This window comes from Cervus elaphus, chromosome 31, assembly GCF_910594005.1.
Source record: "Cervus elaphus chromosome 31, mCerEla1.1, whole genome shotgun sequence".
Lineage (NCBI taxonomy): Eukaryota > Metazoa > Chordata > Mammalia > Artiodactyla > Cervidae > Cervus > Cervus elaphus.
Window position 1 is genome coordinate 22,710,434 of NC_057845.1, and position 72,089 is coordinate 22,782,522.

A 72,089-nucleotide genomic window follows, 5' to 3' on the forward strand; every position below is an offset into this window, starting at 1 on the left:
AGGAGATTGGAGAAGCAGGAGGCTGCTAGCTCCAGAGCTGTCATGGCCCCTCTTCCATGACCTCTGCCAGCAAGACGAGTGTTCTCCACATTTCCTTTCAACACTGTCAAGCTGAAGATTGGACACTGGAAACTACTACAGCTGCCCCAGAAGAAACAAACACCCAAGGTCATGCTTACCAGTGGCGACAGCTGAAGTAACAGGAGTGTGGTATTTGCCTCAGGATGTCCACCTCCACCTTCTAAACCTCAGAAGTGGGTATATGATGGGGAGCCACAGTGAGGGCTGGGACATGTAGATCTTGAGTAGTCTTGCATTGTATTAATAGTAGACTGATCTATAACAGCAGGTCACATGGAAACTGGGTGAAACTGAGGCTAAGTGAGCTAGCCCCTGGTCTCTGCCACAGACTGTATCATCTCCCTCGCTACTTACAATCCAGGACTTCCCAACCCACTCCCACCCACAAATCCACCCCAAAGCAACTCCTGTTCTTGTCTGTTTTGCCTGATATCTTCCCTATCCACCCAACTGACCGAACAAGACAAAAGCTTTGGAGTCAGTATCAGCTACTCCTTCCTTCACTGGACTATCAGTCAAATTGTCAAGATATCAAGTTACTCCTGTCTCAGATGCCACAGCCTTAGTGCTGGTCTTCTTCACCTTTTAAACGGATTCTTACTAAGATTTCTTACTGGAAATCTGTGGAGGCTTCCATGGTGGCTCCTAGGGTGAAGAATCTGCTTGCAATGCAGGAGGCCTGGGTTCAATCACTGGGTCAGGAAGATCCCCTGGAGAAGGGAATGGCAACCCACTCCAGTATTCTTACCTGAAGAACCCCATGGACAGAAGAGCCTGGTGGGCTACAGTCTATGGGGTCACAAAGAGTCCAACACGACTGAGCAACTAACACACACACACACACATACACACACACACACACATACACACACACACTAGCAGACTAGAAATCTACCAGACTCTTCCCTCTCAGAGACATTTTCCATGTCTCCTGACTTTCAGAATTATCTTTCTGAAAATCAAATTTCATCATGTTAACCCCATGTAGAAAACCCTTCAAAGGCTCCCAATTATCTGCACAGTAATGTCTAAGCTTCTTGGCAGAGCAATCAAAATCATTCCGGATTAGACACAAGCCTAACTCTTCATATCTCTCTATCCAATGAGATGTCCCTTTTATCTCTGGCTAGTAATTTTCTACTTCTCACTGCTCCTCAAATACACTAGATGCAGCTTCAATTTTTACCCCTACATATGCTGTTTTTTTCCCATTCTGGACTGTACTTTCCAACAGCTAATAAACTCCTATTCATTCTTCAAAACCCAGTGTAAATGTTACTTTCACAAAACTTTCCCAAGCAGAGTGCATCTTTTACTCCTCTTCACTGCTACCCCATGTTTCTCACCCTGCTATTCAAATGTGTTTCATAATAGATAGATTTTTCTCACACTGACTGTCCTCCACTAAACTGAGAGTGCCTTTAAGGCAAGAGCAAAGTCTCATTTAGACTCACATTCTTCCCCATCCCAAATCTACCACACGAGCTGGCACATCAAAAGATTCAACAAATATTTGTTGAGAGACAAGATAAAAAAATATTGTTGTTGTTCAGTCACTAAGTCGTGTCTGACCCCATGGGATCGTGGTGTGTGACCGCATGGACTGTAGCACACCAAGATTCCTTGTCCTCTATTATCTCCTGGGGTTTGCAGAAGTTAATGTCCATTGAGTCAGTCATGATGCCCATTTTCTTCTTAAAGAAAATATAAAAGCATTTATTTTGAAAAGACTTTTTAAAATAATAGAGCATCCAAAGGCTTAAAAATATATCAAACTATTGTGATAAAATAATATTCCTCCTCTCTTACCTGACTCCAAGAGATGAAAAGATGTTAAGGGAATAGGTGAAATGTTCTTTTTAAGATCTGCATAGTGTCTAAAAGATATAAACTTGGCAGCCTGACACAAAAGAGTCAGGATGAATGCACAGTAGTTTCTAGCAGACAGCATTCACTTCCAAACAAGAGTGAGCCCACAATTCACAAAAGCTTATGTACAGTTTTCCTTGGACTCTGTATATGTTTAGACTATAGTTGCTGGATGTCTTTAGGGAAAATTATTGATTTTCATGCAAACCCAAAAGAAAGAAAGTCTGCTCAAATCCAGAGGGAACTTGTTACAGGCTCCTCTTATAATAATTCAAATAATTATAAGAAAATTATAACCTATAAATGAGACAAGGAGGGCCATGGACCTACATTTGTTTCTCATGGGAAATATAATGATGTGGTTTGAGTGAATGTTATTCTTAAAGATATTAATATTAAAGCATAGTTTCCCAAAGTATATGTTAGGGAACACTAAGAAGGGTTTGTAGTTAAGAGACTGGAAAATGAATTTATTGTATTGTCTTTTTAGAACATCGCAAAGATGATAGGGATAGGAGGTTTCTGGGAAGTCCCCTTGAAGTTGTTTTACATGTACTGTTTCTCAAATATATTCAGTTGCTCTCGTTTTCGTTTAAACATCCAGCAGAACTGGTGCTCAATGCTGATGTAGGGAAGGCAGAAATCAGGAAAGTTACAGTTCGTATCTCATGATACGCATTCAATGATTAGGCTACAGTAGCTCTCTGATTCTAAAAAAAGAAGGAACCCTACAAATTCTAGTGCCTTTAGATAATTCCCTTCCCTGTAGTAACTCCTAAGCAGATATGTCCACATCCCAATCCCTGGGATCTGCGAAAATTACCTAATATGGGAGAAGAATGGATATGGCTTTGTATGGCAAAAGATGCAATGAAGAATCATGGACAAGATGCTTATCCTGCATTGTAAGTATAACCACATATATCTTTATAAGATTGATACAGAAGTGAGATGTTGAAGAGATAGAAGCAGAGATGGGAGTACCAGGGTAGGCACTGGGAGCTGGATTTTTCCCCAGAGCCCTTGCAGGGACTGTGCCCTGAAAACACTTTGATTTCACACTTCTGGCCTCCAGGGTATGAAAGAATAAATTTCTGATGCTTTAAGCCACCAAGTTTGCAGTAATTTGTTACAGCGGCCACCGGACACTAATACACCCAGTTGAGTTCCTCTCTGACTGAGGCACGAAGCCGTGTCCTGCCAACCTCCACAATGTTCCTGAAGGTAAGGAATCAGCTTGCCACTTCCACCTCTGGCATCCCAATTTTGTTTAATATCCTACTAGCATCCTTGTTGAACCTATTTATATATAATCGTCCATATAGTAGGTTGAGGCGATGAGATTCATAAATTTACTCCCCACTGTGAATAGCATCTTGGTGTATGGAGTTTTTTTTATGGCACAGTGTATTTTCATGATGAATCTATTTGTCCCCTTTTTCAACTTCTACTTAACGCTTCTCTCATTAGCTTAAATATATGTGGGAGAGAATTGAACTCCACTAAAGAGGATAAGGGTCAAAGTACTGAGACCATATTCAGGAGACATATAAAAGGCATCTCCTTCTGAAGTTGATGGCACCCGTGGAAAGTGCCCTGTTTAGAGTGCTGAGGTGCCTGCTGGAGGCCACAGTAGAATAGGATCTTGAGGCAAATATTCATCATTGGAGCATTTCAAGAGGAGGACCCAGAGACAAATCATGCAGAAACACAGAAATTAAACTCAGCATAGGGATGTCCCTCTTGCAGATAATAGGATAACTTTTGAGGGGAAAATGACCTTTAATAGGAATGACCTTTCCTTTAATAGGAAAATGACCATGTCATTAGATCAACATTGCATAGTTCTGATGAGACTGGTGGAAAGGTCCTAAGAATGACATCACTGCTTATGGCTTCTTTAACATTGGCATTCCATCTGCCACCAGAAGAGTCAAATTTACAAAAAGAAAATACTAATTTACTCTAAAGAAGTGGAGTTTGCAATGCATGTTTAAATACTAAACATGTTTTTTATTAACAAGAAGAGATAATACTTCTATCACAGATGTAAAATAATATTTTATATATTATAGTATCAGTTCAGTTCAGTTCAGTCGCTCACTCGTGTCCAACTCTTTGCCACCCCATGAACTGCAGCACGCCAGTCCTCCCTGTCCATCATCAACTCCTGGAGCCTACCCAAACTCATGTCCATTGAGTCGGTGATGCCCTCCAACCATCCCATCCTCGTCGTCCCCTTCTCCCCCTGCCCTAAATCTTTCCCAGCATCGGGGTCTTTTCAAACGAGTCAGCTCTTCGCATCAGGTGGCCAAAGTATTGGAGTTTCAGCTTCAGCATCAGTCCTTCCAATGAACACCCAGGACTGATCTCCTTTAGTATGAACTGGTTGGATCTCCTTGCAGACCGAGGGACTCTCAAGAGTCTTCTCCAACACCACAGTTCAAAAGCATCAATTCTTCTGTGCTCAGCTTTCCTTATAGTCCAACTCTCACATCCATACATGACCACTGGAAAAACCATAGCCTTGACTAGACAGACCTTGTTGACAAAGTAATGTCTCTGCTTTTTAATATGCTGTCTATGTTGGTCATAGTTTTTCTTCCAAGGAGTAAACGTCTTTTAATTTCATGGCAGCAAGCACCATCTGCAGTGATTTTGGAGCCCCCAAAAATAAAGTCTGTCACTGTTTCTCCATCTATTTGCCATGGAGTGATAGGACCAGATGCCATGATCTTAGTTTTCTGAATGTTGAGCTTTAAACCAACTTTTTCACTCTCCTCTTTCACTTTCATCAAGAGGCTCTTTAGTTCTTCTTCACTTTCTGCCATAAGGGTGGTGTCATCTGCATATCTGGGGTTATTGATGTTTCTCCAGGCAATCTTGATTCCAGCTTGTGCTTCATCCAGCCCAGCGTTTCTCATGATGTACTCTGCATATAAATTAAATAAGCAGGGTGACAATATACAGCCCTGATGTACTCCTTTTCCGATTTGGAACCAGTCTGTTGTTCCATGTCCAGTTCTAACTGCTGCTTCCTGACCTGCATATAGGTTTCTCAAGAGGCAGGTCAGGTGGTCTGGTATTCCCAACTCTTTCAGAATTTTCCACAGTTTATTGTAATCCACACAGTCAAAGGCTTTGGCATAGTCAATAAAGCAGAAATGGATGTTTTTCTGGAATATTATATTATAGATATATACATATTATAAACAGAACTTATGAAAGTTTGGCTACTCAGCATTAGTTAAACCTTACTTAAGATTCTAGGACATTCATCCTGAAGCTTTAGGTAGTAAGTCAGAAGTGAAGGGTTCCCTACCCCCAATTTTTCCTCAGTCTGTAGGTGAAAGGAAAGTATTGGTGATGAGAAGAGTGCCATGTGCTGAGAAATGTTTTGGAATGTATGTATGTGTGTTGAATTCCAACAGTGTGGTAGTCAGCCTCCTCCTCCCCCTTTCCCCTTTTATATATGCTACAATTTGCATTGGGAGTAAAACAGGAGGCAGTATATATATATATATATATATATATATATATATATATATATATATATACACATAGGATCTTTCCAACCCGGGGATCCAACCCATGTTGGATCATATACATACATATACATATATATGTGTATATATATACACATAGGATCTTTCCAACCCGGGGATCCAACCCATGTCTCTTGTGTCTCCAGCATTGGCAGGCAGATTCTTTACCACTAGCACCACCTGGGAAGCCCATATACATGTGTATATACACACACATGCACACACACACTATAGATTCAAACACCTGGTACCAATGTAATTGTCTTGAAAACATTTGTATTGCACTCAAATGACATCTCATGAATCTTTATACTCTTGAAAGAGATTTAATAGACTTTAAAGGAATAAAAATAATTGTTAACATTTGATGAGAGTCCCTTGGACTGCAAGGAGATCCAACCAGTTCATCCTAAAGGAGATCAGTCCTGGGTGTTAACTGGAAGGACTGATGCTGAAGCTAAAACTCCAATACTTTGGCCACCTCATGCAAAGAGTTGACATATTGGAAAAGACCCTGATGCTGGGAGGGATTGGGGGCAGGAGGAGAAGGGGACGACAGAGGATGAGATGGCTGGATGGCATCACCGACTCGATGGACATGAGTTTGAGTAAACTCCGGGAGTTGGTGATGGACAGGGAGGCCTGGTGTGCTGCAGTCCATGGGGTCAGAAAGAGTCAGACACGACTGAGTGACTGAACTGACTAAAGTGAATGAGAATTTTCCAGGTGCCAGCGCTGTGTCACATGCTTCACGCCTATAATGTGTGACTCTCACACGGACTCCACGAGATAGACACTTTGTTTCCTGCTCTTTTCTAGACAAAGAAATGAAGGTCAGAACAGTGACCACATTCCCACAGTCACACGAGTTCAAGCAGTATCCATATTCAAACAGACTATACTATATTTTTTTTTCTTTCTTTTTTTCCATTTATTTTTATTAGTTGGAGGCTAATTACTTTACAGTATTGTAGTGGTTTTTGTCATACATTGACATGAATCAGCCATGGAGTTACATGTATTCCCCATCCCAATCCCCCCTCCCACCTCCCTCTCCACCCGATTCCTCTGGGTCTTCCCAGTGCACCAGGCCCGAGCACTTGTCTCATGCATACAACCTGGGCTGGTGATCTGTTTCACCATAGATAATATACATGTTTCGATGCTGTTCTCTCAAAACATCCCACCCTCGCCTTCTCCCACAGAGTCCAAAAGTCTGTTCTGTACATCTGTGTCTCTTTTTCTGTTTTGCATATAGGGTTATCATTACCATCTTTCTAAATTCCATATATATGTGTTAGTATGCTGTAATGTTCTTTATCTTTCTGGCTTACTTCACTCTGTATAATGGGCTCCAGTTTCATCCATCTCATTAGAACTGATTCAAATGAATTCTTTTTAATGGCTGAGTAATATTCCATGGTGTATATGTACCACAGCTTCCTTATCCATTCGTCTGCTGATGGCCACAATGAGGTACCATTACACACCAGTCAGGATGGCTGCTATCCAAAAGTCTACAAGCAATAAATGCTGGAGAGGGTGTGGAGAAAAGGGAACCCTCTTACACTGTTGGTGGGAATGCAAACTAGTACAGCCACTATGGAAAACAGTGTGGAGATTTCTTATACTGCATTTTTTAAACATTTGCTTTCCATATTTTCATTTATTGAATTTTAAGCCTTTGTATATGATCTTGTCTTTGATGAAACTCTACACAGTTATTTTATTTTTCTGTATTATTTGAAGCCAGTACTAACTAGACGTATGAACTTGGATTTAGATGTCAAGTCTCTCTTTTTCAATCTACTGAGTTTGGATTACTAAATAGAACTGTTTTGAAACTCTGAAGTAAAAGAGGATAATTGTTACATTTTCCATATTGAGGCTTCCAGGAAGTTGAAAAACAAAAAAAACCCCTTCATCCCAAGCAAGATACATTCTAGGGTACTACAATTCCATCTTTTCTAGGTCTTTTTAGTAATCTCCTGCTAATGTATGAATGTGGAGCACCCTGATCACTCTCTTCTCACAATTACAACAGCATGGGCCCAAACTGCATGGCCATAAGTAGCTTTAAGACAACCCATCTTTTTCATTGGCAATAAAGGATAATACTTCTATTTATAGGTGTAAAAATGTACCCACATGAAGCTTCCCTTCACAAAATTCCTAATCTGACCCCTGAATTTTTTCCTGATTTTTCTCTTTTAAACTGAAATCACCTTTTACTTGAAATCTTTTTTTTTTTTTTTTTTTAATAGTGGCTTGGAGGAGTGATCTTATTTTAATGGTAATAAAGACAGGGCTCCTTATCAAGGTAAAACTGATAAGTGTTAATTATATCCCCTCCCTCCCCTTTACTCTACTTCTCTTTCTTACTCTATGTTTCTGTTTCATCTTCTCTAGGCTAATTCCCTATCTTAAAACCACTGTTGGGCTTCTCTCTCTTTACTCCTTGTCACAGCTTTAGAACAGGTTCAATAAGCATCACACCTTTTGATGGTTGCCACTTAACTTCTTTTGAATAGGGACTCTGCATCTTCAGGACCCTCACTTCCCAGTATAAGGGTGCCAGGTCCACACAAAGAAAAAACAGCAAGGAATCCAAGGCTTCCAAAGGACAGATGGATCCCTTTCTGCCTGGAGGGGCATCTGTGTGAGAATACAAACAATGGAGATGATAATGACCCTGTCTTTAAAACCCCTGGGATTCAGTCAGGAGGGAAATCATGCAGCGAGCACCAGTGACAAAGCCTACCAAATGTTAGAGGGTAAAGTCCAACCCTCTCTGCCTCTGTATATAAGTCCTGTGGGACCTGAGCCGCCGAACCTCTGAAACGTCCTCTCCAGCTAATCCTGACGTGGGTGACTGTATTCTCAAGTGTGTCTAGATCCTTCTTGCTTCTCCACCTTGGTATCTGTATCTCCTTTCAGCTGGAGGGCCAGCCCCACCTCGTCAGCCTGGCGAGTTCCTTCTCCCCCAGTTCAGATTTAACTCTATCACTTCTTCAGGTGAGTTTTCCTTAGGTACTCAATGTAGTTCTGCACATTTTATCATTTATCTCTTTGCTCCAAACACGTACATAGAGGAAGGCAGGAAATATGGTCTGACTGTCGCCAGCACTTACCTGTGGAGTCTGATTCCTACCAGGTACTTAGTAAGGAGTGGGTGCTTGAGTGACCAGAAGCATAAAAAAGTAATTAAGCACCTAGGTTCTGCTATTAGACAGATCTGAGTTCACATCCAGCCCTGGTACTTACTACACAAGTGATCTTATTAAATTTCTGTAAGCTTTAGGTTTTTTTTTTTCTCCATAATATTTATCTTAGAGGCATACTGCTATGATAAAAAGTGGTATATGAGAGATGCAGTAAGACTACAAAAACAGTAATATTGTCATTATTACTAAGAATAGCTTAAATATAATAGAGTTGAATTTCATATGTCCAAGCTGAATAATGAATAGAAGAGCAATAGGTCAGATGTCGGTAAACTCCAGCAAAGTTCTGGAGGAAGGAACTTTTAAAATTTAAAGGTATAATGAAAATAGAAGCCATAGACTGGAGAACAAAAATACAGCAAGTCCCCTCCATAGAACCTTCAAGTTAGTTGTGAACTTTCAAAGGTGTGAAGTGTGTTCGCGTGTCCAATAACGTGTTAGTGCATCTGTCTTGTGTACCTTGTCATGTGCGTGTATCCTTTCCAAGTGCGCTTTTGTGTACTTTATACAGTACTGTAGAGCGTACAGCCATGCTGCATCTTTATTTCAAGCCCAGAATGTCTGGAAGCAAGAGCATCAATAGAATTGGATCCAGACAGGAAGCAGAACCTGTGCCATCAATCTGGCTCAAGTGAAACTGCATGTTTCCCCTCCATGTCCTATTGCTGACGGTGGTCCTTCAGCTCTACCATCTCCCACCGCCCCTCCCTCCTCCAGTTTTACTAACACTTTTTGCTTGTTCACTTGGTGCAGCCCCTGTATGCCAGCTGCTGCACTGTACTACTGTACTTTTCAAGGTACTTACTGTAAGATTAAACATGTTTATTTTTTGTCTTTCTTTTTTATGTATTATTTGTGTGAAAAGAATTATAAACCTATTACAGTATAGTACTATATAGTTGCTTGTGTTAGTTGAGTACCTAGGCTAACTTTGTTGGACTTACACATAAATTGGACTTAGGAACGCACTCTCTGAATGAAACTTATTCGTATGTAGGGAACTTACTGTACTGTAGGAAGAAACAATGATACCTGGAGCAGATAAATAGCATTGAAGTATGTTGCGGGAGGTGACAAAATAATGATGCTGAGACTAATGGCAGGAGATGGGACTTGGATCCCAGCGAAAACTCTAGAGTCATGAAATAAAGTGAGTATTGGAAATTTTTCTTACAGATTTGCTTAAGATTTTTTTGAAGCAGGAAGAGATTTGAAGGCAGAGAGAACAAATAAGAAAGACCCCAGTAATCCAGCAATTCTATGTGGATACCACAAGGCTGTCCCTTACAAATGCTAATGAGCTGATGCCAAATGAGTTCACTTTGACAATTTTTTTGGAGTGTTATTAACACTCCAAAACTTTGCTGACGAAAAGCCACTTATTGACTGAAGTTGAAGCAACCAGAAAAGCAGCTTTACTTGAGAAGCCTAGAAGTGAGTTAATGGCCAATCCCAAAGGGGAGGAGAGTCAGCAATTTTCAAGCATTTGCTGATCAAGACTTTTGCATATCTGAGCTCCGGCACATCAAAGAGGACTTCCCACTGGGTTTGCTTACCCCTTTAACTAAGTCCTTGAATTTAAGGACAGAAGAAGTTCCTGTAAGTGGAGAATTACAAATAGTCAGAAGTTGCATTCAGACCAGTATAGCTGTTCTTCCTATTAGAAAATGACACAGCTGGAGTGTTATTAATGAAGCAAACATACTACCCACCTGGAGCCAGTGATCTTCACCCAGTGGTTGCAAAATCAGAAGGCATCAGAATTCATTTGTGAAGTGCCTCATGTCTATCAGGGAAGAGTGGGATCCAAATGTGAAAAGTCCCTTCACTAAGAGGTCTGATCACTAAGGTCAGGATGACCAGACTGGATCACAAGGGTCACAATGCCCTGCCAACAAGACTTCAACCAGAGGGTGGAATTAGGAGAAATCCATCAGAAAGGGTAAAGCAAGAGAAAGATCAATAGGCTTATCTGCCAGGGTTAAAAAATATGGGCCATGAAATCTGGAAAACCTAACTATGTTTGGAAACACACTTGTAAATTTAAATTGGGTTAGTAGACATTCAGTTCAGTTCAGTTCAGTCACTCAGTCGTGTCCGACTCTTTCTGACCCCATGCACTGCAGCACGCCAGGCCTCCCTTTCCATCACCAACTCCCAGAGTTACTCAAATTCATGTCCATTGAGTTGGTGATGCCATCCAACCATCTAATCCTCTGTCGTCCCCTTCTCCTCCTGCCTTCAATCCTTCCCAGCATCAGGGTCTTTTCCAAGGAGTCAGTTCTTCGCATCAGGTGGCCAAAGTATTGGAGTTTCAGCTTCAACATTAGTCCGTCCAATGAATATTCAGGACTGATTTCCTTTAGGATGGGCTGGTTGGATCTCTTTCTGTCCAAGGGAATCTCAAGAGTCTTCTCCAACACCACAGTTCAAAAGCATCAGTTCTTCGGTGCTCAGCTTTCTTTATAGTCCAACTCTCACCTCCATACATGACTACTAGATAAACCATACCTTTGACTAGACGGACCTTTGTTGGCAAAGTAATGCCTCTGCTTTTTAATATGCTGTCTATGTTGGTCATAACTTTTCTTACAAGGAGCAAGTGTCTTTTAATTTCATGGCTGCAAGCACCATCTGCAGTGATTTTGGAGCCCCCAAAATTAAAGTCTGTCAATGTTTCCACTGTTTCGCCATCTATTTACCATGAAGTGATGGGACCAGATGCCGTGATCTTAGTTTTCTGAATGTTGATCTTTAAGCCAACTTTTTCACTCTCCTCTTTCACTTTCATCAAGAGGCTCTTTAGTTCTTCTTCACTTTCTGCCATAGGATGGTGTCACCTGCATAGCTGAGGTTATTGATATTTCTCCCGGCAATCTTGATTCCAGCTTGTGCTTCATCTAGCCCAGAGTTTCTCATGATGTACTCTGCATTTAAGTTAAATAAGCAGGGTGACAATATACAGCCTTGACCTACTCCTTTCCCTATTTGGGACCTGTCTGCTATTCCATGTCCAGTTCTAACTGTTGCTTCTTGACCAGCATACAGATTTCTCAGGAGGCAGGTCAGGTGGTCTGATATTCCCATCTCTTGAAGAATTTTCCAGTTCGTTGTGATCCACATAGTCAAAGACTTTGACATAGTCAATAAAGCAGAAATAGATGTTTTTCTGGAACTCTCTTGCTTTTCCGATGGTCCAGCAGATGTTGGCATTTAGCAGACCTACTAACTAACTAAAGATTAGACATGTTTCTGAGCAATAGAAGTGTGTTTGTCTCCATCTAAGGGGTGACGAGTCAATTTCATTGTTTGTTGCCTATATTTGAGACCTAATGCACTAGTGCTTGGAAGTGATTATATTCTTTAGAAGCTGGATCTGAAAATAATGACATTAAGACTCAAGTGCCAACAGTTTCCTAGCATTGTGTTCAGTATATTTGCAGAAACCAAAATGAGGTGTTAAATACTTCAAGGCACTATCTTTAGATATGTATAAATGCATTTTAAATAGTTTTTATCTGAAATTTTAACTACTTCTATTTTCCTTTCACAATTATTTAGAGAAAAAAATGAAGTGTTTTAATATTAGGTCTATTTTATTTCATTTCTTATTTTTATTCTGAAAGTTCTAGTACCAACAGATTTGACAGAACCAATAATCTGGAATCATTCATTAACAAAATATCCAAATGGAGGTATACAGTTAAAGATGTTAGATATGTACCATATTTTTCTTATAAAATGCACTTGTCAAAGATAGCTACTATTATAAAACCTTACATTTTATGATACTTCTTAATTCATAGAACATTTTAACATGTTATTCCATTTGAAAACTATTATATCCACTATTCTATGTGTAAGCAATCAAGTTGATTGTGAAACATTTTTGGTATTAAATGGCACTTGAATGTATTAAAGACAATGGGCCATATTTCTATTTTTTGGCATGTGTTTTTGATTAGTTCTAATAGATTTTGTATTTCATCCCATGTGCATTGTATCAAAAGTAAATTCATGTGACCTAATGTTATTAAAATGCTATCCTCTTTGGTTTTCCTCTTCTCTGGAATATACAGGCACCATGCAGAATATTGCAAGTTTACACAATACGGAACAGCAATATAAATTTTGAGATAGTAATTCTGTTGTCTTTTCACAATATACTGCAGTAGGACTAATGACTATACATCTCAGCTTTAGCAAGATCCAATTTTCCTATCTAAACCAAAGAGTAATTCCCAAGATTCAGACTCATTTTGCAAAGTTATTCCCTTAAAAATACACAAGGAATACCAAGACTGTAAAATAACAAAAATGTGTGGCTGTATACAAAATCATTGTCTTATAATGAAGTGATGCTTCTTTAATCACTTCCAAATTGTACATTCTGATTTCTATGTAACTTCCAGTATAATATATTGAGTACTGAAAGTTGCACTAGGTGGTTAATTTAATAATTACAATAAGAAGAAAAGTTTACATTTGTAAGACAAATTATTAATAATATTTGGTGGGATAATGCTGAAGATGATGCTCTTTTTATGACTGTCCCTTCTTCAAATAATTTGAAAGAGTTCTAAAACCTGGGCTGTTATCCTAAGTAACATGTTTGAAATACTTCACTTTAGCCAGGCTCTGAGGTTTTCTTGGAGTAAAACCAAGCATTTGATGTGTACCTTTGTTTTGTTTCAAGAGCTCTTTTGGGGTCAGACGTCTCCACTCCCAGTGCTTAATTCACTTGGAATAATGTACCACCAAAGCATTCATTATAGTTATGCTGTTTAACCCAAATTAGTGAACAGACTTAAAATCTCACCATTTTCTAGAAATTATGGCATTTTTTTTTTCAGTTTCAAAAAAGGATGTTTAACTTATACAAATATATCCAATAATCTCCTAAACTTGTATTGAATCTTGCATACATTTAAATTATTTCATCTTCCTAAAATAAGTACCTACCTCTTTAAGTAAATCTTACCAGTCTGCAAAATTCCAATTCAAAACCCACTTCCCCTGGAAAGCCTTCCCCATCTCTTCACTTCTATTTAAAATATAGCACATATTACCTATATATGCATGCTAAGTCACTTCAGTCATGCCCAACTCTTCGTGACCCTATGGACCTTAGCCCACCAGACTCTTCTGTCCATGGGATTCTCTAGGCAAGAATACTGGAGTAGGTTGCCATGCCCTCCTCCAGGGGATCCTCCTGACCCATGAATTGAACCCTTCTGCATTGGGTTCTTTACCACTAGCACCACCTGAAAAGTCACATATTACCTATACCAATTGTACTTCATGAGTTTACATATGTTTCAGATGCATTAGTCATGCTTCCCCAATTAGACCTTAAGGAGAACAGGGAACAGAATCAACATAAATTGATGTGCTGTAGACAACAGATTGGGCTACACACTTTATATATACTATCCCAGTTAAGTGTTCTATATACAAGATCAAAGTTTTATACATCTTGTTTGGCTTCCAAATTAGGGCCCTACTGGCACCTCAAAACATACTTGTTTATTTGAAAAATAGTGTTAACTTCCTCCCAGAGATGCTATTATAGCTAGTTAATTCAACTAGCTATTAGTAAAGGTCTTTCTCTCTAAGATTAGCTAATTTTCATGGTTCAGGAGAATTTTTATCATTTTTATAAAAGCTAAACATTTAGAGGAAACATCATGAGGTGAGATAACTTTTTTAACTTCAATTTAATGTGTTCTGTAAAGACTCTTACCCTCCCTTCCATCCCTTCTAGGGATCTAGTGTGGAAGGAAAAGGTTATAGCACATACTCAATCCAATTGCTAAATTATGAACTCTAGACTAAAACTATCTGTGTTCAAATTTTGGCTCCACCAACCTGAGCAAGTTATTTAAATTTTCTAAAGTTCTTTATCTATAAAGTGTATAAATATACTTTATAAATACATACATTATCTGTAAAGTATACAGTATAAACCTCTTAAGCATCTGTGAGAACTAAATGAGAAAATGTTTCCAAAGGGACTAGCATTCAGTAAACATTAACTATTATTTCATTGTTATTTGTAACTTGTCCATACTCATTCCCCATCTAAGAACTTAAGAAGAATAAATCATAGCTTAACCAAATATCTGAGAGAATATATACTAGATACCTCAGACTCTATCTTCACTCTCATTAACCCAGTGTGAAAACCAGAGAGGAGCATAGTTTATCAGACCAAAGACCAGACATATACTCCAACTTTTCCCATATTTTGTCTTGTCTCTCTTCTTTAGTATAACCCCTTTCTTATGTTTGGTTCAGTTCAGTTCAGTCGCTCAGTCGTATCCGACTCTTTGCAACCCCATGAACTGCAGCATGTCAGGCCTCCTTGTCCATCACCAATTCCTGGAGCCTACCCAAACTCATGTCCATTGAGTCAGTGACGCCATCCAACCATCTCATCCTCTGTCATCCCCTTCTCCTCCTGCCCTCAATCTTTCCCAGCATCAGGGTCTTTTCAAATGAGTCAGCTCTTTGCATCAGGTGGCCAAAGTATTGGGGTTTCAGCTTCAACATCCATCCTTCCAATGAACACCCAGGACTGATCTCCTTTAGGATGGACTGGTTGGATTCACCCTGGTCCAATTTGTTACTGGAGATAAATTCCTCAGTGAATGGTTCTGTTCCCTGTGAATTTGAGGTTCTTGATATCTCATCACAGAAAGAATTGAATGAGACACAAAATGACATGTAAGAAGTGGATTTATTTAGAGAGAAACACACTCCATAGACAGAATATGGGCCATCTCAGAATGCAAGAGACCCCAAAATATGGCATAGTTTTGTGGTATGCTGCTGCTGCTGCTAAGTCACTTCAGTCGGGTCTGACTCTGTGCGATCCCATCCCTGGGATTCTCCAGGCAAGAACACTGGAGTGGGTTGCCATTTCCTTCTCCAATGCATAAAAGTGAAAAGTGAAAGTGAAGTCGTTCAGTCATGTCTGACTGTTCGCGACCCCATGGACTGCAGCCTACCAGGCTTCTCCGTCCATGGGATTTTCCAGGCAAGAGTACTGGAGTGGGGTACCATTGCCTTCTCCGAGTTTTGTGGTATAGGCTGGGTTATTTTATAGGGTAATTTCACTATTCCACTTATTTTGGGGGGGAAGGGGTGCAGATTTCCAGGAACTGGGCCACCACCCACATTTTGGTCTTTCATGGTTAGCCTCAGAACTGTCATGGGACTGGTGAATGTGTCATTTAGGGTGCTAGTATATTACAAAGTGCCTGATTATATGATGAGGCTCAAGGTTTATTGCAAGTCAAATATTCCACCATCTTGAACATGGTTTGTTCTAACCAGTGTTGCCATGTCCTTTGGCTATGTCATTCTTTGAGAGATTGTGTCCTGTCCCCTTTCCTTCTGTTTCAGTCCCCTTTCAGCTGTTATTCCTGCTTGTCTAAGATGATTTGCCATTGCTCTCTTTGTTTCTTCTCATTCTTGGCCATCTACTGAGAATGAAGCTGCCAGGCTGATTCTTCTGATCTTCTGTGATGCAAACTCAAAAGGAAAGAGGTGGAAATTAAAAAAAGAAGCAAAATCCCAACCAAACAACCACAAAATTATAGTGCTCAGACTGGCTCAGAGGAAAGAGCCTCAGGGAGTTTTGGGAGTAAGAAGCATGAGAGCAACTACCACATTAAAAGCAAAAACAGAAAAGGATTTAAGAGGCAATACATTGGGCCTCTGTTCTCTTTGTGGCATTCTAGAAATAGAGATAGGGGAATTTAGTAATTTGGAAATACATTTTTGGTTTCAAATCTATAACACTTGAAACTGGACAACATGGCCTATGGCTTTATAACAACTTCCTAAGCTAACAATTACCTAAGTGTATGACTGAAATTTATTATAAAGTATGGGAGGAAAATTTGTGGGCATATTTGTAGTGGTGTACTATCAAAATTCTTTCTTCTCATGTTGACTAGATAGCTTAAGCCTTGGGTTCCACTAAGACAATCAATGAATCTATTCAATCAGCCTTAAACAACTGCATTCATTGAGTCACATTATCCACCTGCATTTGTAATTTTTCCTACACATTTAAAAATACTTACTAGTTCTCTTATTTTATATTTTGTGTGTGTATTAGTAGCTCAGTTGTGTCCTACTCTTTGTGACCCCATGGACTGTAGCCTGCCAAGCTCCTCCGTCCATGGAATTCCCCAGGCAAGAACACTAGAATGGGTGACCATTCCATTCTCCAGGGGATCTTCCCCATCCAGGGATTGAACCCAGATCTCCCACATTGCAGGTAGATTCTTAACCACCTGAGCCACCAGGGAAGCCCATTTTATATTTTATCTGACATGTTTCTGCCTCTCTGTCTTCAGGAGAATCTTTAAATTCACAAACACTTTGTGAAAATTATATTTTTGTTACTTAATTCAAGCTCTTATGCCAGATGCATGATGTTCTTGCTTAGTCGCTCAGTCACATCCAACTGTTTGCGACCCTGGGACTGTAGCCCACCAGGCTTCTCTGTCTAAGGAACTGTCCAGGCAAGAATGCTGGAGTGGGTTGCCATTTCCTACTCCAGGGGATCTTCCTGACCCAGGGATCGAACCCGCATCTTTTGCATCTCCTGCATTGGCAGGCAGATTCTTTACCACTAGTGTCACCAATAAGCTCAAACAAACCTAAACATTGAAATTTGGAGCAGAGAAAGGTTTGTTGCAAGGCCACGCAAAGAGAGAGGGTGGCTTATGCTAAAAAAAAAAAAAAAAAGGAACATTCTGATGTTTGTTTTTTTAGGAGAAGTTTTTAATAGCAAATATCTGGGGTAAGGGTTGTAATGTGTGTGATTCTCTTCTGATTGGTTGGTGGTGAGGTAACAGGGTGGTGCTCCAGGAATCTTGTGCTTAGTCTGGAGTTACCATCCTCCACTCGGGTGAAGACTTTAGTTCTAGGCAAAAGAACTGAATGATACTGCTATATATTTTCCTTGAGAAGGAACCAAGATCCTGCCTCAAAGCTGCAGTATTGTTTCTTGGCCGCTCCTCCCTTATTTCTGCCTTCACTCCCTTCCCTGATTAGCAACTGTCTGAATCTGCCCTATGGAACTCAGAAAAGGTCAGTGAGGCTGAATGAGGTCTATTTCTTACCAATAGGAAATGAGGAATAAGGAAAGGATTTGTACTGGGGAGGGCACCGCAGGGTCCTGCTCAGTTTCATATTCCCGCAGCGATCATTGTTAGCCTTTGGGGTCTTAAGAATGAATGGTCCCTAAGAAACAAAAACAGAGTAAATATGTGTCACAGAAGGGAAAGGGGCAGGGCACAACTTTTGAAAGAATGATGTTGTCCAAGGACACAACATAAACTGATTAAAATCAAATGGGCCCAAGATGGCAGACAAGTCGACTTTGATTAGAGCTCAGACAGTAAAGAATCTGCCTGCAATGTTGGAGACCTGGGTTTGATCCCTGGGTCGGGAAGATCCCCTGAGGAGGAAATGGCAACCTGCTCCGGTATTCTTCATTCTTGCCTGGAGAATCCCAAGGACAGAGAAGCTTGGCGGGCTACATTCCTTGGGGTGGCACAGAGTGTGGGACACGACTGAACGACTAACACTACTACTACTACTGAAAGCGACTCTCTGTGACCCCATGGACTGTACAGTCCATGGAATTCTCCAGGCCAGGATACTGGAGTGGGTAGCCTTTCCCTTCTCCACGGGATCTTCCCAAACCAGGGCTCGAACCCAGGTCTCCCGCACCGCAGGTGGATTCTTCACCAGCTGAGCCACAAAAGAAGCCCAACGACTAGAGGCACCACAACAGTTCCAAGGCACTGTCAAAAGGCCAACGAGTGGGCGGTTGCCCAATTCCTGGAAATCTCCACCCCTCCCCCCAAATTGCTGGAATAATCCTCCCACTCATTAGCACATGAAATTATCCAGTCCATAAAAACTAACCACACCACATTTCACAGCCACACTTGCCCTCTGAGATGGCCCACACTCTGCCTGTGGGGTGTCGCTTCTCTCTGAATCTGAATAAATCCACTTCTTATCTATCACTTGTCTCTCACTAAATTCTTTCTGTGATGAGACACTAAGACCCGAGCTTCATTAGGTCCTGAAACCAGGTACCATGCTTTTTGGCTGGGTTCTAGTCCCAGCACATGGGTTCAAGTCCCAGTCTGAGGTAAATGGTTTCAAATGTATCATTATATTAATTCCAGACTGGACTTCTCCTTCTCATTCTAGTGCTTTCCCCACAAATCCTGCAGGTTATCATCTTAAAACAACCTATCTATCATCTATCAACCTAAAATTTGACTGCTGAATTGTAGCAGAATATGTCACTACAAAATATGTCATTTTGGTGTAATGATTATTTTGCACTCAAGACAATTAAGAAAAATCAGAAAAAAAGAAAAGCTCTCTACCTTCCCCCTATTTTTCTAAGCAGGACATAAATTTATAAAACTGTTTCTCCCCCTCCTGGAAGGATAGAAGTTAATCACCAGAGGAAACTCGAGATCCTTATCAGTCCATAGACAAAACCTGAGAATCCTAAGTGAAAAATTTTACTGAATAGCCCTTATCTTCCATTAGCTTCCCCATATATTTACATTTATCTTCATATTTATCCTCATAATTTGTTCCTCTAGATACTCAATGTCCTCTTCCTCTGTCTTACCATTTTCCTAAAAAATTTATTGTTCTTTTGTTAAGGTGTCATACCAACCCAAGTTCTAACCACTCTTTTTGAGTTAGTCATCACTGAGTACTTTTATGCGTATGAACTGTGCATGTGTTAAAAACTTCTGTTTTTATTCTCTTACGAATAATCTCTTGTTTGTCTGATTTACAAGGCATCAGCCAATGAACCTAAGATAAGTAGGAGGAAAACAGTCCCTGTTCCCTGCCCCAAATCACCATGCTCATGCTTTAAAACCTCTGTTCGCTTTTTAATTACTGCTGCTGTTGATGTTGCTCAGTTGCTAAGTTGTTTCCAACTCTTTGTGACCCTGTGGACTGCAGCACGCCAGGCTCCCCTGCCCTTCACCGTCTCCCAGAGTTTCCTGAGATTCGGGTCCATCGAGTCATGTCCATGGATGCTCTCTAACCATCTCATCCTCTGTCGCCCTCTTCTCCTTTTGCCTTCAATCTTTCTCAGCATCAAAGTCTTTTCCAATGAGCCAGCTCTTCAAATCAGGTCACCAAAGTATTGTAGCTTCAGCTGCAGCAACAGTCCTTCCTTCTAATCAATATTCAGGGTTGGCATACCTACGGAATAAAATACCGTTTCCATAGATGACTCTTTCAAACTAAGCAGCAACCTGTTTTTCCAGCCACTCTTTTCCAACACATATTCTGTGTGTGTCAGTCACTCAGTAGTGTTCAACTCTTTGCATCCCCATGGACTGTAAGCCTGCCAGGCTTCTCTGTCCATGGAATTCTCCAGGCCAGAATACTGGAGTGGGTAGCCTTTCCCTTCTCCAGGGGATCTTCCCAACCCAGGGATCAAACCCAGGTCTCCCACACTGCAGGCTCATTCTTAACCTTTGAGCCACCTGGGGAGCCCCTGAGACTTTATTTGAACAAATATCAGTTCAAATTAGACAGCACCAAACTGAAAGGAGTGAAGAATGCTCCATTGACTGGGGTAAAGCTTTTATAGAGAAGATAGGAAAACAGAGCAAAGACATTATTTGACTGGCTATCACTTATGGAATTGCCTTATTTGGAAAAGCCTCATTGGATGTCTGTCATTAGTTGTCCTTACGTTTCTTTTTCGCAGATTCTAGCACACTGATCTTGGCTTAGGTTTTGCTTTGCTTACACAGGCCACCAAGGGTTGGAACCACCCCAGTCTAATGGCCTTGTTTAATTAAATGCATATAGATTCAATATATAAAACTTTATATATATATACATTTATCTATGTATATACATTTATATATGTATAAAATATATTTTGCCAACAAATGTCCGTCTAGTCAAAGCTTTGGTTTTTCCAGAAGTCATGTATGGATGTGAGAGTTGGACTATAAAGAAGGCTGAATACCAAAAATTTGATGCTCTTGAACTGTGGTGTTGGTGAAGACTCTTGAGAGTCCCTTGGACTGCAAGGAGATCTAACCAGTCCATTCTAAAGGAGATCAGTCCTGGGTGTTCATTGAAGGGACTGATGCTGCAGCTGAAACTCCAATACTTTGGCCACCTGATGAGAAGAACTGACTCATTTGAAAAGATCCTGATGCTGGGAAAGATTAAAGGCAGGAGGAGATGGGGATGACAGAGGATGAGATGGTTGGATGGCATCACTGACTCAGTGGACATTAGTTTGAGTAAGCTCTGGGAGTTGGTGATGGAAAGGAAGCCTGGCGTACTGCAGTCCATGGAGTCGGAAAGAGCCAGACATGACTAAGTGACTGAACTGGACTGAACTGAAAATATATTTACGTAAATATAAAATAAAAAATTTAATATGTATAAATATCATACATAATTTTAATGTAGGATATTTATATTATATATATTTAACACATCATTAACACATATGTTAAAGAAAAATAAAGAGACATGGAGAATTGATCAGGAGTTACAAAATATCTAAGACAAAGTCCCAAAAAAGAAAAATAAATAGAAATAAATTAAGCAGGAGAAAATGGAGAGGGCCGAGGAGTATAAGGAGGAGCAAAGTCATGAAAGATAAAGAAAAGACCAAGTGCCAACTGGGTACAAGATGAAAGATTTATATCTAGGCACCAAAAGAACTAGACATTCTCCTTTAGAGTTCTCAATCTGAGGGCAGCAAAAGTGTGAGGGTATAAAATCAATGTATTTTCCAAAACAAAATGAGTTGTTTTACTTAGCACTTCTTTTTTTTTTTAATTTTTTTTATTATTATTATTATTATTTTTTTCCAGTGGGTTTTGTCATACATTGATATGAATCAGCCATGGATTTACATGTATTCCCAATCCCGATCCACCCTCCCACCTCCCTCTCCACCCGATTCCTCTGGGTCTTTTTAAAAAAAGTAATTGTGGTTTCTCTTCAAACCAACAAAAAAGGAATTGAAGAAATAGAAGTCATAGGATCTAAGAAATAGTGGCCCCAACACAAAAGAACCATGAAAAGAAATCCCTTCAGAGTGGGCTCTGTGGCACGTGAGAAGAAAAATGGTCAAAATTGGAACATGAATATCAAGGGTTCTAGCCACAGTGTTTTTAAGAACAAAAGGATTAACCTCAACATGTTGTAAACTTGAAAGGCAGGATTATCCTGAGGCTGAAATAAAAGCTCAAGTTTCTTCTTTCAATAAGGACAATGAAAAGAAGATTGAAAACTCAAGGAAAAGAAAAGATTTATGTGAGGAAGCCTCAAAAAATACAAAGAAAAGTGCAATATGGGATGATTTTGAACTCCTCATGGTGTGGAAGGAAAGAGAACCCCTTGACTTTCACTCTTGGAGTGTTTGTCGCATGGATAAGGTTTAGGGAAACAGGATTATATCATTCTACCTAGTTCTGTGGTGATTAATAATTACTGTAATTATAATACTGAAAACATTTATTGGTTCTGAATTTTAAAATATAAAATAGACAAAAGGTTATATAGTTAATTAATTATAATGGTAATACATAACTTACATAATACATAACTTATATAACATGTTATAATAAATAACACGAATTTGGTCAATGTAAAAAATAATGGCACAGCTAACAGAGCTAAGAAAATATGGAGGAAAGGACGAAGAAAGATGTGGAGAAGCACTAAATTTTTTATCTTACTATTGGAACTTAAGGAGTTAATGCACGTCAGCTTTGATAAATAAATACACAGTTTGGTAATAACATGACTAGTACAATATTAAGGGAGTGGAAATCAACTGGAAATAGAGAGTATAAGTTTGCAAATTCATCACCCTTCATGTGAAAAAGTAAAGAGATATTTTAAGTTGTAAATTTTGGGCTTTACATTTGTTAAACAATTGAGGGTGTTAATGTAAAATGGAGGTATAAATGTACAATTTAATGCAGGAATTGCAAATTGGTAGCCCACAAGCAAATTCTGCAAAAGAGGCCTTTTTTGTTTTTTATTTCCCATAAAATGTTTGTAAAAATTAAGAAACATATCCAAAACATTCATGCTTCCCATTTTTCTTGAGAAAAAAAAAGTGGAAGAAAGATCTAGCAGCGTTGAAGTTGCATTCCTGCTTGGGAGCAACTAACCGGAGCCGACAAACGGGCCTCCCTTGGATGGAGCCTGTGCTATGCCACTGAGCACATTCCCCAGCCCTGCACCTGTGTTCCTTATGCCCTGCTTAATGTGTTTACTTTGCTGCCTGGTCTGTGAGACTGAAGTTCATGATCCTCGTTGAGAGTTAAGAAGTTAAACACCAGACGAACCACACGTGGTTCAAGTTTGGTTCTTCTGCGGAAGTGGGAAGAGTACAGTTTGGAAGATAATAATCTTTCATTTCTACACTTCAGTACAGTTTGAACCAGCCTTTTCATTTTTATGTCTAATTGTCTATTTGTGTTTATTTTTCTATGTGTGTTTTTTTGTCTGCGTATGTCTATATCTACATCGTATCTGTGCCCGGCCACAAACTGGTTCAGAGACAAAGCTCTGGGAGGAATAAACAGACCCTAGTCTAGAAGAAGGGTCAAGCACAAGTTGGAAGATGACTTTCAAGGTATTAGTTCGGTGCCAGGAGCCCATAGATGTTATGTGCATGCTCAGTCATGTCTGACTTTTTGAGACCCCATGGACTGTAGCCTGCTAGTCTTCTCTGTCCCTTGAATTCTCCAGGCAAGAATAGTGGAGTGGGTTGCCGTGGCCTCCTCCAGGGAATCTTTCCAACCCTGGGATCGTACCCTTGTCTCTTATGTCTACCTGCATTGCTAGGGGAGTTCTTTTTTGTTTGTTTTTTAATTAATTAATTTAGTTTAATTGGAGGCTAATTACTTTACAATATTGTAGTGGCTTTTGCCATACATTGACATGAATCAGCCATGGGTGTACATGTGTAGCCCCTCCCACCTCCCTCCCCATCCCATCCCTCAGGGTCATCCCAGTGCACTGGCCCTGAGCGCCCTGTCTCATGCATCGAACCTGGATGCCAGGGGGGTTCTTTACCGTTAGTGTCACCTATAAATAAAAGAAAAAATTAGAACGACTTATCTGCTGATGGATGTAATATACTGTTTCTCTGCTCCTGCTTGTGGCCAACTGTTAACTCTCACAAACAACCATTGCTCCTCTACATTCCCTAGCCTTCTTGGCTGGATGTTGCAATTAGTTGACTAGACTCTTGCAGACAAGATGTGGGCAGATGTAATATATGCTAATCCAAAGCCTGACCCATAAACCCTTCCCAAGCAACCTTTCAGATCTCTTTTCCTCCCTCAGCAACTTGAAAGCCAAGTGTTCAAGATATCTTAGCTATAAGACAGAGGGCACCTGTCTCACCCATACTGGACTGTAATGTGAGCAAGAAAGGAGACTTTGTTGTGAGCTCTGGGGGATTTCTGTTCCAGCAGTTACTGTTTATTACCTAAACTAGTGCCTCTCAAACTTAGCATGTTTCAAAATCACCAGGAGGGCTTGTTGAAACACAAACTGCTCACAGGCGATTTAATACTGTCTCCTACATACTGGCATTGAAGGCATACTTATTGTAACTTGTCTGCATTGAAAGGAAGATGTAGGAAGAATGGATGATGCCAGATTTTCAAGATGTAACATAAAGGGTGCATTTGTCATACCTGAGATGACTATAAGCAGTCCAGAAAGTGATGACTTCAAGTTACCTTGACGCACAATTTCAATTGCAGCATGATTATGATCTTCTGGGAAACCAGAGGGCAGACAGATCAGCCTCCACTGTTGAGAGGTCACCCCTGTTGAGAAAAATCATGGATCAAACTGCAGGTGAAAGTATAGGACAGAAAACAACCTGACATACCAACAATGCTTCAATGCTATCATGAGAAAGTCACATCATGGGGTCAAGAGAAGTGCCACCATCTCATACCTATATGTTTATCTATAACAGTTTTAAAGAGGAGCTCTTCATTTCTGAATAAAAGCAGTAATAAAAAGTTACCTGTCAGAGGAAGGAAAATACCCAATAGGAATACCACAATTTTAAGTCAAGAACATTGGCAGAAAAAGAATGCATTTCTAATGACCAAGGAGTGACAGACTCAACCCTAGAGGTTAAAAGCAGTGATTAGACAAAATTCAATTTTCTTCTTCTCTTTTCAGATAGGAAGAATGTGCATCTGTGTAGTAGGTCTTTCAGAAGTATTTTTCACAACAGTGATTTTACCATATTACCAAATTTGTCACTCTTCCTTTTCAAAAAGGTAGTTTTACATCCTCTTCAATAGCTTCTTACCCTTCTTGTACACTCTGCCACAAGCCACACAAACAAGTCTTTCTTTTTATATATAATGATATAAAATATTGTTATTTTAGTATTTAACATACTAATATTTAATTTGTTAATTGCTTCACCATAATATGATAATAAATTATCCATATTTTCCCAGAAATTACTCTTTCTATTTCATATTTCCCTTAGATTTTTTGCATAGATGAAATCATAGAAATTCCTGCTTGGACATTGCTATTAATATTCCTGAGCAGAACTTTGTAACTTCTAGTTATTAATTGAGAGCCAAATGAGAATGGTCTGATTACATTATTTGACTTTTCCCATTCTACTTGCAATCCAATGGGATGTTCACTCTTGATGATATTAATTCTTCACATTTTAATTTTAATCTTAGTTTATAAGCCATCTGTTGTCCTTAACTCTATAGGTCAAAAGATAGATTTAGTTTTTCGTCATCCTCTTGAAATTTGAATACAGATAATGATGAACTAGAATGGATTTTATTACAGTTTTCATGTTCAAAAACTTTTAAAATTTCAAACTACTCAGGAAAAGATAGTTTTTAGTTCTATTTTATTCATGTTGTTTTTACAATAGAATTATTAACTATCGATTATTTAAAAAGCATTGTGCTAGAAGCTGATGAAGATTCAAACATCAAGAAGACACAATATCCTCTATCTTCTTAGAGCATAGATGTAGGGTGAATTTAATAAGTACTTATGGCCTTTCCTGGTGATTTAGTCAGTAAAGAATGTGCCTGCAATACAAGAGACCCAGGTTCAGTCCCTGAGTCAAGAAGATCCCCTGGAGAAGGAAATGGGTACCCACTCCAGTATCCTCGCCTGAGAAATCCCATGGACAGAGGAGCCTGGTGGGCTACAGTCCATGGGGTCGCAAACAGTCAGACACGGTTGAGCAATTAAGCCACCACCAATGTGGTCCTGATAGTTATTTAAATGAGACAACATGTCTCATTTAATGGAGTCGTTTCTGCTAAGTCCATATCACCAAGCCAGGACTTAATACCTAACTTGATGACAGTTTCAGCCTCTCCAGGAGTGGAATCTTAAATCAGTCAGTCTGAAATGACCTGGTCAGTACAAGTGAGGTAACCTTTCTGATAGATCCTGCTGTCCCCTAAAGGAAGGTGACCTTGCCACAACAATCTACTCTTTGCTAGTAACTTTCACCCCTTCTGCCTCCCAGAGTCTTCCATTTCATACATCTACTCAGAGCTCCTTTCTATTTGCTAGCTGGAATGTTGCCCAACTGTGAATCATCGAATAAAGTAAAAAAAAAAATCTTTAAAATTTACCCAGTTGAATTTTTGTTTTGTAACATAGTAAATATGAAATTCCTTCAGAAAAGCAGAACTTAAGCACTATATATCAGAAGGTAGATTGTTTGCAAGAGGAATCGGTGCCGGTTTTGTAGCCAACTGAATGAGATCTTGAACAAGTGTAGGATATTGATTGCAGAGAAGGCAAGTGTAGATGGGAAGAGAAGGAGGTACTATACACAGCATTTCGGGGCTGGAATAACTCTGGAGGGTGCTTATAAAGACAGTGGCGAGTATCATTAGTAATAAGGCTGATAGAAGGCATTAAAAAGTTTAAATGTAACATACAGGAGTATGGAGTTTGCCCTGTGGTCCTCAAGGGTGTGACAGATGAGTGAGAGAATGACAGTTTTGTTTCAAAAAGATTTTCTGATGACAGGTATGTACAAATAAATTAAGGAAAGCCTGAAGATCAGATTTAGGTGATGGGAGAGAAATTGTGTGGGAAAGCCAAAGGAGAAATCAAAGAGAACTCTGAAGTTGAAAGGCTGGTTAACAGGGTGAATGATGACTTTATATGCTACAAAAAAAGAAGTCAGGAAAGAAGCTTGTTTGAGGAAACATGTTACTACAGACTTGTAAGTTAAAAATGATATTGGGATACAGGAGGGGAAAGGCAGAGCCAGTAAGTGTAGAAATGGAGCTGGAGCTCAAAAGAGGGCTGGGCATTAGTGTGAAAGATTTGGAAAATGCCTGAAGATATAGGGGGGTGACTGAAATCAAACGGAAGAGTTTGGAGACAGAAAGGTAGAAAGCTAATACTTATTCAGGACCAGCATCATTCAATTTACTTTATTCACACTAAATTCAAACACTAAAATTGACATAGCTCCCAGAACCTCTATAATAGAGAAAATTGTCAGCTAGGTCAAAAGTTACAGAAAGAGGTAAATCTAGGGATCTCTGCCTTGGGGATTAAAATCATGACTGAGAGAAACTATATAAGTAGTCTTGTTTATTTCCTCAGGTCAAATGGAGATTTGGCAGTTAGCTAGGCCATCTGACAGAGTCAGAAACCAAACAGGATAATTCCTACCTCCCCCAATCCACCTGGAGTCTGAATCATTCGTTTGGATTTTCCAGAATTGACCACATCGTGTTGTAACTCTCTGTCTTCTGGCTAAACAACATGCTTCTTAAGGGTAGGGCTTTGGCCTCACAAATGCTTTACCCTTAATGAAGCTTAAGACATTTTTGTTTGAAAAAAAAAGTAGTTGAATAAAAATGGGCCTCCATTGTATATAGATCCTAAACCATTTTAATTAGGAATAAAGGAGAACCACTGATTCAGTTTCAGGACCAGTAGAATGCTGGTGAACAGAGAGCTACTGATGACAAAGATAATTTAGAGGCCCTAGGATTAGACAGTAGGTCAGTCTTCCCACTGCTATCAGAGAGATAGGCTTCATGGATTAATTGTTATTCCCAATTTACAAATGAGTTTATAGAAGCAGATGGTTAAGTCACTTCTAGAAGACCATAATGTGTCAACTTTATGGTCAGAGATCAGGAGATCAGAACTTGAAGGAACTGGCTTAGCATAGAGCTCAGAGTCTGTAACCTAACTGAGAGTTTCCTCGAAATTCCGAGTCTCAGATAAAGTTTTTCCCTGAGGTATGAAGGTTTTCCCTGAGGTTCATTTTACATGAACAACTCAGAGGAAACACGCACCTTTTGTTATTATCTTTTTAAAAATCATATCTTCTTTATTAAAGATAAAGTGGGAATTTCTGATTGAAAAATAAAAATTAAAATGGTAAACCTTACCCCACTCCCACCCTCCCCAGAAATAAACATGCACTGCATGATGGAGAAATACGTGACAAACATATTTACTCATGTCTTATCTAGAATCTTTAAAACGATTAAGTGGACTGTTACCATCCCTTGTAAGAGGTATATTAGATATTGGTTTAATAGGTTTATTTCTTCAATACAACCAGGAATAAGCTGAGGTGAAGTCACAGGTTCTTTTTTGACCTCAGCACAATCTTGAAACAGGGCACGGAAGAGTTAACCTGAGGCCCAGACTGTCTCCTGCTGATCAGTAACTGAGAGGGAGCTGCAGCTGAATGTCAATAGCTCATGTGAACCTGGGTAACCCAGCTGAGCCCTCTGCTTGCCAGCGCTGGAGGAGGTAATCAGCTTGACCCGGGTGACCTTCCTGAGGCCATGTTCTGTCCTGCATCTGGAAGCTTCTTTGCATATGCCTCCTACATGCTGCTCTGTTGCACCCCTTTGAGAACTGAACCTGAGTCAGCCTTAAGAAGAAACACAATATAAATTAGTCAATGCTGTTTGCACAATATTGTAGGTGATTAGGAGAAATAAAACCTCAAGATTTCCAGGAACAGCTATGACAACGGCCCTTCCAGCATTGAAGGTTATATAAGAGTTCTGTCAGCACCTCACGGTTTCTTTGTGGAAGTTGTGTCTCATCAAATGCTTTCCACTTTCTGGTTTTGCTAAACTGATTTGCTATTGTTTTATTGTTTACTTGTCACTATTTTCATTGCATCCCAAGGATGCCACACACCCAATTTACATCATATATTAAGAGTGTATTTCCTATGATTTTTGTTGAATTTTGAAAGAACATTCTATGTATTCCGTTCAGGAAAAGAAACTCAATCAATAATTAAACTCCCCTCTATCTGTGTCTAAATACACTGTCATTAAAAGAATCTTATTCATGAACAGAGAGTGTGAATGCTAATTCTGCTGTTTAATTTCACAGCTTACATAGCCAAGCAGAGCGCAGCCAACAGCGTGTGCATGCTAAGTCACCTGAGTCCTGTCTGACTCTTCATGACCCCATGGACTGTAGCCCACCAGGCTCCTCTGTCCATGGGATTCTCCAGGCAAGAATATCAGAGTGGGCTGCCATGCCCTCCTCCAGGGGATTTTCCTGACCCAGGAATTGAACCTGCACCTCTTCCATCTCCTTCATCAATGGGCTTGTTGTTTACCACTAGCACCAGCTGAGAAGTCCATGACTTATTATATTTTTAAATTTATTGCTATATTTTATTATTTATGGGTCAACATTATAACAGAACTACAATCCATCCCCAAGAACCACAAAAGTCCAAACACAAGGTACCATGCACTCTTGTCCCACAGAGGAAATAATTTAACCATGTGTCTTTGTAATGGACCTCAGAATCACTATTACAAAGACACGTGTTCCCACAAAAGTAAGGAAGAGTTACCATCTTTCTAGATTCCATATATATGTGTTTTAATAAAGATTACCCTGCTATACAAATCCATAAATAAGTCTCATAACAAATATACAGTTTATACTCCCATGAAAATGGGGCTTAAATGTAACAAAAAGATTTAATTGCCTTAAACCTATGGTGGTGGTTCAAGACTCCAACTCAAAGGCACATTATTCTATACAGCAGCTCAAGTCTTCATTCTTACCCTAAAGCAAATTTACCCCCAATTATATTTATTATGTGTGTTCAGTCTTTAGTATGAAGGAATGCTTGATCATGACTAGTGACTTTTGCCTTGAAAAAAAACTATATGGTGTAATTTCCTTTGGTTTTTATAATAATTTTTAAAATCCTTACTTAAGAAATTGCTCCAGAAAAGATGAGTTCTTTACTGGATGCTCAGCCACCATCATTATTTTGCAAATCAAAGGAACAAAGAAGATACAACTTCAGTGTGGGCAAAGGAAACAGGCAAAGTTGGAATTCACAATCTGTGATCAAATACTATAAAATACTGTGTAGCCTTCTTTGGACAAGCACACATGGTTAGACTGGGGAAAAAAAAATAAAAGCCTGCTAACAAGTCTATATTAAGCTTAACGTTATACTCTCGACTTGGTCCTAAGAGAAGCAACACAATTATGAACCCTAAGATGAGCTGAGGCAACAGATGGTAAAGATTACTTGAGGGAGATGACACCTATATATTTGACCACAACTGTCAAACATACACAGAAAGGCTAAATAACAACTGCACTTAACCCAGACTTGCCCGTTTCTGGCTCAAGCATCTTGTAACTGACAGCTTAAATATCTCTAAGCAAGTATCTTAAGAGTGCAATTCCTAAGGGAGGCTGACTTTTCAAAACACATGCCACGTGCCCAAGTAAATCATGCACATAGATGGAGCTCTAACAACCAAGTCAAACTCATAAAATATATTTTTCCTGTTGATTTTTAAAAGCCCGTTAAGATTGGATTGCATGATAGCTAGTCATTTCAGCAAAGTCTAAATTTATACAGAGCGTTTGCCACTAGAAAAGTGTCACATGTTTGTTTTGACCCTGGAACACTCCTTTTCACAAAAATTTGTAGAATCAATCTCTATGAAAAGTCAATATAAAAAGCAAATCTGCTTAATCTAATGAGATTGTACCGTATTGCATTGTAACAGCACAGAAGAACTCTACTGCTTAGCGGGGAGTGTCTTTTTTTTGCTTCTCTGACCTGCATCACCAGCACCCCCACCCACACTTCCTCCAAGGGAGAAAGTGTTAGTCGCTCAGTCGTGCCTGACTCTTTGCAATCCCATGGACTGTAGCCCACCAGGCTCCTCTGTCCATGGACTTCTCCAGGCAAGATTACTGGAGTGGGTTGCCATTTCCTTTGCGGGGGAACTTTGCAAACCAGAGATTGAACCCATGTCTCTTGCATTGTAGGCAGATTCTTTACCTTCTGAGCCACCAGAGAAGCCCCAGAAGGGAGAAAAGCTTTGTCAAAAGACTCCCTGGTAAATTAAAAGCACTTTGTGGATAGTAATAGTGTGCATCGCACCAGAATGAGACCTAGTTATTCAGTGTTCTCCAAGATGTGTCCCTGCTAACTCGGGTCAATCAAATGCCTCATACCTGAAATGAACAAGTAGGCTTCTGAAATTGCTCCAGTAACGAGGCTAAGATAAACAAATACACACGTTTTGCATAGCTCCATATTTCTACAGTCAAAATATGACTTGCACAGTTTAGTCCCCAAAATGGTCTTTTGAGGTTATCCTTATTGAGGATATGAAATGACTGTGTGTTATGCACTAGGTCCTAGGAAGATGGATAATTCTCCCTTTGCAGATATTTATGCAGAGCAGACTCTGTGATAAATAAGGGGAAAGAAAGACAGTGAAGACACAAGCTTAATCTTAAGGAGTTTCCACTCCAGCTGAAGAAAGAGACAAGGAACAGTTACATGTAATAAAATTGTGTAATACCATAATAGAACTATGAGTCAAGTCCTGAGAGTGTCCAGAGATGGAGGAAACCACCGGTTTTATCTGAGCCACTAGACAAAGGCCTCTCAGCAGAGGTGACCTGAGGCCTTCAGGGATGCCCTTGAATTGGATGCAGGACTGGAGATAGGACATACCACTTGAGATGCATGTTTCAGTGTATAGTCCTGGTGCTGAAAGCAAGGTAGAGGGGGGAAACAAAACAGACTAGAAGTCTGGGCAACCAAGTTTTAAAATACATCTAATGTGAAAAATCCCAAACATTCACAAAAGAGAAAAAAAATAATAAATAACCCCTCAAATGCCATTAATCTAGATTTAACAGTTCTCAGAATTTGAGTATATGTGTTTCATCTACCTTATTTTTTTTTTCCCATTTTTTCTTTTCTTTCCAAGTTTTTTAAAAAAGTATATCCCAGGCATACATCAGTCACCTCCTCTGACTTTATTATGTATCTCTCAAAAAATGGGCATTGTCTTATCACAAACAAAATTGATGTTAATTAAGGACCATCTGAAGAAGGAAATGGCAACCCACTTCAGTATGCTTGCCTGGAGAATCCCATGGACAGAGGATCCTAGCAGGCTACAGTCCATGGTGTTGCAAGAGTCAGATACGACTTAGCGACTAAACCACAACCATGAACCATCTAATAACTGGCCATATTGAATTTCCCCACTTTTTTAAAATTATTTTTTTACATGGTTAGTTTATTAGATTGGCAGCAGATTTTCTTTTTAAAGCCCAAATGCCATTGAATGGGTTTGGATAGTATCTCACAGGAGGGCTGAGGTTATTATCTAAATAAATCCTTGTTGAACAGCCCCCTAGCTAGAACAGTGCCTGGCTCAGCATTAATCCTAAGTCATTGTTTGCCAAATTGCACTATCCTGAACTGAATAAAGTTTTTAAGTTGAGTACCATTTTATCAGTGTTCAGTTTTGATATAACTCTGGTGACTCTAGGTTAGACATTGGAAGGCCTGATCTAACAAAAAGTTTGTATGCTCAGGGAGCCTGTAATATATGAGATCAATGTTGCAGGTGAAAAGATCATAAACTCTAAACTGGAACTTTATAAGACAGAAGTTACCAGTTTATAGATTTACTGAAATGCTAAGTCTTTGAGCCTTCTGGAACATGGAAAGGGGCCATACTTATCCTTGAATATCTATATAGACTAATATCTGAATAGACTACTATCAAAGATACAATAGATCTTTCACAATCAAGGGAAAAATGTATCCTCTAGTGATTAAAGAATTGTTTTTGAAATATGTGTTTCAACAATGTTCTGTTTGAGTTATTCTTGGACAAACCTGTGTATTTTCTCAGTACCTAGCAAGAAACCGCTGGAGGAGAAAGGTCCAGAGAGAACAGTACTCATCACGTGGCAAAATTTCCACACCCACTTTATAATTTGATACATTCTTATATGTTTCTTATCTCACTGTTTCTCTTTGTTATTCACAATTGGTAAAACGTATAGGACGAAAATCATTGCCTACATTTAACATGTAAGTAAGCTGAGGTCCAGAGAAAATGACGGCCATCTTCAAGGTCTCAAAGCTAGTTATTAGTGGAGGCAAGATTTGAGGTCAAGTGTCTGCTGCCGCTGTGTGGTGCTGGGTTGTGTCCATTTCTTTGCGACCCCATGGAGTGTAACCCCAAAGTCTCCTCTGTCCATGGGATTCTCCAGGCAAGAACACTGGAGTGAGTTATCATTCCCTTCTCCAGGGGACCTTCCAGACCCAGGAATTGAACTCATGTCTTCTGCACTGACAGGCAGATTCTCTTACCACTAGCCACTTGGGAAGCCCACTGGGAGGTCAAGAGTCTGGATACCAAGAAGAGCACCAGTGGTTTTATGTTTCTACAATTTCGTTGATATTTATTTTCCATTTCTAGCACTGTTTTGGTTTCATTTGTCCTGTAGCAACAAACGTCCTGTGCAGAAGAATCTGGAAAGCAATGAAGATTCCCTGTTCTTGTGGGTGGGCCAAGTAAATAAACCTCAAGCAGTTTGAAGATTCCTTGAGAGCTGTCAGCCTCCTCTTCATATTTTTTATAGGTTCTTCAGTATCCATTATCATTTTTGACAATTTCTTCTAGGATATAGACAGAATCCTATTTTCCTCATAAAATAAACTTCTTCTATTAGCAACTGGTGATTCAAAATGATTTGAACTACTTATTATGCAAAATTGGTGTGTATATATATATACACACACACACATACCAATTGGTATTGTCCAACTCTTTGTGACCACATGGACTATAGCCCACTAGGCTCCTCTGTCCATGGGATTCTCCAATCAAGAATATTGGAGTGGGTTGCCATTTCCTTCTCCCAGGGATCTTCCCGACAAAGGGATCAAACGCACATTTCTTATGTCTCCTGCATTATCAGGTGGGTTCTTTACCTCTAGAACAACTTGGAAAGCCCCTCTAGGGATAATTCTTTTTTATCAAAATCCATTTCAGAAATTTTTGTGTTCAATTTGTTCATAGTATCCATAATGTGTGGACAAGGAAATAACAACTCACTCCAGTATTCTTGGGCTTCCCTCATGGCTCAGCTGGTAAAGAATCCACCAGCAATGAGGGAGACCTGGCTTTGATCCCTGCATTGGAAAGATCCCCTGGAGAAGGGAAAGGCTACTCTAGTAGCCACTCCAGGACCCTGGCCTGTATATACATGGCCTGGACTATACATGGACTGTATAGTCCATGGGGTTGTAAAGAGTCAGACACGACTGAACGACTTTCACTTTCACTTTCTGGTATTCTTGCCTGGAAAATTCCATGGACAGAGGAGCCTGGCGGGTTACAGTTCATGGGTTAACAGAAGAGTCAGATACAACTTCACATGCATGCATTGCATTGCATCCATAATATGTACACTGTGTGGCTATATATTCAGACATTAATACTGCCTAAATTCTGACCATATTAAATTTTAGTATAGAAATCTTCATAATATCAGATTATAGTGCTAAAATGAACAGAACAAAAATTAGTTCTGGTTCAATCATTCCACAGCAAATTATCATTAGTCAATAATTACGAATAAATGTATATGTTTCTTGCATTAATATATGCATTAATTACAATAATATGTATTAATCTTGCATTAAGATATGAGCCACAAGTTCTACATTTAGCTTTCTGTTGATGTTCCTTGTGTGATACCCATTTTGTTCAGCTCGTGGTCTTGTTTCCAGTGTTACTGTCTTTCCAAGTCATTTTTCACTTTTACCTTAAACAATGTCATTATAAAAAGTTTTTCTAATTTTTGAAAGTGAAATTACTTTGTACAAGTGTCCTTAGAAAAGATGGTATAATAGGCAAGTTCTGTAATTTCTAAAACCTCAGGAAATTGGTGTAAGATATAAATGAAGATTATTTGGGATTTTTTTTTTTTTTCATCTAGAAGCCCCAGAAATTTAATTGTAAGATCGATTGTTTCCACTTACAAGCCAAGACTGTGATAGGAGCTATATTTGGTTCCAAAATCTTGTTGCAGAGAGTTCTGATTGAGATCACGCTCTTGCCTTTTCACACAGTGATTTCTCAGAACACTCCACTGAGATAGGTGTTAATTTCTATCCTTCTTTATTTCCTACAAGTGGAATTAGAGTGAGAATGTTCAACCAGCTTTTTTTTTTTTCTTTTAAATTAACTTGTAGCACTTTGAACACTCTTGGAAATGAAGGAAATTCATCCACCTAGATTGGGAAATTGTGCAGATTTACAAGCCTTAAGTTTTGCTCTTCATTTTGTTACCATTTTTGTCAATGGTGAGTACGAGGGGAGATGTCGTTGACACTGAAAATATTTCCTAAGAAAGAGGAAGAATAGATGCTATTAAACTTATCGGAGCTGTTGCATTTCAAAACAACAACCAAAAAAGGCATTTTTAGAATAGTGGAATTAAACTCTAGACAAAATGGGTGTTAGAGACAGTGCATGGGGGTTTGCTGGGGAGATTCAGGCAGGAGCAAGCTTCCTTCATCAAAATATGGTATTCAAAAGGGATGCTAGGAGCACTGCAGTGACTATGTCTTAAAAGTTTTGTTTTTGCTACAGCACTGAGCTGGGGGCCTTGTGGAAAACAGATGTTTAATTAAAGCCTTGCTGCATGAACGCATGCATGGGTCCAGGTTGATTCTGAAATAATATTCACATTCATATGACACAGTATCTCCCAGAACTTCTTAATTTCAACACCTAACTTCTTGAGACCTCTAGAAGGAAACCAGGTCATCCTTCTTTCTAAAATGCAAATCTGGTCCTGGTATTCTTTTAGCTAATCACCTTCTGTGGCTTCCATGTACCCACAGGAATAAATCCAGGTTCCATAGCCAGACATAAAAAGCCCCTGATCCTATCTCAGACTCCAGCTTCATCTCTTCCTCTCATTTTTCAACCCCTTCCCTTCCACCCCAAACAAATTAGAGGTGTCAACCAGCATTCTCTTTCTGCACTTTTGTGGATGCTGTTCCCAGCATTCATGCTCTTCAAGTCCCTGGTTAATCACTGTTCTGCTGCCCATTGCTCAGTAGTGTCCGACTCTGTGACTCCATGGACTGTAGCCCTCTAGGCGCCTCTGTCAGTGGAATTTTCCATGCAAGAATACTGGAGCAGGTTGCCATTTCCTCTTCCAGGGGATCTTCCCAACCAGCGATCTAACCCATGTCTCTTGTGTCTCTTGAATTGGCATGCAGATTCTTTACCACTGCGCCACCTGGGAAGCCCTGGCTAATCACTATTTGTCTTTTAGTATTAGTGCAAAGCTCACCTCTTCTGAGAAGCTCTCTCCTGCATCCTGGTGTCTGGCCTGAGTTCTCAACACTTTCTGGCACAGGGAAATGGGGTTAGCTGCCTGCTGTCCCCATGACCTGCTCTCTGAAGAACCTGGATTTTTTTCACCTTTAAATCCAAGGCACTCAGCATCAATGTGGCAGGTACACAGGAGTTATTGAAGCATGTTGGGGAGAAAAAGGTCAAGGGAAGGGAGAGAAAAAAAAAAAAAAAAAAGAATGGTGGGAAGGAAGGGGAAGAGAAGGAAGAAAGAAGAGGGGAAAAGTTGCTGTTGGTTCAGATCATATTTTTAGGCTCTGAGAGCTAGAAAAGAGCTCTAAAAAGAAAACAGTGCTCAACATTAAAAGAAAAAGGAAAAAAAAAACAAACTAAGAATGGGATATTTATTCTAAAGAATTAGCTTTTATATTTTGTAAATTGTTCATAGGCTTAATCGCAATAATTTTGAATCCATTCCTCTTGAGTGATTGCATGATTTAAAAAACAAAAGCAGCAATTTTCTTATTAAAGCCTGCACTTTGAAATCAAAGAAAGCATGATTATTTCCAAATTTATTTGACTCCAACATTGAGATGAAAGCCCAATTCAGAAATAACAAAATTTTCAGTCTAAAATATTTTGTTAAAATGCCAAGTAAAAAAAAAATTTAATTATTTTGCAGTTTTTTGATGTGTTTTGGGGTCATGAGATAAGTCTATTTTACTTCCTCTTTACCACGGGCTGGAGGTTTTTAACTATTTATGGGTTTCACTGATCAGCAAGTTGGGGTAAATCAAACCATCCTAAGGAGTGTGGAATTTTCATAGAAGTGGGGCTTTCTTTAAACTTGGTTACCTTTAAAGAGAACTTTAGATATGTTTGAATATCTTTTCTATAATATGCAAATATGCAATCATTTGGAGAAAAAAAATACAAATAACTAGTCATGCTAATTATAAAATCTTACACTGCGATGTGAATTCCTAAGTTTAAACAGAGGTTGGTTCTGGGGAAAGAGGATGTGCAAAGCACAGAAAACCACCTTAGACTGTCAATAGATGGTTCTCTTTGCTCCTCACACACACTCCCCACCTCTTTCCAAACTGCCTAGATGATCAGGGACCTCATGAAAACAAACACAATGTGTGGGGCAGAGAAGATTGGAGTTTGCCTCCAAATGTGCAAGTGAAAACTCAAGCTCCTTGCATTGATCGTTCACGTGTGATAGCGTGTGATAGCCTTGCTTTAGTTGTAACCAGGTTCTTCACCCCTCAGCAACCTTTCCACTTATAAATGTTGAGAAATCTACATATCTGCCAGATCAAGAAGCCCTGACCAAGGCCAGCCAGTCCAAGGCTATTCAGCCCAGAACAGCAAGTCTGAAATAAAACTGAGAACCTAAGTCTTGGCTTCCCAGTTGGTCAGACTCCTAGACCACATTGCACCATCAGAGCAAAGACAAATATCAAGGTTCTCCAGGGCAGTCTCTGTTTGTTTACAGATAGGTTTGCAGCCTTTCCGAAGCCCCGTTTGTCCTAATTTCTTCTTCCTGTTTGCAACTTATAAGTATTTCTGTCTTCCTTTCCCCTTACCTAATGTATTTATATAATCACTTTTACTCTTTTGTTTGAAATGGATCCTGGGAGAAACTGAAGAATGAAATGGAATAAAATGACAGGTTCTGGGTTGTCTGGGAGCATGCTTATGTCAAGGTATTGGGACCTATTTAAAAAGCGCATGAGCACCAGAGCATATTTTACATAAAAAATAAAAGGTGCTTTGAGCACCAAACAACTTCAGGCTCTCCCCACAAGTTCTGAATCAGAGAATCTTAAGACAATGAGGAAGTGATGCAAGTTAGATTATAAATCGATTAGGCCCCTTTCAACCGAAGTGCAAGGGTGAATTTGCCCAAACTTACATTGTAAATAAAAGCTTATATTGTAAATAAAACCTTACATTTTCAAAGTGTCTATTTAAATACACAGGTGTATCAAGAATCACATAAGATAGATTCATAGTCAATGTGCAGCTTTAAAACACATGATTACTTTGACAAAACTGAACAGCCTAGAAATAAAGTAGGAGAAGCAAATTTAACACAAGAATGCTAACACTTGAGGGAAAGCAGGATCCTCTAGTGAGGTCATGAAGGTAGACCAGCTGCTGTTGAACTTTGAAAGTGAACTTTGAGCACCAGGAAAATTTTAAGGTTAGAGATACTAGTTTTATTTTTATCTAATTTCATTTAACTTTATTCCTTGATGTAGGAATTACAAGCTTGTCCTTACACTATCATTAAAAGCCATGGTCGGGTCAATATTTGGCTCACAGATGTAATGGATATACACTATTTCTATCAGAAATCAAGAACATATTCTTACAGAGGCAGTTTTTTTTTTTTTCCTAGTCTGTAAATTTTATACCATTTTCCTTTCTAATTCTGTTTTGGTTTCTCAAGTCTGTTTCTCTTGGTTTCAAAATCTGTGTCTCCAGACTTGAACCCAGGAGGAAAAGAGGAGAGCTGCCTGGTCATTGGAACGTCCACGTGGTCACCAGGCCAACCTAACCTCACAGCCAGCAGAGCCAGAAGTGCCCTTGTGTGTCTGAGATCAGGCAGCTGCAGCCTCAGCGGCCCAGGAGCAGTCAGCCACAGTGACCTCTTGCGAGGAACTTGGCCATGAGTCCTGACCCCTGGGTGGGGCTAGAGTATTGCAATCAAACCCCATTGCCTAATCCTTTGAACTCCAGTGGAACCAAAAAGGAGCAAGGATGGGACGAGTCTTACCTCAAAAAGGGGTGCAGAAGAAAGAAGAGGAAAGATAACCAAACAGCCCCCTCAGGTGATAGAGGTTCCCGGAGGCTCTCTGTCTCACCTCTTAGGGGAGTTAACACCCTTCTGTTCTTACAGATAGTTAATAGGGTATAGAACCTTTGGAATGGGGAACGAAGAGCCAGACTGTTAGTCTAAGAGAAAAGAATTTAATCAGGAGCTGAACCAGGCTGGATAGGAGAGGAAAGGGGATCTCTTAGGAGTCCTAGGAATAGGAAGGATGAAATGCCGCTGTTTATCAAGGATTTGGGGAAACCAATGATTCCTGTGATACAGACTGGTTTTTATCAAATTTCCAATTTAACTATTAATATTGGACCATTAAATTATATTTAATAGTGGACCATTGCCTCAAGCGGTTTGGAAGAGAAAGAGGAGTAACCTGATGGCTTACTTACTCCATGAGAGGTTTTGTATATTTATTTTTTGGTTCATTTTTCCTGACTGTCTCTAGGACTATTTTCCAGATACGGAGCTCTTAGATATTTTTTTTCCTGGAAAGAAGTCACAACAAATGCTCATGAAAGAAATCACAAAAAAACCTTGTGAATGTTAACTACCATAGAATATTATTTTGAATCCTGTTGTCCTTGGCTCCTGGAAACCAGGTAAGCACACCACAGGTAGCCACATCATCATGAGCAGAAGTTTCCTCAGCCAAATTATCCAGGTCATGGCCTTCCAGAATGAGCACACCTGGAAAAACCGGTTAGTGAAGCTCTGAGTTTTCAGTAGGCATGAAGAAAAACAGAGGGGTAGCACCGTTTCCCTAACAGCATTCCCTGATGGCTTCCCACAGTCCTTAATCAAATTCTCTGATGTGGGTACCCAGCCTAACTCTTTGATTTCTCACATTGCCTGGAGGAAGCTAGCACTACACCAAATAAAAGAGCAGGAAAATTCACTCATTCATCCTCCCGAATCAAAAACCTAAAGGAAGAGGAAGCCTTTACAAGTTAGTAACCAACCTTTCCTTCTCCCTCCCCCTGCCTTGGGCAATTTTTTTTTTTTTTCTCCATGGTGGGGAGGACTGGACTTCAGCTCCGTTCTGAAATAAAAGGTTGAATTGGAGGATCTGGTAAGTTTTCATTTCCTTCATAGGATCAAATGGCATGAAGAGCCCTTAGAGACTGATTAACTGCATGACTGAGTGATTCATTTATTCATTCAGCCATTTAGCAAGTATTTGTTTAGGGCCTGCTTTGCAATAGCCACCATGCAAAGGCTGAAAATGCAAAGACAAAAGGGTGTGAGTTTTTGCCCTGGACTCATGGTCCAGTAATAGAGACAGTCAGGAAAACAAATAATTTGGATATGAATCATGCCTCACAAACTGAGATATGTGTGCAATAAACGTTGTTTTTCTTTATCTTCTTGAAAGGAGATTAAATACTACTCTAAGCTCTAACCTTGCAGGGCATCTGGAAAGTTCAGTCTCAGGCATTTCTGAAGATCTCTCCTTGCTTTGCCCCTGTTGTGCAAAGGTCTTTTGGTTTTTCAAAGCCCAGAGCATATGAGGAGACCCTCTACTATCTTGGGTCCACACAGACTATTCCCAGATGCCTATGGTTCACTCCCAGCTTATTCCTTGAGGTCTGGAAGTCCCACTATTTCTATGACACACATAGGCCACTGGATCCTCAAGGACACTGGACCCTGTTACCTAAAACCAATTTGCTAGATAAATGGACAGCTCTCCCTGCCTGCCACGCTCTTACTATTTTGCAGGGCTCCGCTAAGAGTAGATGCTTGAAAGAGTGGAACATGCTTGTTCCATGGAAGAAAAGCTATAACAAACCTAGACAGCATATTAAAAAGTAGAGACATCACTTTGTTGCCAAAGTCCGTAGTGTCAAAGCTTTGATTTTTCCAGTAGTCATGTGAGAGTTGGATCATAAAAAAGGCTATGCACTGAATAACTGATGCTTTCAAACTGTGGTGCTGGAGAAGACTCTCGAGAGCCCCTTGGACAGCAAGGAGATCAAATCAATCAATCCTAAAAGAAATCAACCCTGAATATTCTTCGGAAGGACTGATGCTGAAGCTGAAGCTCCAGAACTTTGGCCACCTGATGGGAAGAGCAGACTCATTAGAAAAGACCCTGATGCTGGGAAAGACTGAAGGCAGGAGGAGAAAAGGACGACAGTGGATGAGATGGTTGGATGGCATCATCAATTCAATGGACATGAGTTTGAGCAAACTCAGGGAGATAAAGAATGACAGGGAATTCTGGGGTGCTGCAGTCCATGGGGTTGCAAAGGGTCAGACACAACTGAGCGACTGAACAGCAACTAAGAGTAGGGCCTGCCTGACTCTTGTGGCCCTTAGGACTCACCCAACTCCATTCTCTTCCTTGTCTGGGAGGATCATCTCCTCTCTCTTCCTCTTGTGTATTTCCTCTGCCCCCAGTACAGCAGAATTTGCTCCAGGAGATACCCTACTGCAGGAATGACTATAAATGAATATCCCACTGATTATTCTGCTCTTAGACCCTAACAGTGAGTGTCTCCTCAATTGTCTTCTCCGGCACCACGCCCGGGTGACTCATGAGCCTCACCCTAGTCCCAGCCCACTGTTAGAATATAAGCTTGAATAGTGTTGCAGGAAGGTCACAACTAGGTATGGAGTTTAGGGGACTCAGAGAGAGGCTGATGTTTCCTCTGGGTCATGTTCACAATGTGTATAAGGTGTTGGGGATAGGCATCTGGTGTCAAGAAAAGAGAATGCAGGAAACGGAGGGAAGAAAGAGCCTGTGCATTCCAGGGAATGTAAAAATCCTCCTATGGGGTGTGTGTGTGTGTGTGTGTGTGCGTGTGTGTGTGTGTAGTAGGGCATAATGGTAAGAGATGAGGCTAGAAAAAACATTGGAGCTAAATTCTGAAGGGACTTCAAACAAATCTGGGGGGTTTCCAAGGTGAATTTCTAAGATAAACAGTTTACAGTCATTTTCTACAATATAGTATCAAGTGGAATATGGGGGTTTTAAAGTCTGTTGGATGTAGTTTGTAATCTCAACTCCATCGTTTTCTTGCCATGTGATTCTGGGTAAGTTATTTAACCTTTCTGTACCCCAGCTTCTATTATCTATAAAACGGGCATAAATAATGGTAGCAATTTTAGAATCTGTTTTGTAAGAATTGAATAAAACAAGATATGGAAGCGTCTGCACATTTCTGGGCATGGAATCATGGATAATAATGGCCCCAAAGGTCAGAAGAGATGAACGTCAGGACGAGCATGTGAGGCAAGGCTTTGGTGATTTCACCAAGTTCAAGTCACTGTCTGGCACCCAGACGCCACCCAATTCATTTTGTTCTGAGAGTTCTAAGAGAACATAATATAAAATAAAACGAGCCATCCGAAAAGAGAGAGAGGTGTATGAGTTTCCAAAGTCTGCTTGTAACAAAGTACCACAAACCAGGTGGTTTAAAACAGCACATATATATTCTGTCACCATTCTAGAATCTAGAATAAGTCCAAAATCAAGCCATCAAGAGGATCATGTTTCCCCTGAAACTCTGGGTGGAATCCTTCCTTACCTCTTTCTAGCTTCTGATGGGGTTTCTTGGAGTGCTTTTGTGGTCACGTGGTATTCTTCCTGGGTGTCTGTCTCATCTCCTTTCTCTTCTTAAAAGGACTCAAGTTATATTGGATTAAGCGCCCGCATACTCCACGATGACCTCACCTTAATTTACATCTTAATCATGTCTGCAAAAAACTGTTTCCAAATAAGGTCACATTTTCAGATACCAGGGGTTAGGACTTCAGCATATCTTCTTGGAAAACACAACTCAGGGTTTAATGGAGCTTGGGCTTGGAGCTGTGATTCTGGTGAAGTTACCTCTCAGAGGTCAGGTGTGTTATCTGCAAAATCAGGAATGATTCTAAAATGTTATGATTATCTGAGTCTGCCTTGATTCTAAAAATGAGATCTATCTAGGGGCAAAAATCTGAAGCAACTAATTGAAACCGCGTGTTCAAATCAAAACTGCAGTTTGAGGAACTAGGGATTACATAACTAATAACCTAAGACTTTACTGACCCTGGTTGAGTTAGGAAGCAGTGCTTATGAAAGAATGCATTCTGTTTGAACAATTTCTTCAGTCGGGCAGAGGATAGATTTTCTTGTGTAACTGGCATTTCCCACCCCTCCCTGAAAATGTGTTTGGATAAACATATTTGAAAGAAACAACATCAAGTTAAAGAAAATGAAAAGCTTAATTTACTGTCTAAATATATACATTCTATAGTGATTTGGGTTTTGAGTACTGAAATGAAACCATTGCTAAACATCCCTCCTCCCTCAACTGTAAAACAAAGATGCACTGAAGATCTTCACTTCACCACCTGTATACATCTGCCCTCCGATCTTCTTTATCTCTCATCCCTGGTTGCAGTTATATATACATATATAACTGCAAGGTTGTATGTATTTTTGTGGTTCTCTCTATAATAAAACTGATGCATGGGTCATGCTTACAATTGGAGTCTGTCTTCAAAATATGGCACGTTGTAGGGTAATCCTGCCTGTTCATATCCAGCCAACCATTCCCATAATCATATCCTCTCCTCTTTCCATGTTTTATGATTTGATCGTGTATGTGAATGAGGGGAGCCTGCTCTAGTTCCATCTTGGGGTGGCCCAAGGTAACCCAAATGTTGGCACATACTGTGTATCCTTAAGAAGGAAGCAAACGTTTGCTAGGACCTTAAAAGATGGTTCAAATGGGTAAAGAATTTTATTAGGGAGATTGTATGAGAAGAGACTTCAAGGCTGAAGAATATAGAGCATATTTGGAGGAAATTGATGTATTGCATTAATGGTCTCGTTCCAGATGAGCCTTAAAAAGGCATAATGGAGCCCTTTCATGAAAGGGCTTTGCCTCTAAGGCTGAGAACTTTAGAATTGATTCAGCAGACAGCAAGGAGCCACTGAAGGTTTTAGGGGAAGGTGGTTAACATAATAGTCAGTTTTAGGAAGTTATCCCTTTAACAACACAGAGGGTGGGCTGGCAAGGGTGAATCTGCATTTGCAGAGGCCATCCCTGAAGTCATTACAAAAGTGGGAGGAAGCCCGATGCCAGCCTACACAGGAGACAGATGGAAAGTGTCAATAATAGGAGAGAGTGCAGACCCACTGGCGTGAAAATGTGATTTCTAGTCCGAGCGAATGGAGGAACCATGTGACCCCATGGATGTGTGAGAAGGGTTGCGTTGTATTTCAGACGTGTTGAGTTTGAGGTGACTTCAGGACAATCCAGGGAAGATGTTCCCTGGGACATATGAGGTCACTATCTCTGCTCTGGCATGTTCATAGAGAAGGCTCCCAAGGGCAGGGCCTGCAGCACTGTGTCCTTTGCTGAATTCAGATGTCCTGCGCTATGTTGACTGAACACACAGTGGTTACTCAGTCAATCCAAGTGAAGATCTTGACACAGCACCTTTCATCAAACACTCAACAAAGTCATTAACAGCCCTAGCTATCTGTTCAGCCATAATGCAAGAGACTTGTAGTTCTAGCATTTTTAATGGAGCAACTCCTAACCAAGACATTCTTCTAAAATCAGCTTTTTACTGAGGGAAAAGTGATGCAGGAATAGCCTCTAGTCACATGCTCCATCTATCTAAGAAATGGGAGTAGATTACAGGAGCCTGAACTCCCACATGAGTGCTTTCATCAGGGCTACTTTTTTTTTTTCTTTGCTACTTGATGTATTAACATTATACATTACAGAAGTTTCAAGGACTCGGTTTGAGAAGAATGACCAGAAAAAGTCTTTTTTTACCCATAAAGTGGGGGAAAAAGAGAAGGGTTGGTTAGATGCCAAAAGCGATCATGTGTTTTCGAGATGCCCTTGGTTGGTATGCTCATAAAAATAATTTACAGGGGGAAAGTTGACATGGAGCCACTTTCTGAACTCACAAGCTGTGCTTTTTTATTTCAGTTGAGAGAGACAAAAATATGAATAGGGCAGAGGTAAAGAAATAACATGACCCCTTGACATGTGGATGTGCAATGCCTAAACCAGTGATATTAACAGATTTGGGGAAGGGAAAAAAAAAAAAAAAAAACCAAACTCATTTGCTTTTCTACCAACTCAGGCAGGAAGGAATTGGAGAAGGCATTCTGCACTGGAAGCCAGGACCCCTGGGTTCTAGCTCGGACTGTGCCCCTAAAGACAAGTTCTGCTGCTAACCTTGGGTAAATCACTTCACCCTCTGCAGGGTGGCAGTTTCAGCTATAATTTTCTCTCCTTCACACATCACCTTCTCTATTGATTCTCTACCCCTGCAGCCTTCTTTAAGTCATCACACATGAGATGTATAAAATACCTATATATTTTTGGATGCTGTATTTCCTACTGAGAGAAGCTCCTCTTCTTGTGGTTAATAATGAAAATTACAAGGGTAGAGCCTGGCTCACTTGTGTCAAGATGATATGAGTAGACTGAAGGTCACTTTCAGCATACTTCACCGTGCCTCCCAGGCACTGCTGATAAGAAAAAGAGAAAAGGACAAAGACAAAATTAACTTTTAATTTCCCATCCAAGCTACAAACTGACAGAAACAGGGAGATGGGTAGGATCTCTTCTAACATAAAATGGAGAATTATATATTAAATATCTTATCTGATTTAACTTATCAGAGATAACCAAGCATGCAACTATTTAAATCTGTATTTATAGGTAAAGTCCCTTGCTCTGAGCACTAATAAATTTTAGTGACATATTTTCATATGTAGTATCATTCCAAAAACCTTTCAGCTCTAAATTAGATGAATAACTAAACAAATTAGACACATGAACTTTCTCTTTGGAGTAGTTTTATTTCCAAGTAATCACTAAAGTTATTTACATGTTGCTATAAGACATTACTTAACATAATGAGTAATAATTTTCTCACCCTCCGAGGAATTAGCCACCAACCCTTCTTCAATAATTTATTTTTGCAATTCCATAGCGTCACTAGGAATATTAGTAAAGAACCTGACTTTTTTTGGTATCTGATTTATTTTATAAAACTAGATCAATAACTATGGTTGGTTAAGCCTTAGACATATAAGCCACCTAACATAATATATAAATAATTTATATTAACTATGAACAATGAACTCATGTCATAGAACACCCCACCCATAAATGAACAATGAAGCTTACAGTCAAATGACTAGCACTTTCAAACAATAGATTTCAAAGCTATTTTTAAGTGTGAACTCTTCCCATATAAACTTGATATCTTTGTTTTGTTGTTGCTGCTCAGTCTGTTATAACCAGCTCTTTGTGACCTCATGAGCTGCAGTACGCCATGATTCTCTATCCTTCGCTATCTCCATGAGTTTGCTCAAACTCATGTCCATTGAGTCAGTGATGCCATCCAACCATCTCATCCTCTGTCACCCTCTTCTCCTCCAGTCCTCAGTCTTTCCCAGGATCAGGAGCTTTTCCAATGAGTCAACTCTTCCCATCAACTGCCCCAAGTATTGGAGCTTCAGCTTCAGCATCAGTCCTTCCAATGAATATTCAGTGTTGATTTCCTTTAGGATTGACTGGTTTGATCTCCTTACTGTCCAAGGGACTCTCAAAAGTCCATGGGATTCTCCAGGAAAGAATACTGGAGTAGGTTGCCATACCTTCTTCCAGAGGATCTTCCCAACCCAGGGAGCGAACCCGAGACTCCCATGGTCATGCATTGCGGGCAGATTCGTTACCACTCAGCCACCAGGGAAGCCTTGATTACTCAGAAGTATATCTATTGTATAAAACATATTTTAACCTCTGCTATAACTTTTTAACACAGGATTACTACTTAATAGCAATGCTTACCATTCAGGAAAAATGTGCAATACTGGCTTTAGATTTGATAAATTCTTAAACTTTCAAGTGAGTAAGCATCCCTCCAAAATGATGCTTTACTTTGATGCTACATAATAATTCTATTTTACCCTAAATCAACAGTTCAGGAATTTACAGTGAAATAGAAATTCCAAAGGAAAATAATAACCTTGAACTCCCAGGTGGCACTAGCGGTAAAGAACCCGCCTGCCAATGCAGGAGACACAAGAGATTCGAGTTTGATCCCTGGGTTGGGAAGATCCCCTGGTGGAGGGCATGGCAACCCACTCCAGTATTCTTGCCTGGAAAATTCCATGGACAAAGGAGCCTGGCAGACTACAGTCCATAGAATCGCACTTCAGTCACGACTGAAGTGACTTAGCACCATATCACATACAGTATATCAGCATACATAGTTTGAATGTCCAGAGTTTCAATCTCCAAATTTCTCCTCTGCATAAGAAACATTAAACATTCTTTAGAAGCTCTAGGCTTAGTCTTATGCAGTAGAAATGGAGGTGATATTAAAAATGAATAGGGAAGTGCAGAGAATTAAAAGTATTTTCATTTAAAATTTTAAATAGGGTATCTGGCTTTCTGAGGCATGGTATTTTTTTTAATAGCATTTTAAAATTTAATTAAGGGCAATGGTCCATCATAGAAAATAACAAGTAAGCAAAAAGAGCAAGCTAAAATGTCATATATAATTCTAGAATTACTGATATACAGACATTCTGGGTTGACTTGTGTTCCCTCTCAAATTCAAATATTGAAGTCCTAATCCCACTTGCTCAGACTGTGCCCTTACTTGGAAAGAGTTTTACAGCGGTAATCAGCTTAAAGTGAGGTCATTAGCGTGGCCCTAATGCAACATGACTGATGTCCTTATAAAAAGGGAAAACATGGCTGCCATTATGCACAGAGAGAAGACTATATGAGGGGACACAGGGAGAAGACAGCCATCTGCAAGCAAAAGGGAGAGGCCTGGAGCTGACTCTTCCTTCAGAGCCCTCAGCAAGGACCAATCATGCTGACACTTTGATTTCACACCTCTAGCCTCCAGAACTGTCAGACAGTAAATGTCTTTTGTTTAAGCCACCTGGTCTGTAGAACTTTGTTATGGCAGTTTAGTAAACTAATACACTCTCCATCATTTTGCCAAATGTGTAAATATTTATATATATACATGCATAGATACACATATGCATGTATGGGCTTCCCAGTGGCTTAGTGGTAAAAAGTCCATCAGCTAATGCAGAAGATGCAGGAAACCTGGCTTCAAATATGCAGTCATGAAGAGTTGGACATGAATGAGTGACTGAGCACAGTAGTGTACACACATGTATATGTGAATGTGTAAATATACACGTGTATGCAGGCATGCGTGCTAAGTGTTTCAGTCATGTCCAACTCTGTGCGACCCCACAGACTATAGCCTGCCAGGCTCCTCTGTTCATGGGATTCTCCAGGCAAGAATACCACGGTAGGTTGCCATTCCCTTCTCCAGAGGATCTTCCCAACCCAGCGATTGAACCTGCATCTCTTATGTCTCCTGCATTGGCAGGCAGATTCTTTACCAATAGTGCTACCTGGGAAGCCCTATACATGTGTATACATATATTTAATTGGTATCATAATTTACATACTGCTTTGTATTTATTTTTCATTCTATATATAGGAACGTCTCACTACATCTTAAGATATGATCATAATAATGATGATGATAATTTAACATGGAATGAGCCTTTATTAGGTTCTGGGCACTCCTAAGTACTCTATGTCTATTATGTTAATCCTTATGATTTCTAGAAGAACATCATGTTTAATGGCCATATTACAGTCCATTAACTGGGTATATCATAAGATATTTAAAGTATATCCTATTATCAAACATTTAGGTTTATTCCATTCGGCAGGTGAGGTATTAAAAATTATTTCTACCATGAACATCTTTGCATCATGGTCTAGGTGCATACATGATCTTCTTGGGATGAGGGGTCTGTGGGCTTATAAATCTTAGAGGGAATTTGGCAAAATCTTAATTATATACTTATATAGTAAGTACATATTTTTATTTTAAAACATATAAGATTTGTATATAATATATATATTATATATATATAAAATATATAAGATTTGTGAGTTTGTATACACACACACAGAAATCGTCTGCATGGATATCAATTTGTAGACAAATAATGATATTGTGCATGTGTATTCAGTCCCTAAATCATGTCTGGACTTTGTGACCCCATGGACTATAGCCCACCTGGCTCCTCTGTCCATGGGATTGTCCAGGCAAGAATATTGCAGTGAGTAGCCATTTCCATCTCCAGGGAATCTTCGCAACCCAGGGATTGGACCCATGCCTCCTGCATCTCCTGCATTGCAAGCAGATTCTTTACTGCTGAACCACTAGGGAAACCCAATGATGACAGCATATTGTCTTAATTTATATGTCCTTGACTCCAAAAAACTTGAACTTTGAGAATGTGTCCTTTAGTCCTTCCTATTTTTTTGTGAATATCTTGTTTGTTTACTTTTAATCTGAGATCATAATGAAAGTCCTTCTGCTCTGGATGACTTTCACAATTTCCCAAAATCTCAATGCTCCCCCTCGTTTGAGAATTAACACCAGCTGATGTTTAGTGACCTTCAACACATAATGCCTCTTGTCCATCCTAGGGTCATATTTCCGACAACCTCAATCAAATAGAACACAAACACAAACCAAGAAATAAGATATAAGATTCTCTTAAGAACGAAGGAAAATAAAGAAGGTCATGAGTGTTGCTTCAAAGGAGACTATTAAAACATTTCATTTACACAAATTTTAGCTGTGTTAGACAGTAAACTAGAAGACTAAGAGAGAAAATGGTGACTGGTAGACACTGGCTTGATTAAATAAAATGTTCTTCCTTCTTGCCTAAAATACTCACTACATCCTTTTCACTCCCTTCTGCAGAATTCAAATGTTACTATAGAGATTTAATTTAAATATGAGTTTTTCTGGGCTCCTTGACTAGATTTTCTACCCACATACTACTCAGCTCCTTTGCCGCATGCTGATTCTTCACGTAAATCTCCTATGTGACTCGTAACGTCTCTTAATTATTTGCTCATATATCTCTTTCTGACACTAGACTGTGAACACCCTTAGATCACCATGCCTTTCATCTTAGCAGTTTCCGTGTCTGGTCCCAGACAAAGGCTGTCATGGAGGAACCACATAATGGGTGACATCACTCATTCTGAGGGTATTTGCATTGAGGGTGGATCCAAATATTTACTTTGATATTCAAGACTAAATCTGAGAATTTTTTTTTTGGATTTGCAGAGTTAGCTCTTTGGAAGAAAACAAATATACTAACTTAAGAGCAATCAAATGATATACGAATCTACGTGGATCCCTAGAGGGCTTAATCACACATCCATGCAGGTATATGTGACAACTATGGATGTCGCACATCTGGTTGTGTTCCTGGTTGTGAGCTTTTGTTTTCGTTGTTGTCATTTTTAAAAAAAAATTTATTTACTAGTTTGTCTGCATTGGCTCTTCGTTGTACTCACAGAATCTTTAGTCGCGGCCTGTGGGATCTAGTTCCCTGACCGGGAATCAAACCCAGGTCCCCTGGGTTGAGAATGCAGTCTTAGCCACAACCGGGGAAGTCCCAGTTGTTGTTGTTTTTAATCTGCAAAACAAGAGAGTTGTGTGACACAGGCTCCAAGGGGTTTTTCAGAACTAAAAGCCTGCGATGCTCATTCCACGGGGGCAAGACTGCATATGAGGTGGCTTCACGGCTATTTTGAGGGCAGGTTGAGCCTGGGGCCGCCTGTGTCACCGCCTCAGAGGCTCAGAGAGAGCGTGCTGTTTACACGCGGCGGTGCCGCCTTGCCTCTGATAGCTGATCCTATCAGGCCGGGTTATTTCCAGCTGTCTTCACGACCAGCTGCTGTGTCCCAATTTGCCTGCTTCACCACTGGAGAGTGTAGGCAGCAGACACACGCCTTGTGGGGCGCCTGAACCGCTACGCAAATGCTTGGGCGAGTTCGACCTCACAGAAAGCCGCCCATAAAAGCTGACTTGGAACCAGTTCACGTTTTCACTACAGTCTGCAAATTCCTCTAGTAACCAGGTGGGGCCAGACTTGAGGGAGAGCAAGGGAGCCTAAGAAAAACCGAAGAAATGGGACAAATTCACCACCTGCTAATAATGATATTAATAATATTTGTTCACCACCTGCCAATTAATAATAATAATAGTAATATTTGTTTGTAAGCATGTAAGTTTATAGATATAATAGATTTTTTTGATAAGTATGTAGATATTGGATATAGTGATGGTTGAAAATGATGTCATAAGGAGCTGAAAAAGAGAACTGGGAAGACCCAATATTTGGTGAGCATATTTCTGTGTGTGTGCTCAGTCACTCAGTTTTGTCTGACTCTTTGCAACCCCGTGGACTATAGCCCACCAGCCTCCTCTGTCCATGGGATTCTCCAAGCAAGAATGCTGGAGCGGATGGCTATTTCCTTTTCCAGGGGATCTTCCCAATCCTGGGGACTGAACCCACATCTCCTGTGTCTCCTGCATTGGCAGGCAGGTTCTTTATCACTGAGCCACCTGGAAAGCCCATACCTGTGTACATACCTCCCTATATAGTGTGGAATAAATACGTTTAAGATTTAGGTACTTTTCTCAGTACTAAAACTAGGGCAGAAAAAGGAAAACTTAAAGCTGTTAGGAGAGAGAGAGAGCAATAGTTGGAAATGGTAAATAAGACTTCATCATATTATCAACATGACTTTTACTTACTAGAGACCTCTAGGGTGCATGTTCACTTAATCTGATACCTTTTATCTAATAAAAAAAAAATCTAAATCTCTATTTTGTTCTTAGCACAGTTGTGTGCCATATAGTTACAGAGCCATTGCTTCCATTTTAACCAGATACTGAGTTTCTGGGACCAAAAGAAGCCGAGTCCGTTTCTTCCTGTCTAGACAGCTCCTTTTCTGTGCTACGCTGCAGTTGGACTTGTTTGCAAAGAGTGATGTGATTTGAACTGAAATGACCTTGCTTCCAAAGGGATATCAACAACTCTCTGAGAGGAACAAATCTCCCTGATTTAAGTTGAAATCAAATGGATAAGGGATTCAAGTCTAAGTCACTTAGTCTCTTTTACCTGGTTTCTCCTTAACATAAGAATTTGAAGGACTTAGCTTCTTGCAGTTGCTCCAAGACACTAAAGAATTTCTTTATGCAAATTCTAGCCATACAACAATTTCAGCCGTACAAATTATCTTTTATTAAGGTTTGTGCTCAGTTGTTCAGTCGTGGCTGACTCTTTGTGACCCACCAGGCTCCTCTGTCCATGGAATTTTCCAGGCAAGAATATGGAGTGGTTTGCCATTTCCTTCTCCATTATTGAGGTATAATTGAACTATAAGATTATATTAGTTTCAGGTGTACAATGTAATGTCTTGATATATATATATATATATATTTTGAAATGATCTCCACCAGAAATCTAGTTAACTTCCATATACATTATTTTAAACAGCTTTTTATGATGTGCAAAGAATCAGGTTGGCATGATAGAGGACTCAAAGGCTGTGGAAGATTCTTCAATAGAGAAGTCATCTACTACTTATCTTGCTAAGGAAAAAAGATTGGTTAAAATGCAGGCACCATTATTAAATAAAAACCTGACCACAAATATGAAACCCAAGTCTTTGGCAGTTTCTCTGAAGTTTTATTAGATAAATCTAAATAGCCTTGAATTTTCATAATACGGTCCAGAAAGCAAAAGGATAATGATGTAGCTCTGCTGAAAAAAAATTTTCTTGTTTCATATTCTTGGGCAATATTTAATTTTACAAGGTCAGAAATAATGGGAAACTAATGTATTACAGAGAGATCAAGTCCTTGGTTTTCAATAAGCACTTACGATACATACATAAGCTAATGAAGGAGTCTTACTTGGTTATAAATGATTGCAGGATATGTTGTAATAATAACCACACTATCATTTTAATATGTCTGCCAAGTATCATGAAACATCTACCAAATATATTTCCAGCCTGAAGTTGTTGGGAAAATGTAGTTATTTCTGGAGATTCTTGAGACAGACTTTGTATCTGATACTAGTTTTCTAGGGTTTGGAGAAAACTTTAAACCACTTGTTATGGGAAATTACTAAGATGGAACAGATGCCACAATGCCACACTGCCCGTTCTGTTTTTAAAAATCTCTCTATCTCAATGCTGTTCACACTAGGACAAACAAGTTTCATCACTTGAAATGTAAAGGTATTTTTCTCCTTGAGCATTGACCTTGACCACTCCTGGCTTTCCTGTAGCAAAATAAACAAACAATGATTAATAGTTGTTAAGCACCAAGAAGTGTGTTAAGTGCAATGTACTCCTAATGCTCAAAAGGATCCCATCACATGGGTGATAACATTTACTCCCATTTTACAGCTGGGGAAACTGAGGCACAGGGTGTTAAGTATCTTTTTCAAGGTCACACAGGTAATAAGTGGCAGGGCAAGGAAGATTCCAACCCAGGCCTTTGGCTTTAGGGTCTGAATGCATAGCCACTACATCATTCAGCCTCATCTGCACAATAAGCAAAAACTACAAGGGTTCAGGTATCTATGTGTATGTGGGGGGGAGGGGTGTGTGTTTAATATTAAAGATTCTAACGCCATTATTTCCTAATAGACTGCTACTTTGCTACCTTATAGCTCTTTCCTAAAGCTAAAAATCCAGGAGTCATATTTTAGCTGACTTAAAGGTATTAAATTGCTATTTCACCTGGGAAAACTAAAAATTTGAACTATATTTAAACTAAAGATGTAAGGTGAGCACAGCTTGAAATTTTAAAAGATAATCATCTCCAGTTGATTGTGTTTTGGGGTGCTGTTTTGTTTTTAATTTTTAAGATTACAGAAAAACTGAGAAAATATACAGAAATAACCATAGAAACTTGGAGATTTCTCATTGCTAATACTGTATCTCATTTGATTATATGTGTTTATAAGTGAATCACAGCTGTCATAACATATAATCCTAAGTATTTAACTACACATCACTAAAAAATAAGAACAACTTCTCATTTCCCCCCATAATTTGCAATATAACTATATTATTATCACATTTAGGAAAATTATAATAATTGTAATTTCTTAATACCTTCTAATAGCTATCATATTCAAATCTCCTACAATTGTGAAAAATATATATTTTACAGCTGTTTTGTTCAAGCCACAGTCAAAACAAGGTCCAATCATTGTATTTACTTGTTAGGGTTTAAGTCCTTTTTCTAACTTATTTTTAAAGTTGCTTCACTGGACTTCTATAATTGTCCTTTTAAAATGTTCCTTACAATAAGCATGTAATTTTTGTTTAATTCAAAAGCAAATAATGGCATTGGAGTTGATATCTTTTTAGAAAACTAAAACAAATAGAAGATAACCATATGTCTTTTAATGACCTTTTAGATATCCTTTCCAATTGTCTAGTACCATGATTTGCCCATCTCTTACCATGGTCTCATCTTTTCCAGCCCAAGTGTCAGGAGAAAGCCAATGAAAAAAATTAAATCTTAAAAATTCAGAGCTGAAAGATCAAAAATGCTGGAGATCAACCAGCATAACCACTTCCTTTAACACGTTAGAAAACCAAGTTCCAAGGAGGTGAAATAAACTGCCCTCGGCTACAACTACATATTAACAGAAAATGAAACTAGAACAAAAGTCCAATCCTTTTTCCAGTAATACCAGAGTAGAAGAAGATCATATTACCTGGCCCTTGTTCTTCTAAAGGATTGCAGAACAGATGACTTTTCAGGTCTCATGCTCTTGCACCAAAGTCAATAAGGCTATTACTGACATTCCAATTTGCATCAGTGACAGCACATTTTATCAAACAAGTCTGTAGTTTAGCCCCAAAGACCCAGCTCAAATCTGTGGACATGAGGTCAAAGGTTTGTACTGAGTCTTCTGTTCTTACCTGAATGCCTGATGAAGCCACTTACAGGATTGGATGGACTATGGCTCTCAGGAGAACCTTGCAGACTCAGCCGATCACAAGCTTAAGGGGACTCAGTGCAACCTCCTTTTCCCAGTTTGACTTAAACTTGGCTTTTCTTTTCTCATTGAGGTAATGTTTCTTCTCTTTCTGTGTGTTTTTGTGGCTGTTCCACACTGGCAATCTTGACTGATCTCACCCTAAAGGGAATTATCATTGGACTTGGCTAGTCATGGAACCCCAAGCCCCTATTCACAAAGATTTACAGGGCCCATATGTGGTCCAGCCAGTCAAGCAAAACACTCATGCAGTCCAATAAATTGGAGTAAAACTGCATATATATGCACACACAATATGTATATATATTTAAGAGCATTCTCTCTTTCTTTTGGCTCAAACCCTGTAAGGGTATGGGCTTGACAACCTTCCCTGACATGGAGAACCTTAGGTCAGTACTAAAAGACACAGTGACTCATGCAGCTCTGAGATACACAATAAGAGAGCCCTGACAATACCACATGGGCCTACTTGGCATTCTGTGAGGTGAGCTAATAAGTGTGCTTTTTTGGCTTTTGATAGATCCTGTTATGTTTCTGTCATTTACATCCAAAAAAGTCTTCATGAGTACAAAGCTCTACTCTGAAGAGGATCATGAAGCCTTGAGGTTTTCAAGACATCTAAGGATAGTGATTTGTACCTTGCCACACTATTTCTAATTCTGAAAGCAGAAGTTAACACATGCATAGGGGTCCTCTACATGGTAGTGACAATCAGAAATTACATTTGTGTTTGTCCGTTTCTTTAGAGAGAGAAGTGCCTGAAAGTACATAGTTTAGGCCAGGATTAAAAAAAAAAAAAAATGAAATCACCAGACATCACCTTAGAGTCACAGATGGTAGCCTGATTTAGAAAGGTAGGTAGACATATGGGGCTTAGTCTCTCAGTTGTGTCCAACTCTTTGTGACCTCATGGACTCTAGCCCTCCAGGCTCCTCTGTCCATGGGCTTTTCCAAGCAAGCATACTAGAGTGGGTAGACATTTCCTCCTCCAGGAGATCTTCCCGACACAAGGATCAAACGCACGTCTCCTGCATCTTCTGCATTGGCAGGCAGATTCTTTAGCACTGAGACACCTTGGATTTACTTCAGAACCACCCTTGGAAGGTTATATCACCTTTCTACTTCAGTGAAAGCTGCCTCTTGCGAAAGGGAGGTGTATGATGAATTTGGATATGGTGAGGAAAGAAGTCAAGATCAGCTACTCCTCCCTTGGGTAGGTCACTGAGGAGGAGGAAGGATGGAAGACCAAGGTCCAGGAACTAGTAAACAACAGGACGGGATCTGCCCTAGCCCCTGGGAATGAGCTTGCACTTGGAAAGTGTCTGTATTCATTTAACAGCAATTGCTGGGGTTTCAAACATGAACTGCCTTTGGCAAACCTCACAACTGAGGTGGCAGGATGGCTGCGGGATTCTGGACAAGTAAGCACTGTTCCAAATGTGTGGGGTGGTCTTCAACAGTGAGAAGCAAGTCTTTAAGAGTGTATGGCCACAACTGAAGCCACCACTGGCTTCCCTTTACTCGATTCTGGGCAGAACTGCTGTAATATATTTAATATATTTTTACATATTAAAAAAAAAAAATATATATATATGTTTTTGTGTACACACGGTTATAATACCAAGAGAGGCAATTATAGTTTATAAACCAGAAGAGGGAAATAACAAATCATTTGCTCTTACCCATAGGCAATAGATACCTCTAATGATCTATCAACATGGGTTAATTGTATTTAGAAGCTAAGTTGTGAACTTCTCTTAACAATTGCTTCACATATACCTCTGCTCTTACCTAAGTCTCTGTCCTTTAGCCTGTGTCCTTTTCAATTTATTAGGTGCCTTTCACAATCTGTAACAAATTCCTGTTGTCTAGTCTTATCCTATTGTTGTTCTATCTACCAGAAATGTTTACTAGGTTGCCCCAAGCGAGTGCAATCTTTCTTCAGCCATCCCCGTCAGGTTCCCTAACAGAGACTTTGTTGTCACCCACCGGCCTCTTGCTTCACCCTGTAATCTGAATGTTCTGGAAACATTATTTTTGGTTTCAACATAGGCAATTAATCACACACATTTATGACCTGCAATCTCCAAGAAGGCTTCAGGACGTACCCAGTGAGAGAGTTCATGGACGAGTAGGCAAAATGCCAGCTCAGACGTGGGGATACTTGATACTCCTGTATTTCTAGTTCTAAAATGTATTGCCTGGATCTGTGTACAGAGAGACATTTCAGTGCTCTTCTTTAGGGAGAAGGTAGGAAGCAGAAGAAATCTCTTTAGAGCTCTTCTCGCTTCCCCCAGCCTTTCCCCTGCCATCTTCTCGTGTTCCCCTGACATCTTCAATCTTTTTTAATCCTGTCTCTTAAGATTGTCCATTTTCCCCTTTTGCTATCAAGTACAACCTGAAAGTTGGCTCAGCCTAGGAATATTATTGGGCAGAAAAATTTTAATGGGGTGATGGTCAGAGGTATAAAGGTGGCTAGAAAATATATTATTGGGATGAGCTGGGGACAGGAACTGAAACCTGGGAAAGATTTCATTATTCTAGTAACAGAAACAGAGAATGAGAGAGAAAACCAAAATCATAATTTGTTATGAATTCAGATTCTAATTTGTCCCAATAGCTGCCTCCAAAGCCATTATATTACAAAATTTGACCTCATGATTTTATTTTTTTCTTTTATAAAAATTATTAAATTAATGCCAATTCCTTGTAAAAAAAATCAAATGAAACAGAAGTCCAAAAAATGTAAAGCCTCCCAAATCTGAGTCTCTGGAAGAAAAAATGGATTACAATTTTGTAATTAAAAAAAAAAGTTGTAGACTTGCAAATTTTTATGTATGTGCATTACCTTTAACAAGTAATACACATACAAATAGTACCTTTTTAGAGAAAAAAAAAACATGTTTTATTCTTTTGCATAAATGGGATAGCAATAAACATACTCTTCAACATATTCTTTATTCTTATTCAATCATGGACACTGTGATTATTGGTTTTGAGGTATATAGATTTGGAGTTTAATGGGTAACTCTCTACAGATTATTATTTATGAGTCAATATTTATTTAATTTGCTCAACAAGCCTTGAATAAAAAGGCTGATATCTGTTTTTACGGGGCTTAAGTTGTATTAGAGAAATAAAGCCAAACAAATAAATATGTAAATAAGAAAAATATCCAATAGCAATAACTGCTATTCAAATAATGAAAATAATAGTGCTGTGATAGAGTGACTAGGTAGCTATTTTAGATTTTTATGGCATCTCTTTAAAGTTTTATCCACTAGGAAAAATAAAAAGATGAGTGTTTTTTTATCATAATTTCTGTACAATTAATTTCTCAGTATTCAAATATATCTTCTAAATGTTAATAATTGGAAGAATAAATTTTAGCAGGCTTGGAGCAGTGGTATCCTGTAAGGCCAGTTCTTTCTGAGTCAATAACTATGAGTTTGATTGACCTTGGCAGTATTACAGGGTCATATTTTTACATGGCTGAACTGTTCTTGAACAATTTCTACAATGTACTAGGTACAAATCGTCTTTTATTCAGCACCAGGCATGCGTGTCTTATCTTCCCACCAATTCTCCCCTCCTCCCTACCTATTCTTTCATTACTTTTACAAAAGAAAAACTATTACAAAATAGGTAAAGAAAATCCATCCCCATCAGCTTTTTTACTTTCAGCCTGCCCTCTCTTTATGCTATGTTACAGTTGAAATATTGCATTCATGGATATCTATTTTATTCTTAAGATGGATTTTATTTGTGAGTTTGTCTCATTATTTTGTGGTTCCAATATCTCATAGAATAACCTCTTTTTTATTTTCATCAGAGGAAGGACAAGAACTAAGAAAGAGATGTGGTTCTATCAGCAATTCACCTAGGAAAAATTCCAATCTTTTTTCTGAACTGCTCTACAAAGAAATTGCAATGTCATCACAAAAGAGACTGAAATTGCAGTCAATTCTTAACTATCAAAATATTTCCAAGAGAAGATAATTTTTGAATAAAGGAGTAAAACCCAGTCCCATGAAAGCAATCCTTCTTTTATCTCTCTGTGGAAGCATAGTGTGGGGGGAAAGTACTGAACTAGAAATCAAGGAAGTCAGTCTGGATACCAACAATGTTCCAGGTGGCACATTCAAGAAGAGGAATTGAGGATTTGAAAGATGGAGTAGGGGCTTCCCTGGTGGTCCAGTGGTTAAGACTCCGTGCCCCTAATGCAGGGAGTCTGGGTTTGATCTCTGGTTGTGGAACTAGATCCTGCATGCTGCAACTGAAGATTCCGCATGCCACAATGAAGATCCTACACACTGGCAACGAAGATCCTGTATGCCTCAATTAAAACCCGGTGCAGAAAAATGAATAGATAACAAACACGAGCAAAAAATTAAGATACAGCAACTTACAAAAATGTAAACAGGATATAATTAAATCAGCAAGAGACAGTGAAATACTGAAGGGGCTATTTTTGCCACCTCTATGGCTAAAGGGCAAAAGAAAGTGCCTAAGTCCTCAGTCTCTCACTCATGATTGACACTTTATCACCCCACGAACAAAGCAAGTAAGGCAGCTATAAAGGTAGATATAGAAAAGGGCGCTGGGAAAAAAAAAAAAAAAAGAAAAGGGCGCTGGGCTCTAATGGGCTCTTTCATTGAGGCACCCAGACACAACCTATAGTTTACCAGAGCAGGTACTGGGGGTATAAATACCTCACTCTCCCTGAAACTGGCATCTCCTGATCATTTCAGTTTAGTTGCTCAGTCATGTCCAACTCTGCAACCCCAAGGGCTGCAGCATGCCTGGCTTCCCTGTCCATCACCAACTCCCAGAGCTTACTCAAACTCATGTCCATCAAGTTCGTGATGCCATCCAACCATCTCAAGCTCTGTCATCCCCTTCTCCTCCTGCCTTCAATCTTTCCCAGCATCAGGGTCTTTTCCAACGAGTCAGTTCTTCATATCAGGTGGCCAAAGTATTGGAGCTTCAGCTTCAGCATTGGATCCTTCCAGTGAATATTTAGGACTGATTTTCTTTAGGACTGACTGGTTGGATCTCCTTGTAGTCCAAGAGACTCTCAAGTTCAGTTCAGTTCAGTCACTCAGTCATGTCTGACTCTTTGCGACTCCATGGACCTCAGCATGCCACACCTCCCTGTCCTTCACCAACTCCTGGAGTTTACCCAAACTCATGTCCATTCAGTTGGTGATGCCATCCAACCATCTCATCCTCCATTGTCCCCTTCTCCTCCTGCCTTCAATCTTTCCCAGCATTAGGGTCTTTTCAAAGTCCTGGAGTCATCTTCTCCAGTACCCAAGTTCAAATGCATCAGTTCTTCGGTGCTCAGCTTTCTTTATAGTCTAACTCTCACATCCATATGTGGCTACTGGAAAAACCATAGCTTTGACTAGACGGACCTTTGTTGGCAAAGGAATGTCTCTGCTTTTTAATATGCTGTCTAGGTTGGTCATAGTTTTTCTTCTAAGCATCTCCTGATAGTGATTCTTTTTGGTAGAAAGAAATCAACCAAAAGCTTGAGGACAGGAGAGCTTGTGGATACAAGTCATAGAGGTCAGCTTCCCAGGGCAGAAAGCAGTGTGGTAAAGGATGGAGAGGAACTGCATGCAGAACAAAGAAAGTAAAGCAGCACCTTGGATTCTGCCCCAGGTGAGACCTCAGGGTCCTGAGTCTTTTCTTCCCTCTCTGGGATAGATGGCAGGTAAGGCTTTTCCCAAGTTCCAAGACTCTGTGGCTTCCCTCAACTCTAAATGTCATATTTAAAGAGAGGGAAGTTAATGGGTGAAAAGTACAGTTGTTTACTACAACAAGAAGCTTTTTTTAAAAAGTCTCAACATCTTCTTTCTCTTTTTTTCTTGATATATTCCCATGATGATTTTTTCCCATCATTAAAAAAAAAAAGTTGTATGGGTAATTACAATTTTTGTGTTAAATATTAATGGATTACATAGAGGTAATCTAAACGTGCTATATTAGGAAAATGATTTCATCATCATTTAGTATTTCCTGTAACATCCATTTGAAGGTGAAACGTTTGTAACATTTCTTTGCCATTTTCAAGTTTTCCTACACTCAGGATGAATATTTATCAAAACTAAACGGCATTGACGAGGTTTGGTCTCCACTAAATTGTGAGCTCCCTGAAAGGAGTCCACATGCATCTTTGCATCTCCCTAGTATCTGTGAGGGCTTCCCTGGTGGCTCAGCTGGTAAAGAATCTGCCTGTAATGTGGGAGACCGGGGTTCGATCCCTGGGTTGGGAAGATCCCCTGGAGAAGGGAAAGGCTACCCACTCCATTATTCTTGCCTGGAGAATTCTGTGGACAGAGGAGCCTGGTGGGCTACAGTCCATGGGGTCACAGAGAGTCGGACACGACTGAGTGACTAACACACACAGTATCTGTGAAATGGGTTTAGCGGTGAGTGAAGTCACAAACATAATTTGTTTTCTGAGCTTTTGTTAAGTGTTAAAGTGAAAGTCACTCAGTCGTGTCTGACTCTTTGCAAGCCCATGGACTATACAGTCCTTGGAATTCTCCAGGCCAGAATACTGGAGTGGGTAGCCTTTCCTTTCTCCAGGGGATCTTCCCAACCCAGGGATCGAACCCAGGTCTCCTACACTGTAGGCGGATTCTTTACCAGCTGAACTGAAAGGGAAGCCCGTTAAGTGTTAAGCACTGTAATAAATGCCTTTTATTTTATTTTATCCTATAATTATTACTATTATTTGGGCCCATCACCTGACTTGTGGGATCTTTGTTCCCTGACCAAGGATTGAACACGGGCCACCACAGTGAAAGTGCCAAGTCCTAATCACTGGACCATCAGGGAATTCCCTTAAATGCCTTTTATTCACTTTTTATTTTGTTAAATTTATATCATTGCTTTAAAAAAAAAAAAAACAACTTTATTTATTTATTTATTTTTAACTGTGTTGGGTCTTCGTTGCTGCACACAGACTTTCTCTAGTTGTGATGAGCAAGCCTCTGGCTGTGGTGGTTTCTCTTGTTGCAGAGCTTGGGCTCTAGGGCACTGGCTCAGTAGTTGTGATGTATGGACTCAGTTGCCGACAGCATGTGGAATCTTAGTTCCCAGGCCAGGGATTGCACTGTCTCCCGCATTGGCAGGCAGATTCTTGATCGTTGGACCACCAGGGAGTTCCCCTCAAATGTCTTTTAAACACTAGTCTACTTCAATTATCAAAACAACCTTAAAAGTTTACAGATGAGAAAACTGAACTTCAGAGAGGCTAAATAACTTGCCTCAAGTCACACGGCCAATAAGTGTCACAGCCAGGACCTAACTTGGGTCTGGGTGACTGATATATTTTTGCTTCCAACTAGTACGTTTTACTGCTACTTGGAAATAAAGATGACAAGCATCTTTCTATAGTGTCTGGAAGGCAGAAGAACACTAAAGATGTTACTCATGGTGCTAGTATAAGCTTCATTATTATGATACCAAGTAATAGGAAAATAGTACTGCCTTCAAACATGTTAAAAGGCAATAGGGAGTACTAGGTAGTTACTAAATGGGTGTCATGCAACATAGAGTAAGGCAAGGATCATAAGACAAGTACAAATATACGTATGAGGAGGTGGCCCACTGAACAATGGACAGAGTTTCAGTGCTTAGGAGATGAAAGGATGTCACTCCAGGTGGAGAGAACATGTGAACAAAGGCAATGAGGTTGGAGCATACAGGGTGTGTTCAGGCATCAAGAAATTTAATGGCTGGAGTATGGGAGGTGTAGGGGAGCAAGAAAAGAGAAGACTGGAAAGGTAGGTTGCAGTCTAGAGATTAATCTACTTAATTGTGCTATCATCCAGTACATATTTCCAGAACTTGTTGAGAAGAGAGTTCATCAAATACCATGATGGAATCTAAAAGCATGTCTATAAGAGTTCCCTGATCTAGCAATTTTCAAACTTGCCAAAAGAAAACGAAGTCAATATGGCTCACTAGCCCATCCTGCCCTCTTCCAACATACTTGAGTCAGTGTAAAACTGACCTCACATTTACGCTCACATTAGAGTCAATGTAAAACTTTTAAAATTAAAACCCAATTACGTCTCCTTCAGAGACCCCGTGTAGAGCTCACTTGTTACATGCCTCTATTTGTGACCTTGCCACAATAGTTCATCATGTTAGTTTGAATTTCAGACCATTTTTCTTATTTGTTCTTGCATTCCCAGTTCCTAGAGCAAAATAGACAAGCAGTAGATATTCACTGAGGAAATGAATGGAAGGATGAAGTAGTGGCATTCTCCTTGTGGACAGACGAAGCTTGCAAGTCACAGAACTTTCTTTTGTCATTATTCTTAGATGGTGAGCTTTTCAGCATCTATATGGGAAGTTCAAATCTCTCTCCTCTATCCAGTCTCTGAGATGGTTGTCAAGATAACTTCTTTGTATTTTTATCCATCCAAGCAGCCATAATATGTGCCAACAATTACATCATTTGTTTTCTTCTTTTTACTTCAAATATTCTCAAACCTTCTTTTCCTCAGCCTGTGGATCTATAAAGAATTCTTTTTTGTAAGGTATACTTTTCTACATTTTAACTGCAAGCTTGTGTCCCATCCCATTATGTTTTAAGATTATATTCCCTGTTCTGTTTTTCTCCCAAGAATTACCAGAAAACACCCAAAACACTTCTTTGAAATTATAGTTGTAGCCCTTTCATAGGAATGAGTTTCCATCTCTTTTCAGAGTTCCATCTAAGCCAATATCTATTTATTTTCAGACTTCAGTGCAAAATCACAAGGGGAAAGGGGCTACACAGTTCATTCTAACCAACCTGCATGCTGTATACTCTATCATTTTATGTATTATTTATCTGCTCTGATCAAAAAATTAGGTGACAAAGCTACTTTCATAATTCAACTTGGTTCTCACTTAAGAGTGACAATTCAGTTCATTAGGAATTGAATTTGGTATAATCTCTTTACAAAGATCTTTTCCTCACTAGTTAAAATTTTATCCTCATTAGATTTTATTCTCTAATATGGTTTCTCTCTGCTATTCAAGAAGTTCAGGTGAGTTTAGTTTTGTTTTTATTGAAGTATAGTTGGTTTAGAATATTATTTCAGATGTAAAACTCAATGATTCAAAATGTTTATAGATTATGCTCCATTTAAAATTATAAAATTTTGGATTTATTACCTATGCTGTACAATATATCTTTGTTCAGTTCAGTTCAGTTGCTCAGTCCTGTCCGACTCTTTGTGACCCCATGAATCGCAGCACGCCAGGCCTCCCTGTCCATCACCAACTCCTGGTGTCTACCCAAACCCATGTCCATTGAGTCAGTGATGTCATCCAACCATCTTATCTTCTGTCCTTATCTTATCTCATCTCATCTTATATCCTTGTAGCTAATTTATTTTATACAGAATAGCTTGTACTTCTTTATCCCCTTCCTCTATTTTGCCCCTTCCTGCTTCTTTCTCCCCACTGATAACCACTACTTCATTCTCTGTATCTGTGAGTTTGTTTCTTTTTTGTTGTTATATTAAATAGTTTGTTTTATTTTTTAGAGTCCACATATAAATGATAACATATAGTATTTCTCTTTCTCTATCTGACATGTTTCCCAAAGCATCATACCCTCCAGGTCCATCCACATTGCTACAAATGGCAAAATTTCTTTTCCTTTCTATGGGTGAGTAGTATTTAATTCATATTCTTTATCTATTCTTCTGTTGATGGACACTTATTTTGCTTCCATTTCTTGGTTACTATAAATAATGCTGCTATGAACATTGGGATGCATGTATCTTTTCAAGTTAGTGTTTTTTGTTTCCTCTGGACATACACCCAGGAGTAGAACTGCCAAATTATATGGTAGTTCAATTTTTAGTTTTTTGAGGCCCTTTCATATTGCTTTCCATGGTGTACAAAGGTTATTCCCACCAACAGTGTACAAAGGTTCCCCTTTCTTCATATACTTGCCAACCTTTGTTATTTGTGGTGTTGTTGATGATAGCCATTCTGTCACGTATGAGTTGATACCTCACTGTGCTTCTGATTTGCATTTCCCTGGTGACTAGTCATGCTGAGTATCTTTTCGTGTGCCAGTTGGCCACCTGTATGTCTTCTTTGGAAAAATATCTATTCAGATCTTCTGCCCATTTTTTAATCAGGTTGCTTTTTGATAAATTTTAAGAGCTGTTTATGTATTTTGGATATTAACCCCTCATAAGTCATATCATTTGTAAATATTTTCTCCCATTCCTATAGGTTGTCTTTCTGTTTTGTCAATGGTTTCCTTTGCTATGTGAAAGCTTTTAAGTTTAATTAGGTCCCATTTGTTTGTCTTTGCTCTTGTTTTCTTTGCCTTAGGAGACAGATCTAAAAAAATGTTGCTGATTTATATCAAAGGGTATTCTGCTTATGTTTTCTTCGAAGAGTCTTATGATTTCCAGTCTTACATTTAGGCCTTTGAGCCATTTTGGGTTTATTTTTGTACGTGGTATAAGAAAATGTTCTAATTTCATTTTTTTTTTAACATATAGCTCTCCAGTTTTCTCAGCATCACTTATTAAAGAGACATTGTATATTCTTGTCTTATTTGTCATAGATTAATTGACCATAAATGTGTGGCTTTATTTCTGGGTTCCCTATTTGTTCTACTGATTTGTGTGCTTGGTTTTTGGCAGTATGATACCGATTTTATTACTGTAGCTTTGAAATACAGTCTGAAGTCATGGAGCATGATTCTTCCAGCTCTTTTCTGCTTTCTCAAGATTGTTTTGGCTATTCAGGTCTTTTGCATTTGTGTATAAATTAAAACAATTTTTTTTCTAGTTCTGTGAAAAATCCAATTGGTATTTTCATAGGACTTGCATCTGGAGATTGCCTTGGGTAGTATAGTCATTTTAACAATATAATTTTTCCAATTCATGAACACAATATGCCTTTCTGTTTCGGTCATCTTCAGTTTCTTTCATCAGTGTATTATAGTCTTCTGAGTACTGGTCTTTTGCCTGCTGAGGTAGGTTCATTCCTGGGTATTTTATTCTTTTTGATTCAATTACAAATGGAATTGTTTTCTTAATTTCTCTTTCTGTGAGTTTGTTGTTAATGTATAGAAATGCAACAGATTTCTGTATATTAACTTAGTATTCTTCAGCCTTAAGAAATTTGCTGTTAAGCTCTAGTAGATTTTTTTGTGACATCTTTAGGATTTTCTATTAAGAATATCATATTATCTGCAATCAATGATAGGTTTACTTCTTTCTTTCTCATTTGGATCTCTTTTTACTTCTTTTTTTGGTTTGATTCCTGTGTTAGAACTTCCAACACTATGTTGAATAAAAGTGGCAAGAATGGGCATCCTTGTCTTCTTCCTGACGTTAGAGGAAACGCTTCCAACTTTTCATCATTGAATGTGATGTTAGCTGTGGGTTTGTCATAAATGGCCTTTATTATGTTGAAGTGGTGGCTTCCCTGGTGGCTCAGATGGTAAAAGCACTTGTTTGCAGTGCAGGAGACCCAGGTTCCATTCCTGGGTCGGGAAGATCTCCTGAAAAAGGAAATGGCAACCCATTCCAGCCAGTACTCTTGCCTGGAAAATTCCATGGATGGAGGAATCTCCTAGGCTACAGTCCATGGGGTCGCAAAGAGTTGGACACGACTGAGCGACTTCACTTTCACTTTCATGCAAACTTTATGTCTGCTTTCTGGAGAGCTTTTTATAATATCATTAAAGATCTTTAATATGTGATAAAGAGCATTTATCACATAAATGATATGTGTCATTTAAAGCCAGTGCTTCCTTATTGATTTTTCTGTCTGGATGACCTGTCCACTGGTGTAAGCGGGCCATTAAAGTCTCCTATTACTACTACTAGTCTTGCTGTGGGTCATGTGGGCCCTTCTATTGTGGTGGGCTAACTACAGTGGGTGGTCTGCTAGGGCGGACTGGCTTCCACTCTGCTTTGTGGTCAGATCCTGCCTTGTGTGGGTGCAGGCTGCCAGCCACTGTTGGTGGGGTTGGGTCATGAGGCATCTGGCTGCAGAACCCCAGGGGGCCCTGGAGCTCATCCTGGCTCATTGGTAGGCAGAGGTGGGGTCCAGAAGATCCAAGATCTGGTACCTGATCACCAGTGAGAGAAGCCAGGTCCTGGGGCTAGTGCTAGAACATCAACTGGCAGAACTAGATCCTGGAGTCTCCTAGGTGTCCCAGAGCTGGTGTTGGATTGCTGGCCAATTGGGACAGTTGCTGACATAGTTGGCTGTGGGGTCCAGGTTGTCCTGAAATTTGTTGGCTAAGGCTATGGCCCAGTTGGCTGCTGGCCTGCTGGTAGGTGGGACGGGTGCAGCCATGGCAGGTTGTGGGGCTGTGCTTATCCTTAGGCTGGTAACAGGTAAGGCTGGTACTGAGGCTAGATCAGGCTTGGTAGACAGGGCTGGGACCCAGGGTATTCTGGGGCTGGTACCTGCCCACCAATGTGTGGGGCCAGGTCTGCACTCTGGTGGGCAGGGCCATGTCCGGGAGTGACTGCAGATTCATGAGGTCTTAAGACTGCCTCTCGGCTCATTGGTAGGGCTATGTTCCTGCCAACTCAGTTGCTTGTTCCTGAGGCATCTCAGTCCTGGTGCCTACAGGCTGGTAGGCAGGGAGGGGGCTTTATCCTGAGGCTAATAAGCTAGAGGGAGGATTGCAAAATGGTGTTTACCAGCACCAGTGCCCACATGGTAGAACAAGTTCCCCCAAATGGGCACCGCCAGTGTCTATGTCCCCAGGGAGGGCTCCAGTTGCTTCCTACCTCTCTAGGAGACTCTCTAAGGTCAACAGGTAGGTCTGACCCAGGCTCTGTACAAATTGCTGCTTGTATTCTGGGGTCCCAGGGTGTGTGAGATTTTGTATGTGCCTTTTATGAGCAGAGTCTCTATTTCCTCCAGTCCTCTGGGTCTTCCACAAGTAAGCACCACTGGTCTTCAAAAACAAACATTATGGGGGTTCATCCTCCTGGCACAGGACTCCCAGGCTGGAGAGCCCAGTATGGGGCTCAAACCAATCATTTCTTGGGGAGAACCTCTGCAACTATAATTATTCTCCCATTTGTGGGTTGCCTACCTGGTATGAATCTTGACCATACAACAACTCAACCCCCAATTTCACTTGCTTTAAAACTCATCTTAATGTATGTTTATAACAGGGAAGTACGCTGCTGGCCTCAGGTCCTCTTGTCAGCCAGGAAATGGGTGAGTTGGGGAAGATGCCCAGATTTAAGTGCTTTAGTTTTAAATGTGACTTAAGTATTTATGTAAATTGAATAGACAGCTTAAATAATATAAATATATACTATCATCCAGACTAAATTTTATATCATTTTAATAATCAAATCTGCTAACATCTGACTACTGTCTGAGATTAGGGTTCTGGAAAAATTATGAAAAAAGATTGAAGCATGTAGATGATAAGGTAATTATAGAGAATAGGCCATTTCAGAGGAGTGAAGGTAAGTAAACTTGTGAGCAATGTCTCATGACATGGGCAGTCAGGAGTCTCTCTAATGCATCTATTATCTTCTCCTATGAGAGTCATCTGAAGGCAAGGCAGGACAACAGAGGGAGATTCTCAAAGTCCAAAAGTCGAGTCTGGGACATGGGATCCTGTAGCTATAACAGCATGTGAATTGTGCAGCAGCATTCAGAGTGACTCATCAGTCATGCTTCTCTTAGGTCACTTGTTTATTCTTGAGGCCAATTTAACTTGTTCTGAAGAAAGAAAAGATTTCTGAAGATTTCAGACGATGCTCCCACACACGTGCGATGACATGCCAAGCTCAAATTAAAGTCAGTCTGTAGAATGATGGCCTGCCAGGATACAGGCAAACCTCCTGGTGCTTTTTAAAGCACCAGGGCAGAGAAGAATGTGAATCTAAGTGGAGTGGTTGAAAATAGTTGTATTCTCGGCCATTAGCAGCTGTGGCCGCAAATCAAGGCCCAATCTCATCTAGGCAGTGTAGACAGGCCTCTCTGACACACATCATTCTTCTTGGGCTGAATGTACACAGGCCTGATTGGTGATAGAATGATAAGCATTGTTTTCAAATACAAAATCAAATTATGTATGGGAATTTGACAGTGGATGTTCATAAAATGACTGGACAAAAACCATATACCAAGTTATTCATTCTTTAATGTCATTCATAGAATATATTTTACATATAAGAATGATTTAAATTTTCAGAACTGATGTTTCAGGCATTATACTGTCACTTTGATACAACACAATTACTGTGGTCCATGCTTTATGATCACTTTTTTTTGTAATTGATCTCTATTGAATAGAGTCTAAAAATTAACTCAACTTTTAAAAAAGATTGCACTATGCTTAGATTCCACTGTGTTTGAATTAAGGAATCCTTGAAAATGTAAAAGTTCAAGAATGTATTTTAATCCTGAAGCAATTTTGAAATTTGATGGTTCCATACTGTGGAAAACCACTGTGTGAAGTGTTCTTGCCAACTGTTACTGAAACTATTTGCATTAATATTCTTTCAGAGGAAAAGTGGGATATGAAAGGCTAATATTAAGCTTTCAAATAATTTTACTGAGGATCTAATCACTATCAGAGCTTCCAGAGAGTTATTTGAAGTAGAGATAGCCAGACCTGAAAATGTGAAAGAGACACTCTTAGGTTAAGAAATAGTAGAGCTGGTCCCCGTGTCCACTGGCTCCCTGAGGCCAGAGGTCAAACCTCTTTCGTTCACCAATACACACTCAGCACCCAGGGGGTTGGGATTTGGCACAAAGCAGAGACTTGGTGTATATTTGTTAAATGGGTATGTGAGCTAATTGGCCATTGAGAAGTCAACCAGTGGCCAGAGAAATAGGATCAGTAAGTGTCTGGGGCAAGTATAGTGGAAATGCATAGACATTAAAGTCAGGGTGACCTCTCTGAGTTTCAGTTCCTATATCTCTAAACCAAGGATGGTAACTTCCTCATAAGGTTGCTATGTGATCGAGCACAATAGACACATAAAAATGTCTAGAATAATGCTTGACTCATCTTTTCTGACTCTTTGTGACCACCACTCTTTGTAGCCCACCAGGCTCCTCTGTCCATCGAATTCTCTAGTCAAGAATACTGGAGTGGATAGCCTTTCCTTCCTCCTGGGGTTCTTCCCGACCCAGGGATTGAACCCATGTCTCTCACATTGCAGACAGATTCTTTACCATCTGAGCCACCTGGGAAACCTCATAACTGGTTATTAAAAGCTAATAATCTCCATGCTTTAGATGTGCTTCCCCCTCCCCCCAAACCTTAGCCTATATCTTGTATATTCTTCTTATGTCCTGTTTTGGAAAATACATCGAGCAGGACATCAGACTTAGATAATGGTCCCAACCTAACCACTTAACCTCTGGGCTTTGGCTTTCTCAGTAAAACGAGGGGATTGGATTCATTCTCTCAGTCCCTTCTATCTCTAGGTTTTAGTTTTTAAGTCTCCTAATTTTCATTTAGTCCTCATAAGTTAAACACTTTATCTAAATTAAGAAACACGGTGCACAGGCGTGTTGTTATTGTTCAGCTGTTAAGTCCTGTTCAACTCTTTGCGACCACATAGACGGCAGCACACCAGCCTCCGTGTCCTCCACTATCTCCTGGAGCCTGCTAAAATTCACGTCCACTGGGTCAGTGATGCTATCTAATCATCTCATCCTCTGCTGCCCCCTTCGAGAGACCATCCTAATATATATATTGTTATCTTCCCACCTCGTTTTAGATACCTTTTCTTTAATTCTGTGAATTTTCCTTACATTTTTTAGATGTCAACTACATACAGGGTAAATTTTCTTAGAATACTTAAGATTTGGATTCTGTTTTCTCAAATGTTTTAGCCGACTGAGAGCTGGCTAAAGTGAGGCAGATAATCTATGAGGTAATGAATCCCTTGATGTTTCAGAAATTAATTCTTCCAAGGTTTTATTTTCACCGTAAGGTTGTTATTAAATATTGTATTATAACATTGTGAATATGGTGGGAGGAAAGGAGTCAAGTTTTGGTTAATAAAGTGTGTCTTCCAATAGAACTCTGAGTAGCTGAATACTTAACCATGGCGAGAGGAGAGTTATAACTGCATGGTTGTTAATGTTGTTTAGTCGTAAAGTCATGTCCGACTCTTTTGCAACCCCATGGACTGTATCACACCAGGCTCCTCTGTCTATAGGATTTCCCAGGCAAGAATACTGGAGTGGGTTGCCATTTCCTTCTCCAGGGGATCTTCTTGACCCAGGAATTGAACTCACATCTTCTACTTGGTAGGCAGATTCTTTACCACTGAACCACCAGGAAAGCCCCATAACTGTATGGTAAAACACCAAAGAAATTCAGATTATTTATTTTATGAGCTAGATTTTTTTTTTTCTTTTAAGGCTACATTTGCACATTATGACCATCTTGAATTTCTTCAATAGTGGCAGTCTTTTTGAAAGGGCAGTTCTTAAGTGTAGAAAATATTTAAAAATTTTCAGTCTCATCATGGTTCTGTTACTGGAATTTGTGTTCAGAAAGGATTGTTAGTCTTCACTCATTAGAAATGCAATGAGAAAAATAATGCTTCTATTATTAATTCATGGTCAGTAAAAGAATAATTAAATTCTCTTTATGTATTCCTTCTACCTAGTAATGCTTTATTTCTAAGATTAACTGTGTGACATTGTATGAAGAAGATTGTTGCACACAATGATTTTTAAGAAACTAAATGACTAAAAACGACTGAGGTTAGTGTTGGTAGAATCCATTTTTTTCTCTCTCTCTCTCAGACAGCCTGCAAAAAGAAATCCTATCCAAGACAAATATCTCCATTT

The 72,089-nt window shown here is 39.6% G+C and overlaps 1 long non-coding RNA gene across 1 annotated transcript; it reads right to left on the reverse strand.

The window, feature by feature from the left end:
• Positions 1-19,928: 19,928 nt before the first annotated feature.
• LOC122687369 lies at positions 19,929-42,931 on the reverse strand. The gene is made up of 3 exons (XR_006339130.1): positions 42,862-42,931; positions 24,487-24,621; positions 19,929-19,990 (listed from the first exon to the last, which is right to left on the reverse strand). It is a non-coding gene; the product is annotated as an uncharacterized LOC122687369 (long non-coding RNA).
• Between the last annotated feature and the right edge of the window lie 29,158 nt (positions 42,932-72,089).